We start from the raw sequence: 69,617 nt of genomic DNA, 5'->3' as shown, positions 1-69,617 counted from the left end.
GGAAACTGAACAGCTTTGATTAAATGGAATGTTGTTGTGTTAGCCTTTGATAGCATGATATAGTGCAAAATGTTAGCATTATAATGTAAGAGCAGGTTGAAAAATGCATGGTTTTGTGTTAGGCACAAACCGGCCGAACCAATCCGAACCAAACCAATTACAAGTGATTTGGATTGGTTCGGTTTTCATTATGGTTTTAAGTTAATCTGAACCAAACCGGACTGTTATTTTCTTATTAGTTTAGCTGTGGTTTGAAAGTAAAACCGAACCAATTCAGATTGTGCCCACCCCTACTGGTTTGTTAGCTTAAGGAACCATTTGTCATTTTATATTGTTTGAGCAAATGATAGACTAAGAAATAGTGCAAGCTTGCAAATGCACCACAAAATGGAACAATATATATATATATATATATATCTTCCCCTTTAGTTATTTAATATGTTTTTTTATTATCTCTATCTCTTTTCTTTTCTTTTTTCCAAGAGTACTCGAGAGAGGAGGAGTTTCAGATTTGAGAGAACCGGTAGAAGGCAAAGCGTCTATTTCTTCCTCTTATTAATGTGCTCAGGCTAATAAAGGGTAAAAATGGTACTTCAAAAAGTAGAGTAATACATGGTAGCCCATTTGAACTGTCTTGAAGTTGAAACACTACACCACGTGTATCGAGGGTGACTAGCGACTTTGAGGCCTCTTCTATATATTCAACCTCACTCCTACTTCCCCACTGCCTCCATATCAAAACTCTCTCTCTCTCTCTCTCTCTCAAAATGGTATCCAAAAAGAAAGAAAACATGATTTATTTTACTTTTCACATTCCAAAAGTACCTCTAATTAAAATTTACCGTGTTCTGTGGGGTGTATTAAGTGTTGTTTTCCTCAATTTATTGTGTTGATTTTCTTCCCTCCTCTCTCAAAAAAAGAAGATTTTCTTCCCTCCTAAAATGCGTTTATTTGGTGAAATTTATTGCAAATTTGTCTACTCACATATTAATCATGCTAATTGTTTTAAATTTCTAATTGTTTCACACGCATATTTATAATTCATTGGGAACATAATCGCCAAAATTGAGGAAATAATTATTCAACGCTAAATGAAGTTTTTTTTTTTTTAAACTTTAAATTGAGTTGCAAATTTTGTAGGTAAATTATCTTTGCCAAAAAAAGAACGAATTATAGGAAAGTTTTTAGCCCAAAAAGATACGTTGAGTTGCAAATTTTGTGAAATATAGGTAACTTTCATATTCATATAAATACACATTAAGTCCTTAGCCCAAAAATAAAGAACGATAGGTAAATAGTTTAGGTAAGTCCTTAGCCAAAGTTGAGTAGCAAATTTTGTGAAAATATAGGTATATTAATATACATATAAATACACGTAAATCTTTAGCCAAAAATGAAAGAACGACATGTAAATAGTTTACTTGTATAATATTGTTCGGTTCATTTTTACACATGATTTTTCATGTTATTCACCCACTATTTTGAGTTAGTTCTTGACATTTTATAGCTTTTTACTTCCTTTTTGTGTTTTCTTAGATTTTACCTTGGTTGGAATGAAAATGAGCTAAAAGTGCATTATTGGTTATAAACTTTGTTTTTGTTCATTTTCGTAGGTCAACTTCTTGGCCTGGGATCAGCATTCTCTGGTGCTCGGATGAGGTCATGATCTTCATGAGACTTGTTCCAATGGATGTTAACTACAACATATCCAAATTTGAGCTCCATTGGACAAGTATTGCCTATCTAACCAATCCAGCATGTTACCACAGCTATGGAAATCCGGAATTGGCCAGCTTTTACCTCCATTGTGTTATCTTGATTATTCTTGTTACCATAGCACTTGGTAACAAGAATTTACCTTAGTAGATGAGAAATTTTCTGAAGCATTTGGCATCTTTGTGGGGACAAGGCTTCATCATTTGCAAGGGGACAAGAAGACAATGGGTGAAGACTTTGCATTAGAATACTAAAAGTAAAAGCTGGAAAGGAGGAGAGAGGGAAGCAAAAGGGAATTGCAATCTGAAGTTGGGGAGCCTTTTGAACGTGGGGAAGGAAGTCATTGAGGAGATTACACAGAGGAGAGCAGATTTTGGAGAGCTTGGAGCTTGGAGAAGGCCAAGGTGCAGCCAAGCTAAGTGGAGAAGAAAGCTTCCACCATTGATGACCTTGAAGCTTTCATCATTTTCTCAAAATCTGTAAACTCTTTCTAATTTTATTTTGAGTTTGTATTTGGAATGAGTATGAGCAACTAAACTCCATAGCTAGGGCTTAGGTTGAAGCCCTAAACATGATTACCTTATTGTTTTGATGCTTGAGTGTATGAATTTCTAGATATTGTTGATGAATTCCAATTCACCAAATTAATCTATCCTTGATGTGTGTTTTTCCTTGGTTGGCCATCTTTGAAAGCATGCTTCTTGAGATTGTTGGGATTATGTGTATCTTCATGTTTTCCTAAGCAATAAATGGATGGAGTAAGAACCATCCATGTGAATTGGTTTCTTGAATACCTAATGTAAACACCATGCTATTAGGGTTCTTGTGATGTTCATATTCTCTTTGAACTTAATGGGTTTTTCTTGTAATTGAATCAAAGTACTAAGCACACCTAGATTCGATTATAGGGAAGGCACAAGTATTGTAGCACTCGTACTGCACTTTACGTATATTAGAGAGAATCAATGCGTCTTGAGCCACTCGTACTGGTCTTGATTGCGAACATCTTCAACAACACGTTTAGAGTTCATCACTTGAGTATCCATGAACATTGGTAGAATTGTTTAGGGTGGATTCCGAAACCCTAGTGTTTGTTACATCTTGATTCCACTCTTTGATAATTCATCTCTGCCATTCTCATTAAATTTCAAAGTCCATTTACTTTCATGCAATAGAAATAGGTCACATCAAACAAAACAAACCCCCCCCCCCCCCCCAAATGTGTGTGTGAGTTGCGTGTTCGACACGTTTTGTGTCTTTGTTACTGTTTTTATTTGTTTCCGTAATTGTTTTGGACTTTTGGTCCGCGTTGTGTTCTTCCATTTTCTGTGCTGAATCCAACCGTATAAAGAACGTGAATTTTGGACGTATGGTTGGAAAGTTATAGGCAAAACACTGGACAGAGGTCGAAACGGAAAAAACAGAGAAAACGACTCTGCCCAAGAACGACCGGTCGCTAGTGTCTCACGACCGGTCGCTCAGCACATAATTTTGAAGTTTCGACTCTGTACTAAAACGACCGGTCTCTTTTACCTAACGACCGGTCGCCAGACCAAAAACGACCGGTCGCTCTTACCTCACGACCGGTCGCTGGTCACTGTTCACAGCACATTTCTTTTTTTTTGTTTTGTTTGTTTCTTTTACATTTCTTTACTTTCTTTTTAGTTTCAAATTTGCATTTGTGCATTGTGGTGTGTTAATTAAGTGTTCTCTTTGTACTCGAATTAGAACTTATAGGAAACCGACAAGTTCTTCGTGGGATCGACCCCGTACTTACATAATCTATACTTCAATAGATTCGTGCACTTGCGGGTATTTTTAATTGGTTGTTTGCACATTAATTTGTGTCCTTTTAAGAATGCAACAAATATAGGTAAATTAGGGACCTGAAAAATATACGTAAATCTTTTGCTTTTCTTTAGTCTAACTCTTCCTCTCTCCTTGCCTTTCTTATTTAAAATTTGCTTTGTTCTCTTTTAGTATTACAAAATTGTTTTCGTATTTTTTTATTTAGTTTTCAATGTCGCGTCCATGCTTTGTTGTATGTGTTGAATATGAGACTTTGTTTACCCGAGTTATAGTGTTCAGCTTCTTTTGCTCCACTTTTGCTTGAAGTTTACCGCATGTCGTATTTGATTGCAGATTAAAGACAGACTCATGGCCGGGGAATTTTTTTTGTTTTTTATTTTTTTTAATAGCTAGTATTGAAAACTGGAAAAAATAAAAAGCATTTTCCCCTAAACAATTGATCACGAAAAGCATATTATGGTTTGGATTTGTTTCTGTTGAAGTGAGTCTCCTAATTAATCAAGGAGATTTATTTCCTTGATTAATTAAGGGATTTACTTTCCTATTTTATAGATTTATTTCCTTGGTTAATTAAGGGATTTATTTTCCTATTTTATATAGTTGTCAAATCATTGTATAATTATGAGATATTTTCCTAATCCTTTACTAGATCTAATTCCTTGTAAAACACTCATGTGAACTCTTATATATACCTCCTTATGAAGAAGAATAAAATAAGAACCTAACATATTCAAACCCATATTCATATTTTAGCAGTTTCACCCGTTTTGAAATTAGGCCCAAACAGGATTATGTGGACAAATCGGCAAACATGTCTTGGGCAAATTACAAGTGGCGAAAGTCAATACCATGGTGTTTTAATGGACAAATTTTTCCGTCTTTTCCTATGGTGTTTTAATGGCATTCAATGAATATGGATATTGTTCCTCTCAAAATTTTAGTGCGAGGAAGAAAATGGAAAAAGAAAGCAAGGGGTACTGAGCATGGAGTTACTACAGAAAAAACCAATGTGACACTAGGGATCAAGCGTAAAACAAGCAAGGATGAGATGGATACAATGAGTGGAAGCAAGAAATGAAGAACTAATGTTTCAGAAAACATGACGAAAGTCAATACTCTGCTGGTCCCACCATGAGCAATGATTGTTTTGAGTTGGAATGTTCGAGGGCTTGGGAACCCTAGAACATTCCGTGCTCTCAAACTCCTTTTGAGGGGGAAGTCCCTCGATGTAGTTTTTCTTATGGAAACCTGTATGACATAGACACAAATGGAAAGGGCGAAATATAGGCTTGGGATGAATATTGCTTTTGTAGTGAAACATGTTGGGATATGGGTGGAGGCCTGATGATGTTGTCCACATATAGATGGAGTATGAATTTGTTATCATCTTCAATAGGGCATATTGATGTTATTGTTCATTCGCCAAAGGTGATGCTTTCCATGTCACGGGTTTTTATGGTCATCCCGAAGTCCACTATAGAAAACATTCTAGGGAGCTGCTACGAAGACTGCACCACAGAGTTGACCGATTGTGGTTGGTATTGGGTGATTTCAATGAAGTTCTATCAGCGGAAGAGCAAAAGGGTTGTAGGTAGAGACCAATTAGACAAATGACACAATTCAAAAATGCCATACGCGACTGCTCTTTAATTTCCTTTCCTTTTCATGGCTACCCCTTATGGGCAGGAAGAAGAAATGAAAGTATCACGACAGAGGCTCGTTTGGATAGAGGTTTGGCTAATGCAGATCTACTTAATTGATTTCCTGATTTGTTGATTCAACATCTAGACACTGTGGGATATGATGACAAACCTATCCTTCTTAATGTATCCACTACTTTGACTAAGCAACAAGGGCGGAGGAACATGTGAAGATTCCAATTTGAACAAATGTTGGTCCAAGAAGCTAGTTGTGAAGAGGTGATTAAGGAGGCATGGGAGGATACAAGGGGGTCTGTTGGCTGCGCAAATCTCACGGCCTGGTGCTCCGGGCCGAGGGGATGTGCGTTAACACGTGGCTTCCTGCTTTTGAATGCGGTGCGGTTGTGCGCTGGCGTGCCAGCACGGTCTACCGTGCATCGAGATGTTGATGTGGATAGAATGGTCAAGTGGTGCGCCTGTTTGAACTCGTCTTCTAATCAAACAATTGTAGCCGAGAGAGGAACTAATCTCGGCTGTTAGGTTCACGGCCTGAATTGGTCCAGTCTGGTTTGGTCCAATTTTGTTGACTTTTTAGTCAACTCAATTTTCCCTTCTTCTTTTTTTCGGTCTGTGCGGTTCGGTTTTTCGGTTAATATGCCCACCCTTAGTTCCCTGCGTGCGATTTGAGTCATTCTAGGGTTTTGCACTGAAACTCAACGAGTCAGGTGAGTTTCAAGGCTCGAAACGCACCATCTTGACCTTCGTTGAAGGGAATCGGTCACAATTACAAATCTTGTTTCTGCAGAGAGTGGCTTCAAATTCAAACAAAGTCCCCAGACTTTTTGAAATTCCCAGGAGGTACTCGTTTGGGAGTGCTTCTTTCCGAAGTGCTTATGCTAGTAGCGCTTATGCCAGTAGCGCTTATGACTTAAGCGCTTCTACAAAGAAGCAGTTTGTCGTTTGGATGTCACATTTAAAAGTGCTTTTATACTACATAAAAGCGTTTTTGATATTTTGTTGAGTGTTTGGTTGACACAATAAAAGCACTTTTAAAATTACTTTAAAAAAATTTAAAGAATCCCAAAAATATTATAATAAACATAGGAAATAAAAATTTACTGGATCCCAAAATAAAAACATAACTTAAAAAAGTATGAACTTCACCAAGTATAATTTTTAATCATTCTTTGAAACTAAAAAAGGAATTAACCAGACATAAGAAGATTTGCAATTCTCTCACGTTCGTCAGCCATCTCACGCCCATGTGTTAAATTTTGTTCTTCAACCATCTCTTCCCCTATAGTAACTCCCACCCCACCGGAGGGAAGTAGCTCATCATCATCATCGTACGGTTGGAATTCTTGATCTGTCATTGAATTACATCTTATAAAGTTGTAAAGAGCCATTGAAGCAACAACCATTTGTATTTGTTTTTCCATAGGAAAGAAGTGGATTTGTCGTATCATTCTCCAATGATTTTTCCAAACACCAAAAGTTCTTTCGATTGTGCATCTTAGAGAAGAATGCCTATGGTTAAATATTTCTTTCTTCCCTCTTGGTTGACTTCCACGTCGAAAATCAGGAAGATGATATCGCTCACCCTTATTATTAGACATTACTCTATTAAAAACATTGTACAATGAACACAAATTAAATACTTTCTATGCAACCATTATTTTTTTGTCGAAAGAGAAAAACTGTTAAACTTAAAAGACAACATCTAATTTCCTTGCAGTTAACCACTTCACACACTGAGATGAAATTAATTGCAGAGTACCAATAGCACGTATTTTGCATTTATTTGCATATATTATATCATTAGCAACCCTTCCCAGTATTTTAATCTCTCACAAAGCCATATATGTTTTCCATTAATGCATCTGTCTTTAAAATTTTCATTCAACTTCAATCAAAATATATGGAAAGTATATGTGCTAGGATTTGAAAGTAGTGAGCGAGGGAGTGACTGAGGCAACAAACAGACAAACTGACCATAAATTTAAGCAAAAGGGAAAACACCATAAGGGCATTTTCTAGTGCTAATTCAGAAACATTTTGTACATCTGTCTGTTTTTACTATAATGAAAATTCTGTTCATTGTAGCACTAAGATTGGACTGCATGTTTAAGCAAGAATTCACATAATCAACAATCTGAAAATGCAGTTAAGCATAGGAAAAATAACTCAGTCTGAAAACACTGAATGGGAAATTGGTGAACTATCTTAACTCTTTCTAGTTTTGAACTCAATTTTGAACCACCTTAAAATGATAAACGATATTGAACCACCAAAGCAGTTTGGATACACAAGTATGAAAGGAAACATAATCTTTGTAGTTTCTTCAATCAGATCAACACAATAATACAGAGACAAATAGCAAAAGAAAAACTTCCTTTTGCATGCATCCATCCAAGAGGACAAAACGGTGACCAAATCAAAGACAAATAGCAAAAGAAAATTAAATATGAGATATGCACCTGGTAGAGAAGAAAAACGAAAAATAATTTTTGAAAAATCAAACTATCAATCACAAGCTAATGGTCAACGAAAAATTCAGGAACTTTTCAAATTCAATTGCTGGGATTTATGAGAACACACAGAAAAGCCAATAAATTTGGAAACAACAAGAACCAACAGAATAGAAACATGAGATTTAAGCAAGACAAGTTAACAAGAATCGATGATTACCTCTCTTTCAGAATAAGCAGAAATATGCCAGATGAAAAGTCCACTAGGATTTGGAATTCCCCTGCAATATGAAGTCCAAAAAATCTAAAGAGTTGGTGTGTGCTGTGACTTCGTGGATGTGAAGGTAGAAGAAGAAGAAGGGTGTTGCTGAAGGGTGCTGAGGCTGAAGCTTTGCTGCTGACCAGAGCAAATTGTGTGAGAGATAGAAGATGGGTGATAGGTTTTGGCGTCTGATAGGTTTTGGAGTTTGGGCTTTTCGCGGGTAATTTTGGTTTTAATAGGAGAGAAAAAGAGAAAAAAGAAAGAAAGAAAGAAAGGGTGTTTTGGCATTTTAAAAAATTAAATATGGGTATTTTCGGCATTTTAAAAGTTTCATTAAAGGGAGCCAAGTGCTTCCCGTGTTTTTGTCCTGCAGCGCTTTTATGAAGAAGCACCTCTCAAGTGCTTCTTCCAAAACCACTCCAAGTGCTTCTTCCAAAACCACTCCAAGTGCTTTTGGATCTCACCCAAAGCGCTTTGGCAATTTTTGCCAAACACCATTTTTAAAAGACAGAAGCGCTTTCACCCATTTAGAAGCGCTTTTCGCTGCTCCAAAAGCACTCCCAAACGAGCCCGAAGTCTTCTGTTTCAGCATTACGCATGCAGTTGAGCTTCTTGGGCTTTTTTCTTTTTCCCTCTTTTCCCTCCTACACAACTGGGTCTTACCCACTTGGTTTTGTTTACTCTCTGCTTCTAGAGTCTAGACTATATTTTATGAAGACTGTCCAAAATAAAAGGGAGCTTCTATAGTGAGGGGAAAGTTATAAGGGGTTTTTTTGAGGGGTATGTTAGAGCCATTGGATTTCATCCAACGGTGAGTTTTTAAAAGAGGGTGCATGTAGAACCGGGTTGAATCTGACCCGTTGGAAACCCAACTTCAGTTGAAGATATTTCCCTCTCTGAAAAATTCAAGAACACAATCCTCTGTTTTTTAATGTAACGCAAACCCAGAATTAGAAAGATCCAAAGCTCCCAAACCCTATAGTCGCTCCATTGTCATCAGCTCCTTGGGAGGCCTGCGATCTATGGCATCCTCGGTATGACGATTAATGGCTCTTATCTAGCTATTGCCCTGTTTTGATTCTATGGCTGAAGTGAAAACCCCTTCTCTTTTTCGTTCAGCACACGAGATTCCAAATGAAAGCAAAGTAGCATATCTGGTTCTGTAGCTAGACGCCGCAGCAGCATTTGTTCCTCGATTGTGGTAGAGATGGAGTCTCCACTACCAAAGAGTCTTCTCTAATGTCCACCACATTCTCTTAAGCTGATTGACTTCGGAGCTCCCGCTTGAGTTTGAGAGGTAAGTTTACTGTTGCTGGATTGATTTTATTGGGTTTGGTTTGTTTTTTGTGAGGGTGAGAAATTCGTCATTTGTGGCATCAATAATGCGTCATTTCTGCGGTCAATAATGTGTTATTCTGCCGTCAATAATGCGTCAGTTTTCTGTCAATAATGCGTCATTTCCTTATGAATATTCAATATATTTAGTTGATTGTTTTTGGTGGGGGTGGGAAATTATAAAATGTAGGTAAAAGATCCTAAACTTAGGCTTAATGGCATTAGGAGTAAGCATTTGGAGAGGATATTGGGAGAAGTTCTGTAATTGCTGGTTTGAATTACATTTGTGTTCTTAGTTGAACATGTTGGTTCTAATGTTATTTTTTTCCAGATTATTGCACAAGAGATGACGTAACTATTATTAAATTTTGTGTAATAATGGCTCTTACAAACAAGCTAGGCTATGCGTCTTTTTTGTGTCAATTTGGGCGATGTTTATTGTAAGTGGAATGCATTGATATGTTGTAATGCAGTAATGATTGATTAATGAATTAATATTTGCTATGCAGTGATTTAGAAGTAGTTCAAAAATATATGTGGGTAAAATGTCTGGGGGCTCAGAGAGTGATGACTGTGTAACAGCTAATGGGATGGTTTACATTCCTGAAGTAAGAAATGAGGAAACACCAGCGGTTGGGATGAAGTTCGACTCGCTTGACCTCGCTTATAATTTCTATAACAGATATGCATTCTTGGCTGGCTTTGGTATTCGACTTCATTCCAGCTTTCGGGGGACATATAAGAAAGAGATTCTGAGGAAAGAATTTGTTTGTTGCAAACAAGGTGCATACAGGAAAGATGAAACTCGGGAGAGAAAAAGACAGCGGGGAATAAGTAGATGCAATTGCAAAGCTAAGATTGTGGTTGTGAAGACAAATGGGAGCAAGAAGTATGCCATCTCTCTTTTTGCAGAGGGACACAATCATAAGATGACAGACTCAGAAAGAGTGCATTTATTGAGATCACACCGTCGTATTTCGGATTCTACAAAAGTACTTACAAAACAGTTGGGTTCGGTTAATATCCCCATTCATCAGAAGGTAAGTATTTTCGAGGTGCAATCCGGAGGAATGGATAAAATCGGTTTTATCAAAAAGGATATTTACAATCTTGAATGTAGTGTGAATGGGAAGCTGAGGAACCACGATGTTGAACTAGTGACCGAGTATTTTATGGCTGAACAGAAAAAAAATGAGGCTTTTTATTTCAAGATTGAGGGAGATGGCGAAGACAGGTTTAGTCGATGTTTTTGGGCAGATGCAACTTCTAGACGGGCATACCGGTTGTATGGAGATGTTGTTGTATTCGATACCACATTCAACACGAATCGATACGACTTGACATTTGCACCAATATTGGGAGTTAATAACCATGGTCAGACAATTGTCTTAGCATGCACATTTTTGAGCAAGGAAATGACTGAGTCGTTTATTTGGATGTTTGAGGAGTTTAAGAAAGCCATGCAAGGTGGCGAACCTAAAACGATCATTACAGATCAAGATGCGGCCATCACCAGAGCGATTTCAATAGCCTTCCCGACTACATTTCATCGGCTTTGCATATGGCACATCACATCAAAGTTCCATGTTAAGTTACCACATTCTGCTTATAAGGAGTATTGGCGTGAATTTCAAAAAGCCATATGGGATACTGACAATAAGGATGAGTTTGATGCAAAGTGGAATATTGTGGTTACAAAGGCTGGTTTGACTGACCATCAATGGCTAAGTTCAATGTTTGATTTAAGGGAATCTTGGGTTCCAGCCTACGCACAAGACTTTTTTGCCGCTGGAATGTCAAGCAGCCAAAGAGCGGAAGGTTCTCATGCTTTCTTCAAGCAATACATATCAAGGAGAAATTCGTTGATGGATTTCATAATACGATTTGAGAGGGCACTTTCCCATCAACGTCAAAAAGAGTTAGCTGCTGATCACGTAGATGCATTTGAAGTGGCTCAATGTATTCTACCAATGCCAATGAACAAACAAATGGCTACCTTGTACACAAGGGCAATGTTTCAAAAGTTTGAGAAAGAACTAATACAAAGTACAACATGTTTCCTAGAGCTCAAAACAGAGGATGCTTCAAAAGTTGTCTTTAATGTGAGCGAAAGGAAAAATTGGCAAACAAGAGTGGCAGAAGTTGTATATGTCAAAGATTCTGACCACGCATCGTGTAGCTGCAAAAAATTTGAATTTGTTGGGATTATTTGCAAGCACATCCTAGCATTGTTCAGAAGGGACCAGATTGAATATATGCCCGATAAATATATTTTGAAAAGGTGGAAGAAAACTACGAAAGCTGGATTGGTGTCAGATGCAAATGGCAACGAAATTAAAGACTCTGCAGATCCTGGTCTTTTAATAAAGCGGAGTACAATGTCCCGACTTGCTTCAGATGTGGTTGAGGATGCATTAATGTGTGAAGAAGGATGTGAGCTAGTGTCAGAGACTCTAAAAAGTTTGCGGGTGAAGTTGAAGTTGTTGAAGGATGGACCAAGTAATAACGAAGTTGGAGGGTCTAGCTCTCAAACACAATATATGAAAGACCCTAAGAGAGTAAGGTGCAAAGGAAGGTGGAAACAAGTAACGGGAGCAAAGGAAAAGCCAATGAAGCGAGGGATTCGACACTGTCGGGAGTGTGGAGACATTGGTCATGATAGAAGACAATGCCCAAGAAATTTGAACACACCGTAAGATGTTAAAACTATTTATAATAACACCTAAAATTTGAATAGTTAAATTTTTTATGTGCTTGTGTTTGGTGTTTATGCAGGACATCACCGTCAAACAATGAGGAATCAACTCCAATAGATCTCAGTGACCCATTATTCGACGAATTTTACAGGATGCACGGACCTACCGAATGATTTATGTTTGTATTATACAAAGGCCGGTTGTTATGAAGGCTAATGATCAGGTTAAGTTTTCTATATGCAGTTTTATTTTATTTGTTTGTTCATGTCCACTGCTAATTGAAATGGAAATTTGGTTGGTTTACTTCTTGCATGAAATTTGGACACATGTTAATTTTACATGTCTTCTCCCTATTTGGAAATTTTCATAGACATTTGATAAAGTATCAAATTTTGAGTTTTGTGAAGAAGCAATGACTTTTACCATGTACAATGGGTAGTTTATGCTGAATTATGAACGAGTGACACAGATTCATTGATTATATCACAGGGTAATGTAGCATTTCCAGCAGGGAGCTGTTGTTTCCATCAGCAGTAATGATTTCCAGCACGAATCATTTCTAGCAACACTAATCATTTACAGCAGCAACCAATTTTTCCTAATGTTATGTTCTAGTGCTTGACTGGTTATTAAGATCTGACCTTGACTATGAAGCAATATTGGTGCACGATTTTGTAAACATTCGTACCTGAAGGATACTTGAAATTTGCACTATGTTGGAACACAATGATTAGAAATCAGCGTGTAAAATACAAACTACAATACAACATCTTCTATGCATGATAAGTACATTGCAGCTAATCACATTTCGAATGCTTGGAGAATATTAAAGTGTACACCAACATTTCAACTACTCGTAATTTCGCACACACAAGAAAATTACATTGCAAAGCATTTTATGTGCTCCCTCTTAGCAATATCACGATCACCCCAACCAACTGAACAATGGTAGCCATATTCACTCGGTCGTATGGGTCAGCTTTTTCCGAGCAGCTTGCACGTGCTTATGGTCACTCGTGTCCCCACTCATATAGACGAAATAAATATTCAGCAATATTTGTAATATTTTGTTATATAAATAACCCATAAATCATTCACCAAAGAATGTATAGCACATTGGCATGTAAAGTGAATAAGGAGAGTGTTACTTATGACTGACGTGTCAATTTTTTCAAAAAAGTACGCCATCTGTTTAATGTGAAGGGACATGATAATGCGACTTTACTGATTCCCAACGCGTGGTGATATTGACAACTTATTGAATAATATTTCAGTTTTTGCAAAATACAATTTTAGACACAAGGAATTGCAATACATAGTCCCAATAATTATATATGAAGCAAATGAAAGTAATACTTGTGTTATTATAAATTAGATAATGAACATTAAGGAAATATACTTCTAATTTGTCCCAGTTATATGTTGTTGTTTGTACTGTTTCATGTGACACTTTTTCTATCTTTCTTTATATTATATGTTTAGGGAATCCCTCAAAGCAACATATACTGTGAAAAATAAAATATTGTGTGAAGTTCTAATCACTCATATAGACTAGGACAAATATTCAGTACTATTTCAAAATTGCTTGACTGGTGTCAGGCCATCGAACGATGTGATTTGACATGATAGAGATATTTACTACGAACCCAAGACGGAGCCATATTGACAACTTATTGAATAGCGTTGACGTGTTCAAAGATCTAGATGCACGCACCCATGATGGCTTCAGAGCATTGTCCAATTATTATATATGTGGATTATTATAACAAAACAGATACGTTTACAGCCTTTTATATGAAAGGAAACTAATTATTGTATTATTAAAACTTAGATAATTAATATTAGGGAAATATACTTGTGATGTTGGTTGTTGCAAAATATATAGCTAGGGTTAAGAGGAAAGTGAGTTATCTAAAGGCATTCAAATTTTTTCTTTATGAAATTGATGATTTCTAGCTTCCCCTAGTTGTATAACGTCACAAGGAGGCCGGAGTAATTTTCGGGGCATTTTTCCAATTTTCCTACAATTTATTTAACTTTTTTCAAGATTTTTGCACTAAAAAAAAGCCAAAATAATCGCAAGATGACACCTGGCGCGATCTGAGCGCATCACCTTTCACCACTTGCACAAGTGTACGTCAATACACATGGCCACATCCTTGGTTTTTACCCTAAATTCTTATTTTATTGTTTTTTCTTATGAAATTCATAACTAAATACACAAAAATGATAAAAATGTTCCGAAAATTGATACGAACTCATTGACACTTCATCTTCCTTACTGAATTCCCCGTTTCATGGTTATTCATTTTAAAAGACAATTTCGAGCATTCACGGGAGATGCTTGTTGATGTAGGTTTATCTAGGTTAAAGTTAACAACATATATAGCTAGGGTTAAGAGGAAAGTGAGTTATCTAAAGGCATTCAAATTTTTTCTTTATGAAATTGATGATTTCTAGCTTCCCCCAGTTGTATAACGTCACAAGGAGGCCGGAGTAATTTTCGGGGCATTTTTCCAATTTTCCTACAATTTATTTAACTTTTTTCAAGATTTTTGCACTAAAAAAAGCCAAAATAATCGGAAGTTGACACCTGGCGCGATTTGAGCGCATCACCTTTCACCACTTGCACAAGTGTACGTCAATACACATGGCCACATCCTTGGTTTTTACCCTAAATTCTTATTTTATTGTTTTTTCTTATGAAATTCATAACTAAATACACAAAAATGATAAAAATATTCCGAAAATTGATACGAACTCATTGACACTTCATCTTCCTTACTGAATTCCCCGTTTCATGGTTATTCATTTTAAAAGACAATTTCGAGCATTCACGGGAGATGCTTGTTGATGTAGGTTATCTAGGTTAAAGTTAACAACATATATAGCTAGGGTTAAGAGGAAAGTGAGTTATCTAAAGGCATTCAAATTTTTTCTTTATGAAATTGATGATTTCTAGCTTCCCCCAGTTGTATAACGTCACAAGGAGGCCGGAGTAATTTTCGGGGCATTTTTCCAATTTTTCTACAATTTATTTAACTTTTTTCAAGATTTTTGCACTAAAAAAAGCCAAAATAATCGGAAGTTGACACCTGGCGCGATCTGAGCGCATCACCTTTCACCACTTGCACAAGTGTACGTCAATACACATGGCCACATCCTTGGTTTTTACCCTAAATTCTTATTTTATTGTTTTTTCTTATGAAATTCATAACTAAATACACAAAAATGATAAAAATGTTCCGAAAATTGATACGAACTCATTGACACTTCATCTTCCTTACTGAATTCTCTGTTTCATGGTTACGCTATATTAGTATTTTATTATTATTTACCCTACATTATTATTATATTACTTTTTAGCCTCTACATTTGTTAATTATATTTACTCGAAATTATTATTTTTATTGTTATTTTGAGTGAGAATAGACCATTTCTGGTGTTAATCAGTTTCTCTCTTCTTCAATTTGTTAATTTTTTTTTTCCTTTATTAGGGTGAAGGGATGTTTTGAAAAATAAAAAGAACAAATTACATTCCAAGTATTGTATAACATCAGAAAAAAGTCCATGAATAACCCATTATTTGTATAGCTTAATTTACTGCATCCAAACATTTCATTCATTCATACAAAATTGACGAATTACTGACGACTGACATAATGGTCCCATAAGATAGTTTTACATTGCAAAGCATATTATTTGGTCCCTGTTAGCAATACCACGATGACCCCAACCAATTGAACAGCCGTAGCCGCAATTAGTCAGTCGTATTGGTCGGCTTCTTCCGAGCAGCTTTGACGTGCTTATGCTCACTCATGTCACCACCATCGTCTAGTATCTCTCTCACAGCATCAGGGGATACATAGTCCCAATTATAACTTGTATGAGTAGTTGCCGCAAATGCTCGGAAATTTTCGAATCCTTCGTTGAATGCCATCTCCAGTTCACTATGGTGCTCTTCGCATCGCATATGGTTCATCAAACAACCTTTAATTTCATCATTCATTACTGTATCCAACTCCTCTGCTTTCAACTTCCTTGTATGACTCAACTTCAAGTACTTGTTCTTTTGGGAGAACGCTTTGTTAACTCTAATGTTAAGATCAGCCAGAATGGCCTCGTCTTCAACACATTTCTCGTGCCACGAATTGATCAGTCTGGAATTATAATCTAGCTTGCTACTGACTGCATGTATTGCCTCTAATGGATCATCGGAGTCCCCCTCACTCCCAAATGATGTTGAAAATGGAAGGGGTCGGCGAGTACAACGTGGAAATGGAGCATGCAACTCCAATTTTTCATATTCGACTGTGTTGTTGGCGCCTGAAGAGGATGACATGCTTGAATAATCCTATTTGTTTTTAGAGGATGAGGATTGCATATGCAATTTCGTTTGAGGAAGGGGACATAGCTTTATAGACCAACATACTAAAGCTTGCGTGTAGTCAACATATGTACTTTACTTCAATTTTTAAAAAGAGGTGTCAGGTTTTGCTTTTCAAGCATGTCAACCTCATTACACCACTGTCAGTCGTTGAAAGAAACTCAATGGCAGTGACATCTAGTTAGTGAACCCAACCACAGTGGTTAGGATTAAACTTAGATTGTATCAGACAAAAAATTAATTTATACATTGTCAACCAAATATTTTTTGGCGGGAACCTTTTTATTGGTATTACTATCACATCCTTCATAGAAACTCTCCCTCCACGAAAAACTGACTCCTCCACCGAATCTCTCTCCATCGACTGAAACTCTCTCCCTCCATAGAATGGATTTACTAACCAAGTTTGATGTCAGCATAATAAACACCCCTCCAAACAAAGACCGCCTTCGACACGCAAGTGAGTCACCAGACAAGCAGTGTCACATTCCTAGACAGAATGACCATTTTGTTGGAAGTTTTGAGTCTGAAAGGGTTCTTGGATTCTGGAAGGAGAGGCATCTTCAACTTGGTGATGAAATCCAAAGGGCAAGGGCACGTTTGGAATTTGTTGAAGGCCAAATTGAAGATGACAAAAGGCAGGCCAATCTGGATAGGGCAAAGTTGCAGCGCATGAAGCGTAGACACAAACGACTTCGGAGTGTAGCTGTTCAAAAATACAAGAACTCATCTAATGCAGTGGAGTCAAAGAAGCGTGTGATGCAAGCTGGATTCGACTACTTCCGGTCCTATGCAAAACTCGTCGTACCCGGGTTTGATTGGTCATCTATTACCTTTTCCGACGTTAACAAATATACTCACCAAGGGAAGTAACCATTTTGGTTATCGTGTTTGAGCAGAGGCAAATCAGTGGAATTGGAATTTTCGTTCAACTCTGCTTCAAACCTATTTTGATGCTTACTATTATGGAAGATTTCAACCTTCATATTTTGATGTCTTTAATGATGAGAACACGTGATGCAACGTGGCCATCTACTTCAGTCATATGTTGCTGCCATGTCCATTTTTGTGTGATCACGTATCAGATTTGGACATGGTTGCATCATATGCAATGTTGCCTTTATTTATTATATGTTAGGGCAAGGTTTATGGAAAAGCATTTGTGAGTGCGTTATGTTATTGTTTTTTTGTACTGGTTCATCTCCTACTATTGTTTTCTTCCTTTATATTATATGTTTGTGGAATCCCTCAAAGTTAACATATACTGTGAAATAAATGCAGAGTGAATATATAATCACTTATATAGACTAGGACAAATATTCACTAATATTTTAAAATTGCTTGAGTGGTGTGAGGTTTTTCAAAAAAGTATGGCATTATTTTATGTGATTGGACATGATGGATATTTTGTACTGATTCCCGATGGACTACTTATTGAATACCTGTGACGGTTCATAACTCTAGACGCAGTTGCATATGGACTACTTATTGAATACCTCTGACGTGTTCAAAGCTCTAGGCGCAGTTGCAATGATGGCTTCAAAGCAGTGTGCAATTATTATATATGTACATTATTATAACAAAACAAAAACAGATTATGTTACATCCTTATATTTGAAAGGAAACTATTTCTTGTCTTATTACAAATTATATAACGAATATTAAGGAAATATACTTGTTAAAGTGAACAGACATATATACTTAGGGTTAAGAGGAAAGTCAGTTCTCTGAAACAATTTGGATTTTTTCATTGCGAAATGGATGCTTTATAGGTTCCTCTAGTTTTATAACGTCACAAGGAGGCCGGAGTAATTTTCGGGGCATTTTTACGATTTTCCGACTATTTCTTACAATTTGTTCAAGTTGTTTGCACTAAAAAACCCCAAATAATCGCAAGTTGACACATGGCGCGATCTCAGTGCATACCTTTCACCACTTGCACAAGTGTACGTCAGTTGAAACCAAACATTCTTGCTTTTTACCCTAAATTCTTATTTTATTGTTTTGCCTTACAAAATTCATAACTAAAAACACAAAAATGATTAAAAAAAACTTCCGAAAATTGCTACGAATTCATTGAGGCTTCATCTTTCTTACTGAATTCCCCGTTTCGTGGTGACGCTAAATTATTATGATATTGTTCTTGACCCTAAATTATTATTATATGACTTTTTACCTTCTATATTTATTAATTTTATTGACCCTAATTTTTTTTTTTTTGTAATTTTGTTATGCGAAAAGACCATTTCAGGTGCCAATTAGTTTCTCTCTTCTTCAATTTCTTAACTTCTAATTTTTATTAGGGTTAAGGGATGTTTTGAAAAAGTAAATGAAAAAAATACATGTCAACCATTGTATGGCATCAGAAAAAAATTAGTTTTGGATATGATAAGTGGGAAAATGTCTTTTCCAAGCACTGGTGAACAGACAGCTCACTCCATGCACGCCTTTTCGTTTACCAAATATTAAGATTGTAGTTGGGCAAAATATCTATGTCAGTAAGATGTCATATTACCCATCTCTGATGTCAGTAAGCATTCAAGTATACAAATATATATACGTAGATTTATATATAAAACGGTTTATGACTGCACAAACACCAGACAAAATACATTAAAACCCAACATTTGGCCAACGTAGCCAGCCAACGTAGAACTGAAGAGAAGCAAGTCAAGAAAGCATAAAAACCTTAAAAACATACTACAACTAATTATAAGGGTATGGATTCCCTGGCACAACATACACACGCATTACCTTGAACCAAAAAACACTCTCACGGTGCCATTTGCATCGATTGCAACAAGTCCAGAACGAAGGATTTATCTTTGCTTCAGTAGGCCAGCCTTCAATAACAAAACACCATTCGTTGTTGTTACAAGCGCTGCAATGATTGAACTTAATCTTCCCATAGTAAAACATATCTACAATATGTCTTGCAACATTCCAAACTCGGCTTAATCTTCGTCTCAAAGCATCCCTGGTTCCTTTCATATCAATGTTGTTATGTTGATTCAAAGAACACAAAAATTCTAATGCATCCTCTTTTGACTGACCAATTCCAGACATGCCAAGAAGTCCAACTATATATGCCGCTTCCATATGGCCTGCCGTGGCTGCGATGCGCATCCCATACAACGCTTCCACGTTACCATGCATGAAAAACACTTCGAACGCCTCTCTAAATATCGACTCAGGGTTCTCGCAAGCTCTGCATTGTTGCAAGAAAAGCTGGACCGCAGGATTAGCATGGTACCAGCTAGGATGGTCTGGGTACTTAGCCATTGAAATGGTGTTCCACACTTGTGGAGTGTTTGCCAACGTCCGGAATAATGGGCACACAGATGCCATACGGAAGAGATCTTCCGAAGATTGGGTTGCCACGTATAACATCACTTTAAACCAAGCCAACTCCGGGATGAAGGCTTGGGGCATCTCCAAATGGATATGCTTCCTTCTCTTTCCTCCGACTGTAGTGAAATATTTGGAATTCATGTGTTTCTATTTTTTTGGAATGGAACGATTTGAGGAGTGGAAGAGGGGAGAAATGAGAATAGATGGGGTTTTGGTTCTGTTATAGGGTGTGTTTGTTGTACCGTTTGGAAAATGTGTTTCCACTTGAGGTTTTTCTCACTTGACCCTTTTTAAAGAAACTGAACCAACACCCTAAAACTAGAGAAAAACAAAAGAGAAGGAAAATGTCATCGAAATGCAAAGTCAGACAGTCAAAAAGTAAATTAAGAACCTATATGCATAGGCAATTTTAGGATTTTCCCGCCCTTTTTATGTCAATGAAACAAATGTGACGGATTACTGACTAGTCACAGAACGTCCCATCACATAACTTTTCATTTTCCCACACCGAAATATAGTAGTAATGTTATTAAAATGTGATGGATGTTTATCCAACTAGTTGGTTTAATGAAATATAATGAAAATAATATAGGGTTTAGGGCAGTTTTCCCTCCATTTTCATATTGGGTTTTGGTAGTTAAATATTATATTGGTTTGTGCCCCATATCTGACGGTACATGTGTCGAAAGCATGCCCAACCCACCCACAGACAGAAAAGAGGATATAATCGCATTTGGGCAGAGATGAGAGAGCTCTGAGTCCGAAGAGGTTTGAGTGAGAAGATCTGAGTGAGAAGGTATGATTCCAAAGAGGTTTCAGTGAGAAGATCTAAGTGAGAAAAGGTACAAGTGAGAAGATTCAACATGTCTTCGTCTTCATCTCCCGCTCAAACAAAGAGGTGTCCGTACTGTGGAGCTGCAATGGTGCTTCGGGTTTCAAAATCAGACAAAAATCGAGGGAAGCCATTTTGGAAGTGCCTAACCTCCTATGTAAGTTTTCATTTCCAAAATATGTATGTGGGTGAAAAAAACCTTGGTCTAACTCTGACACAATTATTTTGCATATATGATGCCTGCAATTAGGGAGCCACCAGTTGCAATGGATTTGAATGGGTTGATGTAACTTCCGCTCAAGCAGAACAGCCAGATGACACGTATGATGCTACGGTGCTGAATATGCTGAAGTCCATTAAGGACTTGGTATTAGTTTTATTACTTTTATCAATTTTAATATTATTTGTTCTTTTAATGACCAATTAAGTGCACAGTTTCAAGGATTGTAAAAGTTCTCCCCAAAAAGACATGTTGCACGCACCACCAATGAGTTTTCAAACCCATTTTGTAATATTTGTTCTTGAAATAGGTGGATTGGCATTGAGTTTAAATTATTGTTCTTGAAATAGGTAGATTGTTTATTGGCGTATACTAAAGGTTTATTGATTGTTTACTGCATGTATATCGCATGTTATAGCGCGAATATTGGATGTTTATTGAAGGTTTATTGATTGTTTACTGCATGTGTATCGCATGTTATTTATCGGATATTGGATGTTTATTGAAGGTTTATTGATTGTTTACTGCATCTGTATCGCATGTTATTTATCGGATATTGGATGTTTATTGAAGGTTTATTGATTGTGTACTGCATCTGTATCGCATGTTATTTATCGGATATTGGATGTTTATTGAAGGTTTATTGATTGTTTACTGCATCTGTATCGCATGTTATTTATCGGATATTGGATGTTTATTGAAGGTTTATTGATTGTTTACTGCATGTATTTCGCATGTTATTGTCCGATATTGAATGTTTATTGAAGGTTTATTGATTGTTTATTAGTAGGAAGAACAACTATTCAGTAGAATTTCCTAATCGATACGACTCCCTTATGGATGGTGAAATTAGGGACTGATGTATATTGCATGTCTATTGCGTATAGATTGCATGTGTATTGCGTGTATATTGCTTGTCTGTTGCCTGTGTATTGTTGTTTATTTCCTTCGTAAGCAATAAACAATCAATACACACGCAATAAATGTACGCTATGCACGCAATAGACAAGCAATATAGACGCAATAGACAAGCAATATAGATGCACCAATATACATTACTTTTATGCTACTGAGTTGCCCAAGACCAATAAAATAAAGAAAATCAACGAATTTATTAACCGATTATAAAGGAAAGAGGGATTCAAACCCGATGGGCGGTACGGAACCAATAGGAAGTTTTTATAGCATTGCAGATGGGAAATGTTTATTGAAGTTTTATTGAGGTTTATTGACGGTTTACTGAATGTTTACTGAAGGGTTACTGCATGTATATCACATGTGTTTCTATAAAGAGGGCATGGTTGAATAAAACATTGGAGGCGAGGGCATAGCCGCCTATTTCCCTTACAGAATTACAATCCATACACACGCAACCCATTGCGATTAAGTTAAGGCATGGTGAACGGCTTAAAGATTGGGATGTGATATTTGGAATGGTGGCTTGGATAAATCATGACATATTACTTTGCAATAATGTAATACACTTTAAAAAGCCATCAGTCATTGTTCACATATGCAGTCTTCCAATCCCAATTCAATGCAGTTTGGTTAAGGTTATGTCGTGAAGGAGTTAGGGCAATATTACAGAGATGTTTGTTTCATTAAATCCAAAAAAACTTTACACTCCAGATGCACATTCTATGTATGGGAATGGCATGTGCCTAACTTCAAAAACGCATATGCCTATCCATTTACATTTGCCCACGTGCACTAGATTTACAGATCCATTTACTTTTCTCCTCACTAAGCCTCTGCATCTCCATTTCAGATTCTTCATTTTTCTGTCCATGCTCTGCATCCAGCTACTATATACATTTAGCCTAATATGAGAATAAACGTAGCGTAGTATCACACTAATCAAAATGAAAGCATGCATCCGCTATAATAATATTTTGGTTCTAATTGTTGTCCAATAACTTAAACTTAAAATTATGTACAAAAATACACTAAGATTGAGAAAGACGAAGAAGAATTGAGGAGCAGAGGTAGAATTCAAAAAGGAGCCGTGGATCTGTATTGTGTATTTACATGACTTTCAAATTGGAGATTTCCAAAACCAATTTAATCATCACGTACCTGAACCCATTTCAACCACTATCATGGCATGTAAGCATCTCCCCGTAATATCTCTGCAGCCAACTTCAACCGGAAAAAGGGCATGTTCTGCGCGGTGCAAGTAGCTAACGGAATCTCAGCGCTCAAAAGCTCAATGTACTTCAACACAAACATGCCACAATCGCCTCTGAAGCAAATCAAGAACTCGATCAATTCAAGTAATGACATTGTAACGTAATTGACAATTTCAAGTAATAAAATTAAAGAAAAATTTGTGCTCACTGATTAGATTGTTGTGGAACATCCACACGTTCTATTGGCCATGGACACCACCAATCTCTGCTGCAGTCGTTTGCGTAAACACCTTCTTCATAAAAGTCGATGGAGTTGAGAAGATTTGGAATCGTAATTGAAAGCGGGGCGAGTTCTTCCTTTAACATCTCATCTGGAATAACTGAAACCATTGAATCGTACACTTTGATTTCACACTTAACCAGATCAATCATTAGAGCCACCCAATGCTTATGCTTCGTCAACATACAAGGGGCATACACCTTATACACGTTCTGCCAATCCACCCCACACGCCGGAACCTTGCCATTTACAACGTTCACTAAACTGTTTCTAATTTTCCACCTAGCCTGCTCTTTTTTTCTTTTATTATCCACAAAGCAAGTATGGATGTGATTCTGTGAAATAGAAAACAATCAATGGTTAAACACCTCCACAAAGCAAGTATGGATAATTTGTAATTATTAACTGCACTTGGTCAAGCCCTATGACATACCATGAAAAATACATCGGTCGTTGTCCAGTTCGATATTTCTACAACCTCCAAATCTTGTTGTCGCTTCCGGATGAGATACAACCCCAAATCAATGTGCTGCACATGTTTTTCTAGTCAATCTCATAATCTATGTACATTAAAACAAATGCATAATCAATTAAACTTACATCTCCTGTCAGCCAACCGTCAGCTTTTACGAGGGAAGCGAAGAATTCAATCTCAGCTTCCACGTGGCCAAATTGCATCACTAAACTGTGAATATAACAAAGTTTTAGATCACAACAATTTAAAAATATATACACTAATGCCTTCTATCTCAAAAAACAAGGGACTTACTTTGGGTTAAGGCGCCATTCCCAACAAAGTTTCAGCAATTTCACCATATCATCATGCGGAATCGCCTTCATTGGGTCTAACATCCGAAGTCGGGTTGTCTCTGGCACAGTTTTTTTCACCAATTCACTAGCTTCAATGATCTTCCACATAGGAATAATCCTCTTTCTCTTTCGTAATTGGACCCCTTGTTCCACAGCTTTACCTTTATCATTCAACCAAACGTTCAACTCAGATAGCACAGCTGTAGGTTGATCCAAATCAATATCCCCGAGATTAAACTCAACAGTTGTCCCCGCCGTGCTCTCACCAATGTCATCACAAACCAAAACAACTTCATCATCCGCTTCCTCACATTCCTTTATTTGCACTTCCTTTTCCTCACTTTTTTTACTTTTCACTTCCTTGCCCTCCCTTCTTTTTCTTTGCGGATCCTCTCCATCACTGCTTTTTCTTTGCAGTTCCCCTCCGTCACTGCTTTTTCTTTGCAGTTCCCCTCCGTCACTGCTTTTTCTTTGCAGTTCCTCTCCCTCACTATTTTTTCTTTTCACTTCCTCTCCCTCACTGCTCTTTCTTTGCAGTTCCTCTCCCTCATTGCTTTTTCTTTTCACTTCCTCTCCCTCACTGCTCTTTCTTTGCGCTTCCTCTCCCTTGCTGCTTTTTATTTTCACTTGCTCTCCCTCTTTTCTTTTCCTTTGCGCTTCCTCTACCTCACTTGGTTTTCTTTGCACTTCACCCCCTTCAATCCCCTCCTCGTCCTTTTCCTCTCCCTCATATCTGTTACTTGGCCCTTCATCCCATTCACTATCATCCATTTCGTCAGATCCCGTAAATAGATGTGAGATGGCACAACGATTCGTCCTCTCTTTCAGTAAAGCTAGGTCCCTCCTTACTTCCTGCTCAAACTGAGGACCTAAACAGTGGTCCAAAAGTTTTTCCATCCATATGACCTTTAACTCAAGGACGTCATTTTCCCGCTTTACTTGAAACAACTCGGACCTCAACAAGCTTACCAGCTTGTTCAACTCATCAAGATCAGCACATGAAGAAGGAATTGACTCTGCCGAGACAACAGCAGGGCGATCCTGTGGCCAACTCCAATATGATTGTCTCATTTCCTCTTCACTCGGACGTAGCGCCCGCAACTGAACTGACTGTTTCAGAATACAGACAATATTCATATTCAATCATTCTACTTAATAATTTCATTGAATCTTATAAATAGTTTCAAGGGCTGCAAACCAAACCTCTTTGCTCTGGAAAAAATAATTGTTCAACTTCCTCATCTCGGGCATAGACGTAGTCGTTCTCCATCGCAAAATACGCGGGACAGCTGTTGGATCAACAACCTTGCAGTAATTCAGGTCCACCATTCTAGGAATTAATTCATATACCCAAATCTACACAATTCACAGGACAAAAGTCATTATTTAAGTTTTAAAGTTCACAAAGCATAACTGACATGAACATTATTACCATGTACCTGGAAAGCATACGTGAAACCTTTAAAACTCCACCCACCCCTTTGCACTTCACCATGCTTATGCTTCTTGCCCTTCTCATTTTTCCGGCTTGTTCCCGTTACCTTACTTTTCCCCTTCTCTCTTCCCTCTTCATTTTCAAAGCTTTTCATATACTTTGTTGGTGCAGAAAATAGACTGTCTTGGGTTTTGTCAAACGACACCGAACCCCACGGATACCTGTTGAACGCATCCAAGTCCTCTACAAGGGTCAGGTAATTTACATTGATGTTCAAATGCTTGTCCCTTCCCAAAACCACTAACTCAGCAAAGTAAACAAGAGCTAGCTTGTAGACGTCATCTCTCTCTTTGCACCTCATAAATGCTTCTTCTAAAGCATTACATGTAATTCCTTCGTCTATAAAATATCTTTTCTGAAGTCTAATTTCAGCACTTTCTCCACTAGAAACTTCAGGCACTTCCCCAAAACGAAGCCCCGAGATCAAACAGAAATCCTGACGAGTAAACTGAGCAACGTCGCACCCTATTAAGAAACTCAGTTCATCCAAGTCTTTCACACCCTGCCCCGCGACTCGACGCAACACAACTCCATGCACAATCTGCCCGCTAAACTGAATCTTGTCTATATTCAGAAGATGGCCAAAGCATGATGTCTTGAATTGTTCTAATTGTTCCGCACTCAACTTCGCTCGAATTGCAGCTAGGGTTGAATTTGCATGTGAGCAGTTGTTCACCCGTGACGCATATGCCTCTGACTCTGGCCATACCAGCTGCACGTTGGATCCCATTTCCTAAAATACAAGATGAAATAACGTTAACACATATACTACCACCACGTATTTGCACAATCATATTGGTATTTAGTATTTACATAACTAGTCAACCAGGCACATTACAAATTTTATGAAGTACATGCGCATAGGGATTACTGATCACAGCCTTTAACATCATCAAAGCAATATGACAAATTTTGTGCAAATACCTGTTAATGCAATGATTCTGTGAATTACAACCAATAGCATGTATTTTATTTTTGGATACAAACTCCAATCAATGGTTGATGCATGAGTGAGTGTGAGTGCGAGTGCAATCTAGGCAAGTTCTGCACTTCACACACATGACAATTATTGTCATCTCATACACAACACAAAATAAATAAATAAATAAGAAAGATAGTGGAAGGAAGCAAAGCAAAGAATTTGCTCTGCTATCTGCTTGCTAAGCCATTGCCACATCCTTCTTTCTTTCTAGCTTTTTCTTCAGTGAGCTACTATGATCATGGATCAACCTTCATTTCAAATGCTTTGCACTTTTATTCATGACTTTATTATTATATCTTCTCATTTTTCACAGGCAAATTTAGCAACAAGGGAAATAATATTTATTTCAAAAAATATATATATTATAGCGCCAGAGATATGTTATTGACATGTTATTGACTTCAGGGTCTCCTCCAATTCAACACCATTATCTTATTCATATCATTATTGATATGTTATTGACATGTTATTAACATGTTGTTGACTTGATTTTCATTCATTTTTTAACATATACACAAGCAAAAATTAACATGCAAGTGAAGCACAAGGAAGAGATGCCAAATCCAACAACATTGATGGTACAAATTGGGGAAAACCTTTACTCTAACCCTAAACTCAAATTCCATAAATTACTCACCAAATGTTGGTTATTGAACAATCGCAAGGTGTCTGTGCGGGGTCTTTGTGCGGCTTTGCTCCACAAATGGAACCTTTCACTTCCAACAAATACGGCTTCTCTCCTTCCCCTTCCACTGCTTCGCCACTTCCCCTTCCACTGAAAATAAATACTTTTTCAGGGTTTAGAGAATGGAGTTGCGCTGCGTTCAACCGTTTCCTTCAACCGTCGTTAATCGTTGCCTTCAACCTTTTCTCAGAGCTTAGCAGTTTCTCAGAGCTATGGGTTTTAGAGTGATGGGTTTTTTCTGTTCAAACTTCGAATTGATTCAGAGCTATGGGTTTTAGAGTGATGGGTTTTTTCTGTTCAAACTTCGAATTGATTTTTTCTGTTCAAACTTCGAACTTGCCTCTGTTTTTTTTTTTTTTTGGGACCAACTTCAATGCTGGATATTAAATTCGGGTTTGGGTTCGTCACCTACCCGATTGCAAAACTTTATCTCAATTCTCCCTAGCCTTTGGATTGATCTGATGGCTATAAAGTGAACCCCTTATAACTTACCACTCATAACTTTCCACTCATTATAGTCTGACCTATAATAAAATAGCCTATTCTAAAACAAAGCCCATTTTTGAAGCCCATTTCTCCCGTCTCTCTCAAGCGCGACATCAGAAGCCTCCTCTCTGAAGCTCTTGCTCTCCAGTGGTTCTAAACTTCTCTCACGTCTTTCATCTTCTTCTTCACTCTCTCTAAATCGCACATTGCAAATCTCCAATCTCGATTCGCAATTCGCAACTCAAAGATCCTATATGATTTTTCAAAATCGGAATAGAAATTTCAGTGGTAATCTTCATCTCTCTCCCCCTCTCTCTCTTTCTGGCTCTCTTCTTCTCCTATTTCATATGTGCTCTGTGTGTTTGGTTCTCGAGAAACCATGGAAAATGTGAAAGAATTTCAGCAACTCATATACTTTTGCAACCGTGATTTGCTCGACTATCGCCGACCCTTACCGAGGCTGCTGGAGCCATCATCGATGTAAGTGCTCGTCTGATTCTATAAATTTGCTCATTTTGTTGAAAACCAAATGATTATGAGCTCTGGAAATATGTGGAGGAAGTAAATAATTGAGTATTTAACCTAGAAACTAGCTACCTGAGTAATTAATTGGGCTCTAGATTGCTAATTTAGCTGAGTGTTTATCTATTTGATTACTAGAAAATTGCGGAGTGTTTTTTTTCTGTTTTTTCTAAGGTCATATTCGTACAAGAACTTAGGGACATAGGGGATTTATCACAGAGAGAGATCAAATTTGATGACTGATGATCTTAATTTCAATTTAAGTTCAGGAACTATACAGAACTTATTGGACATCTACTTGTCATTATTTCATGTTTATCATGTATACTAATTGGATTACCACTTGTTAGTGGTAATTACATTTTATGAAGATGCAATGAATTTAAATGAAGAGATGTCCTCATTTTCTGAGATCAAACTATCAACTACTTAATTTCTCTTTTGAATTTAGGAGTATGTTGTTGAGCTGAGGTGTGCATGGGAAGGGAAAGCAGTGCACTCAAGTTAATATCCATATTGGATAGCTATTAGAAGCAGCAGTCATTTTAAATTTTTATTTGAAAACAGAGTGTGAGAAAACATATAAAGGTAAAGCTTTGTGTCCTTTTTCTGTGCCTCTAACTTGTGAAGGAATCTGAAATGTTACTTGCTGAAAATGGGCTATAGTTCATTAGCATTTTCTTTTATTGTTAGATTCGAAGATGCACCAGTAATTTATGGAGTTCATATTTTTCTGGTTTGAGTGAGAATACGAAGGATCTGCTGATTGTGGCTTCATTTATACATTTGGAGCATAAAGAACATGTGAAGTATACCTCAGAGCTGACTACTGTGAACCCTCACATTTTGCTCTCTGGTCCTGCACCTATGGATATAGCTGTGTTCATTCTAAAATAATTCGTTTATGATATTTGGTTGTTGTTCTGAATGCTTTTGCAGGGTCTGAGATATATCAGGAGATGCTGGCAAAGGCCCTTGCACAATATTTTGGGGCTAAGTTGCTCATATTTGATAGCCACTCTTTTTTTTTTTTTTTTTTTTTTTGTGTGTGGTTACATTGGAGGAAAGAAACCCCACTGGGGTTCGATCCTGGGTGCCATGGGGGGAGGGGGAATCCACCACCACTGTGGTGGGAACCCATTGACATAGCCACTCATTTTTGGGTGTAAGCTAAATAACACCTTCTTAACATTTGCTTAAGTACTTCCTTCTAGTATACTTCCTTATTCTTGGGATATAGAGACTAATCTAATCGTTCTCATTTTGTTTCACCAAAAATTATAATATTTTTTCTTTAGTATCATTATCAATATTCCTTTTGTACTTCTGTCTTTAAGTATAGCTTACCAGAGCTAATTAGAGGGAATTACCAATAACAAGTGTTCTATAGGGTTTACTGGGTATTTCATTTTTGGACTTTTGTTGCTGTTTTTTAATTATTATTGTTTTTTAAAATTTTCCAGGTGGTTCCCAAGACGGGAGATGACAAACGTTGTTTCCAACATGATCCTGCTAAGCCATATTTAGGACCCGATTTCAGGTATGAGTTTGCAGTGTTCTTGAAATTTCTTCGGGAATAGTGTTTGAAAAGGGGGTTTTAATGCATCCTGACTTATGATTTAGTTTCTGCTCTAAATTGGAAATTTATTGCCTTGTGTATTTTGGTTTAATTCTTATGGGGATCCTGTTTAGTGGGATTGAATTTTATTTCTTGGAATATCGTTTGTCACCTTTCTTGATTTTTTTTTTTTATGTGTATGCCCTCAAAATTAATGATGCATCTTTCCTTGTAGTTTAGTTTCTTATTTTCATTGGTTGGTACACGTAAATGCTCTAAATTGGTATTTTTGGATTGTGTATCTTGGTCTAATTCTTATAGGTTGTAGAGGACTATGAACTTTTGGTCTCTATTCTTGGTACTTTTTGTTTTCATGTCCTAAATGTGGATTTTCAGACTTTTTTTCTTTCTGTTTTTAATCATTACAAAACCCACTCCAAATTTGAATTTTTTGCTCGTTTTGCATTTTGATTTAATATTGTTTATACAGGATTATTCCTCTGCTGTTTGGAGGGATTGAATGTGGGTATTAAAGAACGCTTGCCTTCTCCCTTTTTACATTTTGTGTTCATATCTAAAAATGAGAGATGGTTTTGTGTGTTTTCAGGCTCCGTTACGAGGTTTATTCTTTACAGAGGAGAGGAGTACTGCTCTTGAGAGGGGGTTTGATGCATCTTTACTTATGAGTTAGTTTCTTTTTTTCGTTCGTTGTATGAGTTTGCTGTTTTGGGCTTAGATTTGAGGTCATCATTGTTCAGGTCAGCAACTCTGTGTCTTTTGGCGAGGCAGATTTAAGCAGTGTTTTGGTTTTATATGATCGATTTGCAAGGCATTTTTGTTGGGTAGTTGTACATGGAAAGACAACATTGGAGATATAAAATAAAAATTATTTTGTTGTTCCAATTACCATTGCTTCATGGTATGTGACTAGATTTATGGTTTGTAACTTGTGAGGTTTATTCTATATCATTGATGTCAACCCTTATTGTGGTCCGGCACGTAAATTGGCGGACAACAAGTATAGGACCAGCGATTCTCCGTTTGAGCCAGCGAATGGAGAAGTGAACACAGGACCATTTGAGTTTTTGACAGAGAGGGTGTTGGATTTGGATGGTTTTTTCACATACATAGATGGCCAAAAGGCTGTGAAGTTTCTTGTCAATTTGAGAATTGGAACTGTAGGGAATCAATTAAGGGAGATTCACTATTATACCCAATATAGTACAAATTATAAAAAAACCCTATATGAAATGGATTTTAAAAACACACCCAAAGCCCATTTACAACATAACAAAAAGACTTCTAACTTTTTTTAAATTACAAATCTGATATTGATTTCTTAAAACGAACCCAATCCAAAAACTCATAAAAAAGCCCAAAACACTTCATAGGGTATCAAAGTAATTTAATAATGAAAATTAAATTAAATAGGACCAGCTGTTTGTTTTTGGGATTTTTTTGGGTTTGTCTATAGAAATTAAATGGTGTAGGGTTTATTTATAATTTTAGTGCTAAGAATGGATATATGACTAAATATCTCATTAATTAATGCTAGCATTATTTTTGAAAAGCCTCGAAGATTGAAAAGTATTGTAACTTAGAAAATATTTTGCGGGCATCCATGGTCATGGTTGGAGAATAATGCGATGTGCTCTTCATAAACAAGACAATTACTTGATTTCGGTCTTGAAATTTGATCAACTCTAGTCTGAGATTACATTTTATTTTGCCTCAATGGCATCTCAATTAATTAAGACATGGCTTCTCTTCATGACAGTCCAGCTTCCATACCCCATTTCTTCAGGATCATTCTAGATAAGACTTCTAAAAACATCAGAATTGTAAGCACCTCTCTCTCTCTCTCTCTCTATTACTATGCTAAGAATGTTTTCTCTTAACATGTTCTGTTAAGAGAAACTATTGTTCCATCTCTAGGGATTACTCCTTTGTAAAGAGAACCAAAACTTCCTGAACCAATCAGGTTGTCCACAGAGAACCCACCATTAGTCGATTCAAGGAGTTCAGAGTAAGAGACACCTGATTTCCAATCCTTATAAGAACGTGAAAGTTACTGGTCCACCTCGTGACATTTTCACCTTTGAATATATAGCAATGGAACATGACATAGCAATTATGAATGCAAATGCACAAGCTATAAGGATGACTAAAATGGTCTTTGAGATGAATCGGGCTTTACCTTGGGGCATGCAAGAATTATGAGATGCCACCACAAAGCCTAACATTTCCAAAAATTGAGACACCACTTGCATTTGTAAAAATCCCATCTCTAGGCAATTCACCCTCGAAATCATTATGAGAAAGATTGAGAAACTTACGAACTCGAAATTTGCCAAGAAATTCAGGAAGCTGCCCGGATAATTTGTTGCGGGAAAGATCTATTTCTTTCTTCCAAGCCTCTTAAGTCTTTAAGAGATTGAGGAATTTTTCCATCAAATGGATTACTTTCCAAATGTAAGTGTACCAAACTAGTACATTTGCCACGGGTCATGGGTGTATCACCTGATAACTTGTTTCCTGATACATCTAGCTCCGCGAGATTTACCAAATCACCCACTTCATATGGTAGTGAACCAATCAAAGAATTGTTAAACATTGTCAAAGAAATTGAAAGAGATGAGATCCCAACAAGTTCTTTATGGTTCCAGTTAGATTGTTAATAGAAAAGTTAAGTACCTGTAGATTTTGGCAGTTTCCAAGAATTTTTCCATCAAATGGATTACTTTCCAAATGTAAGCGTACCAAACTAGTACATTTGCCACGGGTCATGGCTGTATCACCTGATAACTTGTTTCCTGATACATCTAGCTCCGCGAGATTTACCAAATCACCCACTTCATATGGTAATGAGCCAATCAAAGAATTGTTAAACATTGTCAAAGAAATTGAAAGAGATGAGATCCCAACAAGTTCTTTAGGTATGGTTCCAGTTAGATTTTAATGTATTAGGGACCTGAAAAATATTCGTAAATCTTTTGCTTTTCTTTAGTCTAACTCTGCCTCTCTCCTTGCCTTTCTTATTTAAAATTTTCTTTGTTCTCTTTTAGTATTACAAAATTGTTTTCGTATTTTTTTATTTAGTTTTCAGTGTCGCGTCTATGCTTTGTTGTATGTGTTGAATATGAGACTTTGTTTACCCGAGTTATAAACTTATAGTGTTTAGCTTCTTTTGCTCCAAGTTTACCGATGAAAGACAGACTCATGGCAGTTTCCAAGAGTTGAAGGTATACTTCCCTCTAACCGGTTATTCTCCATGGAGAGCAGTGTTAACAAAGTCAAGTTACCCAGGAAGGATGGGATTGGCCCAGAAAATTTGTTATCATTCAAATACAGTATCCCTAACTTTTGAAGCTTCCCAATTCCATGAGGGATACTATACCACCAAATTGGTTACCTTCCACCTCTAAAACGGTCAAGTTTACCACGTTATAGTTTGTGTACACTAACTTTTCTCTTTTCAAATGATAAGTTCACATATCTGGACATAGATAGGCTTACATTGCAGTAGATCATGTGCTAAGCAGAGATAAAATATTACATAAAAATATTTTCTTTTACATTGCAATCATCATCATCATCATCATCATCTTCTTCTTCTTCTTCTTCTTCTTGTTAAATAATTGAGATATGAGCCCCTGACTGCATTCATTTTGTTGACGACAACATCCATAAGCATCCGCTCTGTCGGTGATACGGCAGAGCATGAGATCCCTATTTGCATCACTGAAGCCACGCATTCCTCCAATCTTTTTACTTTGTCGCCGTGCTCATCATCATCCTCCTCGTCATCTGTTTCAAGCAGCAATGAAGGCTCAACTATGTCCATGGCATGGTCAGGCAAAGCCATGGCTGTGAATTGGTGAATGCTTAAACCATCTTTGAACATGTCATCGGTTGGTCTTTTTCCTGTGAACATTTCTAGCAATAGTATCCCATAGCTGTAAATATCTCCCATTATGGAAACTTGGCTTCCCATGCCATACTCTGCATGTCAATGCATACATTAGGATGTTGTAGTTGATGGACCTTTAGAATTTATCTTACATATTTCAAAATTTTCTGATACTTCTTGTCCAGTACAAAAAGAGTCAGCAATCTTTTTTATCAAAAAGTTATTACGAAGTGAGGATTTTAAAATTTATACCTGGAGGAATGTAGCCTATGGAACCCTTTAGCCCAACTGACATGGTTTGAATTTTGGTGGGATCATTTGATGCTTGTAAGAGGAACCTTGCTAAACCAAAGTCACCAACATGGGCTACCATATCTTCGTCAAGTAGAACATTGCTTGGCTTTAGATCACAATGAACAATGGCCGTTTCACAGTGGTGGTGCAGATAATCTAGTGCAGAAGCAACATCAATTGCGATATTGAGTCTTTGGATAAGGCTTAATCTCTTAGGCTGAGATTGCTCATCATCTCTTGGATGAAGCCACTGGTCTAGACTTCCATTTTCCATGAACTCCAAAACTAGACTTTTGAAGTCATTGCCCTGATTATCAATACTGGAGCAGACAGTCACGATCTTGAGAAGATTACGATGCCTTATACTTCTTAACGCTTTGCATTCACCAATGAAACTCTTGGAAGCTCCTTCTTGTTGAAGGTTTAATACCTTAACAGCAACTACCATTCCATCAGTAGGGAGTACTCCTTTGTAAACAGAACCGAAACTTCCCGAGCCAATCAGATTGTCCAGAGAGAACCCATCAGTTGCTTGAACGAGTTGAGAGTAAGAAAAACGTGATTTCCAATCCGTATAAGAATGCGAAGTGACTAGTCTATCTCTTGACCTTTTCACATATGAACAAGCAGCAAAGGAGCATGACAGAGCAATTAAAAATGCTAGTGCACAAGTTATAGGGATGAATACTTTTGGGGCAAGTAATCCTCGAGGTGAATGGTGCTTTTTGCTAGAGCATGCAGGAAGAAGGAATTCTGGAACTCCACCACATAGCCTATTATTTCCAAGGATTGAGACACCACTTGCATTTGAAAAGATCCCTTCTCTAGGCAATTCACCCTCAAAATTGTTATGAGCAATATTGAGATGCTTAAGAGATCCAAGATTTCCTAGAAACTCAGGAATTTTCCCTGATAAGTTATTACGCGAAATGTCTATTTCTTCCAAGCCTCTTAAATTTTCTAATGTTAGGGGAATTGATCCTTCAAGTTTATTACCTTGCAAATGAAGATGCTCCAAACTAATACAACTGCCGAGGGTTCCTGGGATTTCACCTGATAACTTGTTTTCTGAAATATCTAACTCCCCAATATTTTTCAGATCACCCACTTCAGATGGTAGTGAACCGGTCAAAAAATTGTTAGATATGGATAAAGAAATTGAAAGGGATGGAAGCCCAATAACCTCTTTAGGAATGGTGCCATTTAGACTGTTACTTGAAAGGTCAAGCATCTGTAGATTTTTGCAGTTCCCGAAACTTGGTGGTATACTACCCCCAAACTTATTCTCTTCCATGGAGAGCCTTGTCAATGAAGTCAAGTTACCTAGGGAGGATGGAACTGGCCCAGAAAATTGGTTAACATTCAAATATAAACCCTGTAACTTCTGGAGTTTCCCGATTACATCAGGGACACTACCACCCAAATAGTTTTGTGTCACTACCAGAAGGGTCAAGTTTATAAGATTTCCAATGCCATTAGGGATGCTTCCATGTATCAAATTGCCCCCCAAAGTAAGGATTTTTAGTTGGGTAGAAAGGTTGGCGATTGATGCTGGCAATTCTCCTCCAAAATGATTAAGATTAAGACCCAACATCTCAAGACTAGTACAATTAGCTAGGAAGCTGAGAAAATTCAGGTCACCAGCTTTCCCACTTCCTAGTCTATTTTGTTCAAAGTTGAGTCTAACTAAGCTCTGCAAAGTTGCAAGATTTTCAGCGGGGAGTGGCCCAGTGAGTCCATTTTCAGCAAAATCAAGCACTTGAAGTCTCGAAGCATTGGACAATGACAGAGGAACAGTTCCAGTGAACTTATTGATCCCACCGGCAAATAATTCAAGATTAGGAAGAGTAATTCCCACATTAGGTGGTAGTTCTCCATGCAGCTGGTTTTTAGCAACAGCGAAGTAGTATATGGATGAAATATTATACAGTGAAGTAGGGATCATACCAGACAGATTATTATCCGAGAGTACAAATCTTCCCAAGTTTGTTAGACGCCCAAGTTCATTGGGTATGCTTCCTTGAAAATTGTTGGCAATAAGCACAAAAATTTCCAAAGATGAAAAGTTTCCTATCCAATATGGGATAGTTCCGGTGAGATTGTTTACACCAAGACCTAGACCAACTAAATTCAACAATGAACTGAGTTGGTTAGGAATTGACCCAAAAAGCTTATTGGAAGTAAGATCGAGTACGGTTAGTTGCATACAGTGAGATATATTAGATGGAATTTTCCCACCAAAGGAATTGGAAGACAGGTTGAGATGTTGCAGGCTCAGTAGGCGACCGATTTCTTGAGGAATTTCACCATGAAAGCTGTTGTTTCTCAGGTTGATTCCAGTAAGAAAAGTAAGATTTCCCAAAGAAGGAGATAAGGAGCCTACCAAATTTTGAGCTTCCAGGTTCAAAACCATGACCCTTTTCGTGGCAGGGTTGCACGTAACGCCTACCCAACTGCAGAGATCAATGGAATCGTTCCATGAGCTCATGATATAGAGAGGATCTTGAGTTATTCTTTTCTTGAAGTCTAGCAATGCCAGGCGATCAGATTCATTTCCAGAAGTGGGTAGTGTTGCAGATTGCAGACATGTGGTCCACCATAAAAAAAGGAAAAATGTAAACAAAATCTGGCAAGAATGAGTTTGTGAGGGTTCCATCTTGTTCTGAATGCAAATTTTATGCATGGAGAAAATCAGAAACCAACTCTCATATAGATGAAAGTATAAAAAGAAGAAATCTTTCTATCAATCTATAGAGCCAAAGGGTTTGTTGCAGTGTTGAAAAATAATTATGGATGGTCCCAGTGTTGAAAAATAATGCACGTTTGTGCCCCTATCAAAACTAAAAGATAATGTGTGCAAAACATTATCCCCGTCGTCTTTTTCTCACTGTGAGAACCAAAGATGTTGGGGCCTCAATTGGTGGCTATGGGTGTGGCCGTGAAGAACCAAAGCCGGCCTTGGGGGTGGGTCAGAGGGGCCTTAGCCATGGGCCTCTGATAAAGGGGCCCCAAAATTTATATATATATATATAGGGGGATCTGTGGCACCACAAATTTGTCACAATTTTATAGCCTTTAGATGCAAGCACTTTCAAGGGCTAACATTAATTGTAATTTTATTATTTATTTATTTTATTTCAATAACGTAACAAATAAAATAAAATATTGAACTCATCATTTTTCAAGGTAACATAAATGTAGGCTAAAATCTCTTCATCTTCTCCAATCTCATTTATTCTCACGTTTTGAGTTTGAACTTTTTTCTGATTTAATTTTTTGTTCCTTTATCTGGAAACAATGTTCTGAGTTGATCTCCAAACACACAAGGATCTATTCCAGATTTTTACACTCCAACACTTCATGCAATTTTCGCTAAATATTCTGGAGATTGTTTGAAAATCTTAATTGTTAATTGTGCTAAGAAGCTATGGATACTTTTTGCTGCTGTTAGATGCTAAACTGTTTGAGAATGAACTTGAACTTCTCATGGTAAAAGACATTAAGAAATCCACAAATGTAAGAGGAAAAAGAAATTCAAATAGAAAGCAATCCAAGGATTTAGAGACTCAAAGCTCAAGAAATTAACAAAAGAACCAACATACAAGACTGCAAGATAAACCTCTCCAAATTTTGCTGCAAGATAGAGAAAGACAGTAGTTGAACCAAACGCCAAACGAATAAAAAGAATAGTAAATTGAGCTTAGACCCATAAAATTCATGTGTAATCACTTACAACCCTTTCTTTTATTTTTCTATTTAAAATACCCAATTTTTTCAAATAAAACCCGATGACTGTGATCCAAGTAAGCAAGTTACCTAATCTAGCTTAAAATCTGATTTATTCTATTTTTTGGATTCCAAAACTACCCCTATTTACAAGTTAACGTGTTATGTGGGGTGTAACTAATGACACACGTTGAATTTAAAGGGGATGGCGAAAGCAGTAGGCAGAATTGTCATGCGCCGGTTTGGAAAGGCATTTGGCGTCTCCGCGTCCCACCTAAAATTCTTATGTTTATTTGGAAGGCTTGCAGGAATGCTTTGGCGGTCCGACATCATTTGGCAAAAAGACGGGTGCCGGTGGACAATAAATGTGCCTTCTGTGAGTGTGAGGATGAAACCCAGGAACATCTATTTTTCCAGTGTGAATTTGCGCGTGCAATTTGGTTTGCGGGTTCCCTACAACTTGACATACGACAACTCAAAGGTGGAGATTTTATGGCCTGCTGGATGGGTTTGTTGGCTTTGTATGAAACTCAAGCTAGAAGAGATGATGTTTGCAAATCATGGCTTTTGTCCTCTGGCGGATTTGGAAATGTAGAAATGAGGTAGTATTCAATGGAGTGGCTGTGCAAGCCCGCGATGCAGTGTCTATTTTACTGAAGCAGGTAGCGGAATTCAATGATGCGCATGTGATTGAATCCATGCAAGGGATGCCGCAGAATGCTCTGGATGCACCTGGAGTCACCATCACTCCGACCTGGACTTGTCCTCCCCCAGGTTCTGTCAAGCTCAATTGTGATGGTGCTTGGGCGACAAAAGCAGGCCAAGGGGGGGTGGGGTGGGTACTTCGGGATGGCATTGGCTGCTTCCTTTGTGCTGGTGGTACAGGGGATTTACGGTGTGTGTCGGCCTTAATGGTGGAGGCGGAGGCGGTGCGGGAAGCTCTAATCCGTTGCTTGGAACTTGGGTATGATAAGGTGGTGGTGGAATCAGATTCACTTAGCTTGATTAATATGTTAAATCAGGAAACTAGCCAGGACGTGGAGATTGAAGGGATTCTTTTTGACATTATTTGTATGACTCAACAGCTTCATAAGGTGGAGTTTTTGCATACTCCGCGAACTTGTAATCAAGCTGCACATTTGGTGGCAGCTCATGTTTTTCGTTTTGGTGGCAGGCACAGCTGGGATATTGTTTGTCCTGATTGGCTGTTTAATTGCCTAGCCAAGGATGTTAACTGTTCTATTCGCTTTTAATAAATTTTCCCTATCTTTGACAAAAAAAATTTAGAAAGATCTTCAAATAGTTGTAATGGATGTAGGAATTAATTTAGAAACTTATTTGAAATTAAATATTAAATTCAACATTAAAGTATTAGTAACGTTTTGGTTTGTTTTATGACCCAAAAAAAAAACATTTTGGTTTATTTAATAATTTTTTGTTGTTGTTTTCCTTCTATGAATTATACTACTAGTAATCTATTTTATTATAGTTTTATGAATAATAGGGCTCGTTTGGTACGGCGGGCTGTCATGGACTGGACTAAATACTGGGACTGTCTTGGATTGGCTTGGCCTGGCATAAGCTGGATAAGACTTGTCCTGCGTTTGGTGTAATGTCGGAATAAGAAGCTGGATAACGAAAATAATACTATCCTATGTTTGGTGTATACTTGGACTGGGACTAAATTTTTTTAAATTTTTTTTTTAGGTGATATAATATTTTAATTAGAAATTATTTTTACGATAATTCCATAGCAAAAAATTAGTATTAAATTTTCCAAAACTTTGGGAACATGCCTATATTTTGAGAATATTTCCCAGATGTGAAAGCTCAACTTCCCTAACACAAATTACCAAACCATCACTAGGTAATTGCAAACACAACATGCAATTGCCATCACAGTTTGCGAAAACCAACTATCTATTTGTCAATTGCCGAACCACTAGCCACGTGACCTCTACACTTGGTTTTATGCTTCCTTTCTTCCTCCAAACATGGTGAGACAAGCTCCAAACCATCCCGACATCATAGCAAGCCAATTTTCATAACATAAAGTTCTACTTAATTCATTGTAAATATCCAACACCAAGTTCACAAAATAAGATGATCAATGGTGCATATTGATCGGTGCATAAATTACATATCATTTTGTACCCTTCTAGCTTATGATTTGGTTATGTTTTTGAGTTAAACTTGTGCTTTTAATCCTTTTTGTGTTTATCTTTCAGTTCATTGAGCTTTAGGTAATAATGAGGGCTTTGGATAGTAAATGATGCAATCCATGCATGTTAGGGCCTAATTTGGATGAATGGATGAAGAGCTTAAAGACAAACTCAATTTTGGCTACAGTCCCCTGCCAGCCCAGTTTCGTAGGTCATATTGCAAGCTTTGTTTCAGCAACCTACATAGCTCGGATGAGGCCACATTCTTCATGAAAGTTGTTCCAATGGGTGTATACTATAACATATCCGAAATTCAGCCCCATTGGATAATTGTGGAGTCTGTTACCTAGCAAACACAGAGCCATGCTCAGGATGGATTTTATCAGCGTGCAAAATGAGTTAGCAATTTGTTTTGGCCTTAACTTCCTCCTCCGACCTTGGATTGGCCCAAATGATATATGGCTGGAAAGAAGACATTCTGAACTTCAAGTTTGAGTGCTTAAAGTCTTAATTTGCTTAAGGGAAGCCCAATTCGTAAGCCCTTGAAGTTGCTGGTCATGCTGACCTCAGGATGAGCTATTATTTCTGGTTGGAAGCTTGGTCATGGTGACATGAAGATGAGCTAGGGCTGCTGGTGGGATTTATTAGTGAAGTGCATCAACCATTTCAGATTTTATAATGGAAGTGTTGTATGCATTAGTGAAGTGCATCAACCATTTCAGATTTTATAAAACAAGTGTTGTATGCATTAGCCATACTTAATTCAGATTTTCAGCTTCCTTAGGCCTATATATAGTGAGGTTTCCCAAGCTTGTAAACACACCCCAAGGGGGGGAGCTCTCAAACACTTCTCTAGAGCTCCCTTCCCTTCTCTCCCTCAAATTCTCTTAGTTTCTCTTTCTAGTTTTCAATTGTTATAATGAGATCTTTGTGCTGAAATTCTCCTTAAGTTTTTCCAAGTTCTACTTAATTTTCATTGTTATGTAAATTCTTTTCTTTAGTTTCAAGTTTGATTAGTTTCCAAGTTTCAATTATGGTTTTTGTTCTTATTCATTATGCTTATAAGTTAATATGCTAGTTTGAATGATTGATCACCATTTAGGCTTGCATGTTAGCTATCTTGGTTTGAATTAAGAGTAGACACCATGCTTTAATTCGAATTGAACTATGAATAGGAAGAGTATGTATGGACATTCGACAACAGGGATTAGATACATACTTGGTTGTTTAAAATGTTCTTCTATGCTTAATGGGTTCCTAATGCTTAATTTTAGGTTAGACAACAAATGATCAAATTAGGGAATTAGGAACACAAGGTTATGACCACACACCATGGCTTAATCATACTTTAGCTAGAATCAATCCATTAATCTAATTGAACTTGGGAACTTATCTACTTGAGTTAGTTATTTTCTTTCTTTCTTGTTTTATTTATTTCCCTTCTTTTTCATTTCTGTTTTGTGTAGGGAAAATGAATTGAATCATTCAATCACCAATCCTCGTGGGATCGACCTCGCACTTACATACGCTATACTACCGAACGGCTCGTGCACTTGCGAGTATCACAAGTTGAGGATGCAGTTGAACCCATTTTGGTGCAGCTGTATCTACACAACACATATACAACACCAAGTTCACAAAACAAGAAAATCAATGGTGCATATCCAACAACATTCACAAAATAAGATTATCCATAGTGGATTTCCAGCACAAAAATTACAAAAGAAAGTACACATGTTAGTGTTCACAAACAAAGACAAGTTACCATGACCATATGTAGTTTGTGACACAATTGTCATCCATAACCAAGACACCATAGAAGCACCGTCATCCTCTAGCATGGTCATTAAGCAATTTTTGAACAAACACTTCTTTGACATCATCATCTAATGACTGAAACACTGCCACAGTTTGTGGTTTCTCCAAAATGAGAGTTAATGCATCAATTTGATCCATAGGAGAAAGACCCATGTCCTTGAGCATTTTGGCAATGTCACTACGATCTTCATTACCTTTCACTATTGCCTCAGTTACCATTTGCATTCTTTTTCCAAATTCTGCAAATAATTTTTCGAATGCATGTACTATCTTGTCGGTTCCATCACTTGAATTTTTAGTTCCTCTTTTCCTCTTTCTTGCACTATTTTCAGAATGACTGCCACCTTGGGACATGGGAGATTCATTCTCAGCTGCAATGTCACTTGGATTAACCTCATTGTGGCTTTGCTCCTCCGTCATCTCCACTGGGACCTCGGATCCTTTTCCAGTAGCACGGTCCTTTCCAAATATGTTAGCAAGTTTATCATAAATTGGAAAAGATTTGCTTCTCCATCCCTCTGCTTCCTTGTTGTGCTATGATTAAACGAGACATGTATTAGTGTACTTTCAACATGTTTCAATAATAAACAAATAAAGCATATGCATCCATGAACTCAAAGAAAGTAGAAAATTGAAATTTGGTTGAACACATACATGCACATAAGTTTTCCAAGCATCATCACTATCGACTTCGATACACTTTTTGACATCATTCCATGCAAACCCACTAGTATTCGACATGTCATAAATTATGCTATATATTTTTTTCCATTTCTTCAACTTTGACTCAATATGCGGATTTGCCTTTATATTTGAATTGGGACATAAGACATCCAAAACTTTCTCCATTTGTACCAATGTACCAGATTTGAAGCTACCCGTATCACATCGATGACCTCGAGTAACAAAATCCTCAAGGATAGTTAACAATGCATCTTCTTCAAATGGAAGCCATTTACGCTTCGTTCCTTTCTTCATTGATGATTCAGAATTATGAACAATACCACTTTCCATTCCTATACAACCAATATTCCATGCTATGTTTATAAATAAGGCAAAACAAAAATATATATTTTTTAATATAAAAAGGGATCAATACATAACTAATAAATATCATCATGAACACAAGATTCAGCTTTCATATTGCATATTACATAACACATTAGTATTCAGTTTTTCTAAAGAAAGACAAATAGAAAATCAATTCGACTTAAACAAATACAATGATAAAATGTTCAATTTATAATTAACATAAAATACATATAGCAATAGCTCATAAACCAACAAAAGTAGTCTGCAAGACTCTAACACAAGTATTCTGCAAGACTCTAACACAAATGACAATGGTTTTTTTAACTAGTGGTGCCTATTTATTCTCCACTCATTATACATTTGCAAGGCTATATCATTCCTCTTTGCAGTCCATTGGTCAGACGGTCCGATGGTGCCAAGCATATCATCTTCTACCATGTTTTCTCCATCTTCAAGTTCATTTATTTCATGCTCTATTGGATCTATGGACATCTCCCTCCTAATGAGATCATGTTTTCTCCATCCTCATGGTTGGAAGGTGTATGTCCATCTCTCCATTCGGATAGGTGATACCTTGTTCCTCTATAGGGTGCAAGGAATCCTTCACCGTTTGTGTAACCACCATCTACAAGGTAATAATATCCTAATAACCAAAAGGAAAATTCCTATTAGTATCTGCATGTATACATACAAAATCAAATATGCCTTGTAAATTTAAAACTAACTAATGCCTTACCATTAGGAACCTTTAACCCATTGGGTCTAGTTATGGCATCACACAACACCCTAGAGTCCGATGCGGAGCCCTCCCAACCCGGTAACACAAATATGAATTGCATATCTCTTGAACACACACCCAACACATTTGTTGCAATTTCACCTTTTCTTGTTCGGTATCTTGGCTTGTCAATTTCGGCTACACGCACTTTAATATAAGTCCCATCTAATGCTCCCAAGCAATTCTAAACAATAGAACTTGTTACTTTCATTAAGTTGCACAAAAGCAAGAGAATCACTAGTTAGACATTAGGATCATACCTTAAACCTTCTCCACCTAGAATCCTCACAATTATCAAGCACGGGATCCGGGACTTTTAGTAGGATGTCTTGTAATCGTAAAACTCCTTGCAAGACATAATTAAAATACCTACTAATGGTCTCTCCTGACCGAAAAAATCTACTACCAATAGTACGGTTCTTAACATGATGTGCAAGTACATGTAAGAACACACATACTTGCTCCTCCAAAGACACCAAACCATCATTTTTTACCCTTCCATCTTGGCGAAGTAAATCGCATAATAGACCAAAAGTCCTTCTATCCATTCTCAGTTCATTGACACATTTTATATCACTACTTCCTATTATACTATCAAGATAACGCAAACGAGTCTCACGTCTAACCAATGAACGATTATTCAAAGAGCGCCTTTCAATATGTCTCCTTCTCGATTTAAGCATCATCAACACAAGAATAGTGCAAGCACACGTTGTCTCTAAATGCCACAACTCCAACAATAAGATCAACAAAATCTTTCTTCGATCCATATCTAATAATTGTTATACAAACAAAACAATCTTGGTTTAGCTAGTTGTGATATAAAAATAAAATGTACGTATAAAACATAAAAATAAAATCCAAGACAGAACCTATAACATTTATACAATCCAATTAATATGCTCATATAAATTTCATTTTAAAAAAAACCTACACTAAACAAGAACCCATAGCAAAGAACATATAGAAAAATTGAAAGAATTGCAGAAAAATGAGTAGAAAAACTTTAAAAAGACAAACCACCCAATGCTAACAATAAAGGCTGTAAAGCCTAGAGGCATGAGGGAAAAAAAGAAATATGTCAAAGCTCTATTTTGGTTCTGAGTTATCAGCTATTTGGGTCAAAAAAGACACACCAAAGCTTTGACATATTTATTTTCTTCATGCATTCCTAATACCTCTTCCCAAATGCTTCCCTTTTCACAACAAAAGCAAAACAATGACCCATTTCTACTCCATATTAAAACCCCCAAATAAAATTTCTAAAAACCTTGAATCTGTTTGTTATTCCAAGTTTTCTTCTTCTTCTTTAAAAAAAAAAAATCTTCTATGTAAGAAGCATTCTTACTCTGTTCTTTAACCTATTTATTATAAAAATTTCACCTAATGGAAAATTTTCAATTCTTCACATAACCCAATCCTTGAACTAGCAGATCTAGCCATTATAATACAAATTACACAACCACTTTTAATTATCTCACTCAAAAGAACAAAGAAAAGATCTCAAGAAGGACCCAAAGAACAAAATATTCCCAAAAAAAAAAATTGGCAGAAAACCTAAAAATAAAACAGAGAAAACCACTTTTAATTATCTCACTCAAGAAAAAACTCAACACATCTGCAGATTCATACCATAAACTAGAGAGAAGAGAAAGATTGAGTACAATATTCAATCAAGTTGAGAGAATAGGAAGATTCAGAGATAGAGAGAGTGGTGACCTGTTGAGAAGCAGTGAAAATTGACTTCAGTTCGCTTGGGAAGCACAAGACGATAACAAGCAATGAAAACACGCGAACGCTCTAATTAGTGAGCGTACTAATTGTCCCCCCCTTCCACACGGGCTTAGCTAAGAACCCCTAAGGAGGTGTTTTTGGTGGGCCTAGCATTAGTAGTCCCCATTTAAAACTAGAACTAGGTCAACCAAACATGGGCCTAATTTTAATCTAGTCTAGTCCATGCCTGGGAGGTGTACCAAATGAGGCCTAGTGTACATTCTAATTGTGTTGAAAAATATTTTGATAATCAATTTATTGTTTGTTTTATGAAAAACTTTTTTTTTTTAAATGAACCTATTTTTTCTCTAAATAATTTACCTATTTTTTTTTTTTTCTGAATAAAGCACCTATTATTTGTTTTATGAAAAACAATTTTTTTAAATGAACCTATTTTCTCTCTCCAAATAATGTACCTATTTTTTGTCCTCTAATAATGTACCTAGTAAAACAATGTACGTATTTTTTTAAATGAACCTATTTTTCCTCTCCAAATAATGTACCTATACACATTTATAGGTATATTGTAAAATAATTTACCTATGGGTAAATAATGTACCTATATTTTCTATAAATTATTGTGTACCTATTTTTAATTTATGAAAAATTTACGGAAATTTCAATTACAAAGTAACTGACTTAGTTTTTTTTTTTTTTTGTTGGTAAATAATATACCTATATTTTATTTAAATAATATATTTATATTTATATTTTTCATAGGTACATTATTGGATATGTAATTTACAGATATTTTTTTTGGTTTGCAATTTCAGGGGGCGGTATGTGAGAGGGAATGACAACCAAAAGAAATGAGGTGATTGATATGCTATTAATAGGAAGTGTTAATTGCAATTATGACAGTTAATGAAATGCTTGAAGTAAATTATAAATAAAATATGAAGTTTTGTGGCAACGATGTAAAAACCTAGGAATATTACGACCTCTTATATCCTATTGGTCATTTAAATTTGAAATTGGGTTTTACACATAGATTTATAGAGTGATGGGTATATGTCTAGAAAATAGAAAATGTAGGGATCTATATTGGACAAGCCCATAAGAAAGGATCAGAAAAAAAAAATTTCATACTCAGAGAATTAGATCATACCATTTATTTATTATATTGATTGAAATCTTAGGGGGGAAAAATTAATGGCTACATGTGAAATATGGGAGGGACAAGAGCTACTTGTTTAGTGCTGGTAATGATAGAAACTGTCAAAGGCAGAAAGAAAAATTGGAAGAAGAAGAAAAAACAGAAGTAAAGGCATGAAGAAGAAGATGACGTGAGAGAAAATGTTAATGCTTTTAGGAAGTTGGGAAAACATAAATGAAGAGAGATAAAATATTATAGTAAGTTAATTAAAATTAATTTCAACTAATAATTATTTAAAGAAAAAGAATCAGTTTGTGTAATCTTAACCATTCATTGTAGCCTAATCTAATGGTTAAAAAATTGTGTCAAAACTTGTGTCAAATTTGCTTTGCCATGGATCCGCCCCCTATATATATATACTATTGTCCAATTTATTAATAATAATAAAAAAAACAAAATTAACACATGATTAAATTAGGTTTCTTCATTTCCTCTTCCGAGAAGGTTTCTTCTTTTCCCACGCAAAAACAGAAACAACATGTTAGGCGATTCCTCTCCTATTTAGTTTCTCCATAGAAAAACTCTATTTAATTCACCCATCTCTTAATAATCCACCACCATATTTTTCTTCGTTTTCCCATCTCTCTTCAATCCATCCATTATTTTCAATTTCTCTCATCCTTTTTTTCTCATATCATATTGTGACCCTAAGAATCAAACTCACACTAAAAAGCTCACAAATTGTCTTTGAGAGTTTGATGGTGACCAAGAGGGGAGGAACATGAGAAATTGAAAAGATAATCATATTTATAATTTTATATATATATATATATATATATATATATATATATATTTGTTCCTATCCATCAAATTATTTTTTCAATTTCCAGATTATACACAGACAATGACTTTGCTGTTAAGAGACTTAGACTATGCTTTATAATTGACCAGGTAGGATTATGCTCTGTAATTGTTTATCGTAAAATCATTATTCATGCGCTCTATGCCCTACGTAAAATCATTTTATTTGTTGTTTTTTCACAATTGTATACTAAGTTGATGTAATCTTGTCTTATAGATTTTGGCAAAAATTAAAGAAAATAATAATTATCATATATAAGATTTTGGCAAAAATAAAAGAAAAGAAGAATTATCATATGTATAACTTGGTCAGACTATTTCACTACTACAAAAAGTGAAAAAGATGACGATAGAACAAAAAACAGTTGTTGTGTTTAAAACGACGACGGTAACAAAAAACCGTCGTGGATAAGTGACTTAAACAACTAAAAAATGGAGGTCTTGTTGAATATTTTTTTAAACGACGCACACAAATAAAAAAGCGTCGTCTTATTAAAAACGTTTTCTTCATAGTTAAAATCTGACCAAAAAATCACGACAGCAGGTATGAATCCACCAACGTAGAAAATAAAGATCGTTCACCAAAAAACTTGCCGTGTTAACTCCTAACTAAACACGACCAATTGTTCTTAGTCCGCGTCGTATAATATAATGGAATCCACGTCGGTATATTACAAAACAACGACGTGTTAAATCAATGTACCATGACGCGAGAGATTAATTTATCGACTTATTATTTTGGAGTGTACTACGACGGTACCTACAACACTACTGTCGTATTTATTTACCACGTCCTAAGTTCAAATTACCGTCGTATTTTTTCTATTTATACGTCTGCCTTCTCTGTAAACCGCGGTCTTATTTTTATTGCTTTTTAAAATTAATTTTTTTATTTTATTTTGGTAATATCTTTCTTAATATCTATTAGAAAGAACTACTGCCAAAATACTTAAAACCATCACAAGGAACAACCAAGTATCTTAACACAAAACAAAATTTAATTCTCAAGTCAATCCTCAACAACATTTTCGTCTTAAAAGGCAAATCTCTACTGATCAATATTTAATAGGAGTATTATTTAAAAGGCAAATACATCGTGGTTGTGTTTCTCCTCGGCAACCTTTTCTGCCTTCACCCTCAGCTTGTTCAACTGTTTCTTCCTCTCATATGGAAGCTGGGCCCTCTCCTTCCTCTTGTTCTCAAGCTCCTTATACAAAGAAATCCCCTATTGAGTGAAATAAAGCAGAAAACGCAACTAAAAACATAGATCACCTATTGAATCAATAAAATAAAGTGTCCACATTTGCTTTCAGAAAGACAATTTTTTAGAAGTTGATGAGACTGAGTCAAGGGCAAGAAGAAGTTGGAACCCTAATTGAAAATTGAGAGTTAAAAAACGGGTGAAAAAATCATACTTATACAAATTATCTTGAATATCCACGTCGGTTCTATTACAAGTAGCGACGTCAAATTGAAATAATAATCGCCGTTTTGTAATAATTGTAGATGTATAAATAAAAATAACCACGTCATTTCTGTAAACTAAGGCCAACGCCTTGTAAAATCAACAACGTCAGTTATGTATAACATTACGACGTGGTAACATGTAATACCACTTCTACCAAAGTAAACTTTTGAAATACAACGGCGGTTTAGATAAACAAGCGTCGTGATAACATATACTATCAGGTTATCAAAAGTAAACTTCTGTCGTGTAAAACTTAAATAACCACGTCGGTTTCGGAATTCCAAAAGTCGTTTCGTTTTTTTAATAACCACGTCGGTTTCTACTTATTGTATGTCGTTATAACTACATACTAGGGCGGTTTTTAATAAAACCGTCGTTGTATTGAACTCTTGGAAAATATATAAACTTTTTCGTCACCTGACCTAAAGTTCTACGTTCTCTCTCACTGATAAAATATCTCAGTTTCCCTCTCATTTCCCAAAAGCTGCTTCGTAAGCATCATCATCTGAATCTCGTCATCGTGATCGTCTTCGTCTCCAAATCACCAAAGTTACGTCAGAAGGAAACTTTCTTTGCACGCCAAAGGTTTTTTCTCAATCTCTTTTCTTTTTTTTCACTTTCATTTGAAGAGGGTTTTGAAAGAACGAGTCTAGAAACAAGACTCCGTCAAAATGAGGAAATCTTTCACTGGTTTGATTTAATTCATTAGTCCATTACTCTCACGAAGCCTGAAGACAACAGTTCTCTCTTGTTTGCGACGTTAGAATCGACACACCACAACGGTCGTTAAATCTGACCTAATGCAAACTGCATGACGGTGGTTAATAACCGTCATGGTGTGATAATTAATACGTCGGAAACAAGATAGTACCATCGTCTCATAGGAGAAAGAACTGGCATTTTTCTTGTATCACATCTCAGAAAGACGACGGTTGTCTTTTGTGTTTGACGTTGTAATACTAAACCACATCGGTTCTTAGGCTTAATAATCGACGTGGTGTATCAACATTTACGTCCTGAACGAGATAAAACCGTCGTTCTATTTCCATACATGGTCTAAGAGAACTGTTTAATAAGACGTCACTATTTTCATGATACTGTCGTGGTTCTTCTTTAAGACGACGGTGGTATTATACAACCGTCGTCCTAAATTAAATATCACTGCCGTATTTTTTCCGACGTCGTTGTTTTCTTGCAAATTAATTAAAAATGGTTTCGAAATCTCAAAACAAGGAAGCTCAAATGTCAGAGGCTCAAAGGGATGAAGCCAAATCAGTTTCAAAGGCTCAAGTGGAAGAAGGAAAATCAGTTCAAAGCAAACCCTTGAAGAGGATGAGATTTTCTTCAACCTCCTAGAAAGACTCGAGCACAGCCACATTTGTTGAGGAGCCAAAATCCACCCGCGGTATCAACACAATGAGCCGTGTTGTGAAGAGGAAAATTCAGAAGATTAAGCCTGTGGTTGAGTTCAATAAAAGGGGCAGACCACATGGCAAGGCTGCTGTTGAGATGCAGTCTTACATTGGTGTTTTGGCACGCACCAGAGTCCCTCTTGTGGACAAGAAATGGACTCAATTGCCCAAGGACCTGAAGGAGTAGATTTGGGAAGCTGTTCAAATGGCTTATGTTATTGGGGAATGGTGTAAGAAGATGGTCATGTCGTCTGCCACCAAAAAATGGAAGGATTTCAAGTATAACGTAACTAGGCAGTATATCCTTCCTTTCGCGCATGACAAGGAGAAGTTAAAAGAACCCCCTGAGCTTTATAAGTTCATAGAGAAATCGCATTGGGATGCCTTTGTAGCTTCAAGGTTATCCCTAGATTTTGAGGCTGTGCATTCTGGGCAGAAACAGAGAAGGGAAAAATTGGAGTACAACCATAGGTTGTCTAGAAAATGGTATGTTGGTTTGGAGGACCAATTGGAAGAAACCATGCCCGATGAAGAAATCGATCGATCTTTGCTATGGAAGAAGGCAAGAGAAGATAAAACGGGAAACATCTCTAATCCAAAGGTTGCAGAAAAGGCAAAATTAATCGTAAGTCTCATTAACTCTGTTTTGTGTTTGAAAAACAGAGTGTTTTATTTTGGTATAGACGTTGCATGTTTTAATAACCGACGTTATAATCTAAACACCACGACGGTTTATATTTAACGACGTTTAAAAGACAACAGAACGTCAGTTTTTGCATGAGTTAGACGTCTAGATAGAATCTATATGACGGCTTAAATTCCGGAGGCCGTCTTGTTTTAATTTTACTCACGCACACACTCTCCCTCTCTCTGTCTATTTCACTGAAATTTGTGGTGCACAATTTCTGGAAAAAATGCATATTTCAATTGAGTTTTTTCACTCTTACATTTAAATTTACGACGGTTTTATCTCATATAGACGTTATAATGCGTATACAACGACGGTAATTTTATGCCGCCGTTTGAAATTATGTACTATGTCTGTTTGTTCAACAGATCATCGTCTTATGGTTGAAGATATTAATTACATATGGGGCTCAAAAAATGGGGGAAGTGTTGGTGAGAATGATGGTGACAGAGTTTGTTGGAAGAAGAAATCAAAATTTTTTGATCTCGAGTATTGGAAATACCTCCCTGTGAGGCATGCCCTAGATGTTATGCACATTGAGAAGAATGTTTGTGATAGTATCATTGGTACATTGCTAGAGATCCTCGGAAAAAATAAAGATGGGATTGTTGCTCGGTTAGATTTATTGAACATGGGGGTCAAAACTAATTTGCAACCCGAGTATGGAGAAAGACGTACTCGCTTGCCTCCAGGGCCTTGGAATTTGTCAAGAGCATAGAAGAGAGCAGTTTGCAATTCTTTCTATGGTATGAAGGTCCCTGAAGGTTATCCTTCAAATATAAATTTTTTTGTATCTTTAAAAGATTCAAGACTTCTTGGCCTTAAATCTCATGATTGTCATACATTGATGCAACAATTGCTCCCTGTGGCAATTCATTCTGTTTTGGAGAAGCCTGCAAGGTATGCAATAACTCGATTGTGCTTCTTCTTCAATGCTATATGTGCAAAGACGGTATATGTTTCCAAGCTAGATAAGTTGGAAGAAGATGTAGTAGTTACTTTGTATTTGCTTGAGAAGTACTTTCCCCCTTCATTCTTTGATATCATGGTTCATCTAGTAGTACATCTTGTCAAAGAAGTTCGTCTATGTGGGCCAGTATATTTTAGATATATGTATCCGTTTGAAAGATATATGAAAGTGCTAAAGGGGTATGTTCAAAATCGAACTCGTCCCGAAGGTTGCATTGCTGAGCGGTATATAGCTGAAGAAGCTGTAAAGTTTTGTACCGAACATTTATCTGATGTTAGTACAGTTGGAGTGCCTTCAAGCCAGAAGATGGGAGTTTCAAAGCCATTATTAGGTTGCACAGTGAGTTTAGTTGATATGGACTTGTTGAACCAGACACATCTATATGTCTTGGAGAATACGGAGGAAGTCCTACCTTATATCGAGTATGTATGAGTTTAATTTTTCATATGTAGCCATTTTAAATATTATTACTCCTTATGTTTATCTTATATACAAGGTACCGTAATGCTTGATTTTTTCATGTCAATTGTAGGGAACATATGATCCACATCAAGACTGCTTATCCAAAATTTAGAAAGAGAACAAAGTGGCTACAAGATAAACACAATAGCACTTTCATTCAATGACTACGCTTTAAGGTATATATGTTATTGAATGACATATTGAACTTTTAATTTTCTTTCTTTCTATATGTTAGATTAAATTAAGATATATGTTTAATTTGCAGGTTCAAAGTGAACTTGATGGGGAAGACAATAATGGCGTATCAGAAAATTTGAGGTGGCTAGCAGCTAGTCCAAGCATAGCAGTGCCATCATATAGGAGCTATCTTATTAATGGTGTTAAATTTAACACCAAGGCACAAGATGATGTGCGAACTGTCCAAAAAAGTGGAGTTTATTTACTTTGCACATATTATGCAAGTTGCTAGTGCCAAGGATAAAAACCATATTGTCTCCAATATGGGTTTTTATGGGGTTATTCAAGAAATTTGGGACCTTGACTACCAAAAGTTTAGAATCCCAGTCTTGAGGTGTGATTGGATAGATAACACTTCGGGCCTTGTAGTCGACGAACTTGGATTTACCCTTGTAGATCTGAGTAAAATTGGACATAGGAATGACCAATTTGTTATGGCTTCTCAAGTCAAACAAGTATTTTATGTTGACAACCCAATGCATCGTGGTTGGTCGGTAGTGTTATCAATGCCTAATAGAGATATAATGATGTTATTGGTGATGATGTGCTAGGTGATATTAGAATTGAGTGTGAGCCATTTACTAGAGGGATGCCAAATGTTGACACATTTGATTAGGGGTGGTTGCGGTTCGGTAACCGCGAATTTTTGCCCAAACCGCAAACCGACCGACTATTTGCGGTATGGTGATTTTTGAAACCGCAAAAAGAGGTCGGTTACCATGAATTAGCGGTTTAAAACCGCAAGTTCTTTTTGTGTCATAAAAATCCAATCTTCCACATTTTAGGCCTAATTTTGATACTTCTTTTGAAGCCTTTTGAGTTCAAGCATACTTTAACCCAAAAATATAAATTACAACCTAAATGAATAAATTCACAACCTCAACTTCTCAAGCATATATAAATTCACAACCTCCTCCACTTCTCAAGCATTCACAACCTAAAGAAAATTAAAGTTACAATTTCAAGCATTCCAATTAAAGTTAAACTTCTCAAGCATTCACAACCTCAACTTCTCAAGCATTCCAATTCCAAATCCTTTAAAGTTACAAACCAAAAGGAAAATGCAATGCAAAATAAATTAAAGTTACAACCCAAAGGAAAAATCAAATTCAAAGTTAATTAAAGTTACAAACTAAAAGGAAAATGCAATGCACCAATGTTACAAACTAAAGTTACAAACTAAAGTGTTGGTGGTGGTGAGTGGATTTGAAAGACCCCGTTGTGTTGTTTGAGCACCAATGCTATCTACAAATAAAACAACATAAGTTTAGTACATTTTATTATAAGAAGAAGCATAAATAACATGAGCATAAATAAACTAATTACTTACAAGTTGTCATATGTTCAATTTCCTTATATAATTCTTTTTTATAAAAATATAGTCGCGGTTTGCGGTAACCGCGAGTTTTGAAAATCAAATATCGCAACCGCAACCGCAAATGCGGTTCGGTTCTTCATACCGCAAATGCGGTTCGGTTTCCCACGATTGCAGTTCCATTGCGGTAAATTGTCGGTTGGTTTTTGCGGTTTTTCGGTTTTTCGGTCTAAAATGCCACCCCTACATTTGATGACCTAGTGGGTGAGTTTGGGAGTGAGAATATTAGAGATGGGTGTGAAGATATATGGATTGATTGATTGTTGTAATTTATGACATTAGTTATGCAGTTAATTGTATGACATTAATTAATAGCTCTGTATATCATTTTAATTCCGATCACATTTTCATTCTGCAGGCTTTGGGCACGACAAATCAAAAATTAAAAATACTGGGTTAAAGTTGAAAATACGACGGTCAAGTTACAAAAATCACAAAAAGAGACGTCTAAAATATAACCAACGTCGGGTTTCTACAAACAACGTGGAACGCCAATGCAAAAATTAAGTAAAAACCGTCATTTGAAAAAGAAAACACGTCAGTTAATTAAAATTAATTTAAACAAGGCTAATAAATATTACCAACAACGACGGTAACGAAAGGGATTCACGACGTACACTAATGAATAACACGACGGAATAGAGCTTAAACCGACGAATTTAAGGATAATACTACTTCCACCGATTGCAAATTACCGACGTAAAAACAATGTTGCACGTCCGTTATAATAAAACAATTGACGTCTCAGATAGAATACACACGTCAAACGGGGTTATAAAAGGGACTTATCAAAGACCAACGACGTCAGGGAATAAACAATCCACCGACGTAGTAAGTTATATCACAACGTTAAATAATTGGATACTTGGGACATAGTAAAGTTCTTAACCACGACCCGTATTTAACAATAACCAACGTCAAATCCATAATTCAAGTCGTTTCCTTTCTTCTTAACGACGGTTAGACTATAACAAACCAACGTAGTAAATTGGTAACCACGTCGCAAAATAGGACTCTTAGGCCATAGTAAATGGTCTAACCATGACAGATATTTTACATTAACCGACGTTCAAAATTAAATTCACATCGTTTATTTTTCTATTCACGCCGGCAAAATTACTTTCGACGTCCGTGGTGACCAAAAGGGTCATGGTTAGAAGTTTGTGACGTCGGTTCTAAGTAAAGATATGCCATGTTAAATTTTTAAAACGTCCGTTTTTAAATAAAAGCGACGTCTAACCTTGTCCAAAAGTGTATTTTTATATGTTAAATTTGCCATGTTATATGTTTTAGACGTCATTTTTATTATTTAGTGAACGTAGTATATGTGAACCATGACAGTTTCTACGTTTTACATGTTGGTATTCTTTAAATTACAAACGTGAATAATCGTTTTTATGTCGTCTAATATAGTTGTTCTTGACATTTAACATTTTTTAAACGTCCGTGTTTTACTAAAATCGTTGTCTAATATAGTCGAGGTTTTCTTTTTAAGCATTTATGTATGAATTAGATGTTGGTTTTAATTGTTTTACGATGTGGAATGTATTAACGACGTCGGTTATTTTCCGTCGTTATTTTATGTATTAAAAGATGGCGGTCGATTTCACATCGGTTTGAAAACATGCTACACGACGGTAGATTCCCGTCGTCTATTTCAATTTTTGTAGTAGTGTTTATCCGGAAAAACACCAAACACCTTATAATATTATGGATAAATAGTCAGTACTATTCAGAATAAATTAATACTATTCGACATAAATTAATCAATACAATTCGACGTATCAAACAAGCCCTATATATATAAAAGGATTTAAACTTGCATGCAAGATGACGGGCAACTACCCTAACCCACATTTGCTTATCAATGTCTTTGTATATCAATTTAATCATAAAATCTTTCGATGAATCAATGGGTGAATAAATCATGAGTCGCGTAATATGACCTTTTTTTTAAGTCTGAACTATTTATTTATTTTTAAAACAAGTTCAGATGTGAAAGATAAAGATAAAATGCCATTTTGGTAATTACGCGTTTTAAAAAAGGAGCGTAGTGTAAAGTCATATAAAGTAACCGTTGAAACCCCATTCATCATCTATCATTTATTTTGAACTGAGCCGGACAAAGAACCAACTTTGCAGCATCTGACCAGTTTTAGAGAATTCGCGTTGTATTCCAAAGTCGCAAGAATCGCTTACTTGAAACACTTCTGGTGAGTTTTCCACATTCTTAGAAATCTGTATGATTTAATCTAATTCATTTATTAGGGTTTAGGTTTGAATTGTAATTTGGGAAATTACAATTCTTGGGGAATTTTTTTGAATTGTAATTTGAATTGGGGTTCTTAACCTTCTAATTGCTTCGGTTTCAAGTAAAAAAGGAGATATAATTTTCAATAGTTACAGAACTTTCTGGGATTTGGATTTGGATTTGGTGTTCTTGTTTTTCAAATATTTGTACAGTAAAAACAAGAATTTGAATTTAAGATTCAGATGGTACCCATTAGAAATGATTGCAAATGATGGTGAATGGTGATGAGGGATACATATTAGTGATGCTAATAAATAAGAATTTGGTGTTTTTTTTTCCCATTGCCATTTGAGGTTCGTAGTTTTATAAGATCTTGGATTCTGGATAGTATTTCTTTCACTTCAGTTGAAGTGTTCAATTAGTTTTAGAATTCTGGATATATATTTCTTTATCTAAGGCCATATCTTGTATGGAAGTTGGTGATTTGAAGGATTGTTCTAAATGTTTTTATTTTCATTTGTTTCTGCAGTAAGCAGAAAATTAAATCGAAAAGTGGGTACAGAAAACAACAATGGCATCACAAGTTGGTCGTGTGATTCACGATCAGCATCTTAATGTTCAATCTAATGGTACTTCTCAAGCCTACCAATTATTTTCTTTTGCCTAAAATTCTTGTTGGGCTATTTTGGTGTAACCCTTATAACATGTATCACAGGTGCTTCTGTTGTGGGAAAGGCTGATACAGTTAAAACACAATGGAAAGGGGGCCTTGGTGGAAGGAAACCGCTCGGTGATTTATCCAATTCCGGGAAGCCTGCACTCAATCAGGTATCGAAAAAGCAGCATTCCAAGAATTTTGCCACGGGAGCTTCTATTGCGGGAAATGGAGATGTTTTAAAAACACAAATGAGAGGGCTTGGTGGAAGGAAACCACTTGGTGACATATCCAATTCGGGGAAGCCTGTTCTCTCCCAGGCATCAAAAAAGCAGCCTTCCAAGAATTTTCCTGTCGTTGAGGAAGTGACCAGCCTTCCTAAAATCGTTCATGATGCAAGCACTAGGAAAGGTGTTTTTAAAGCCTCAGAGAAAGTGCAGACCCGTAGCAGGAATACGCTATCTCACATTTCAAACTCAGTGAAACCAAATCTGCAGAAGAACCACAGCATGAAGCTAAAGGTTATGGCAGAAGAACCCCTTTGTCCTAGTGCTATTGCAGAGGAAGGGTTCTTACACAATCATCAAGAATGCATCAAAGCACAGAACAAGGCCGTGGACTTGGATCAACTTCTGATGAATTTCAGTGAACTTAAGGCAAGTCTGCATTTCCTTTTTCTTCCTTTTCTGAAGTTATTTTGTCGGTTTGGATTTCCTAACAATGCGGTTTTTTCGTCTTTGTTTTCAGCTGGAGAGTCCCATGAGGTGCAAGAATTTGGAAGAGATGTCTGAAAAACTTAACTCTCCACCTCCTGTATTTGAATCACCAAAATACTACACTCCATATGAGGATTTTGATGAGCTCTCTGACAAGCTTGACTATCCACCAATTGACTATACTGATTTCCCTTGGATTTCAGAGGACTGTGATTTCAAGTTGATGTCTCCAAATCACTGATTCCTTTGAATTTCCAGACTCTGCTTTATCAGCATATGAAGTTCAAGGAGAATCAATGAATGTTTTGTAAATTCTGGTTGTTCCATTCATCCATCAACTTGAAATTGATATAGTCAGTCCTTTTAGAGGGTTTGGTTTATGTTAATTGTGTAGAACTTTGTTTGTAGTGTCACTTTGTTTCTTTTGGCTTTTTTGTTTGTTGAGAATTTGAATGTACAGAACTGTAGAGTATTAATGTCATATTGATTAATGAACTGATTTGTTTGATATTTTTTATATTTTTACATGAATTTTGAAATTGCTATGTATTGTCATTATATATAAAATGTCAATTAGATCCTTATACCTAAACCTAATTAAAACATATATATTAAAATTGCTGATATATTTCGTAACAGCAAATGGTACAATTTATCCTTTTTGTATTAAAAAAAAAAAGGAACCGTTGATCTGATCTAACGGTGCAAAAACTTGATGTATCCATACTATAAAGTCTCTTAGAATTTCCCTTACAATACAGTACAATATCTGTTTAATTATAAAATAAAATATATATAAAAAAGCCGACATTCAAAAGTCCCATTTTGGGTTTAAATAAAAAAGACTTGAAAGTTTCCTCACAAACCTATAAATACCAAATCCAATCCCAAGGGAATTCCCCCTGAGAATTGAGACTCAATCATTTCATCATCCGCAATCACAAAATGGAACAGATGTTTGACAAATTTTTTGACTCCATCGCTAACCTTTTCGGCGGTGGAGATTCGATCCCCTGGTGCGACCGCGACGTTATCCACGTAAGTGCACACTACAAACCTCCTAATGCTCATTTTCTGTTTGTTTCCCGAGAAAATGAAGAACCCTGAAGGAAAAACGAAACAGAGATCTGGGTTCCTCTTTGTTCAGCCAATCCAATTTGGTTTGGTTTTTGTTTGCTTGAATTAAAGACACTTGAGTGTTTGTGAATTGTGGGTCAGGGGTGCGAGAAAGAAGTTGCGGAGGCCAACAAGGGTGACTCAGATGAGCAGAAGAGCGAAAGCATAATGAGGTCATCGTGGGCACTTGTCCACTCAAAGCAACCAGAAGATGTGCAGCGTGGAATTGCCATGCTTGAAGGTATTATCATTATTCTTATTAATATTTCTAAACGTTCAATGCTGCAAGTTTTTACTTTTTAGGTAACATAAGCGTATTGAACCATTGGTGTTGTCAATTCATTTCACTTCTTTTTACATTTCCCTATCGTCTCGATTTTGATTCTGTACATGTCTTTTTCAACCATAGAATTCCCGATTATTTTCATGGGTTATTCATGATTTCTTTCATTATGAGTTTTAATTAATCTTCTCTAATTGGTCGTCATGGTTATAGTTATACAAACAAAATTCTGTGTAAAATGTAGGCCAATTTGGGAGCACTTTTGTTTTTATTTTTTTTATTAAAGAAAGAGAGGGGAGAGGGAGCTGAAAAGGAGAAGAGAGATATGAAGGAGAAAGGAGGCTGAATTTATAAAATCTCACATCTCTAGTTTTTCTTCTATTTCTCCTTTTCTCCGTCTTCTAATATTAAAACAAACAAGAAAATAAAAATAGCATAATGTTGTTATTTTTATTTTCTTGTTTATTTTAATATAACATTATCAAATCTGCCGGCAATTCTTTATATTTTGCAATGGTTTGACAGCCTTTTTAGAATTTGTATGCCTAAAGACATTCAATCAATTCTAAGCTAATGGAACAATCATTTCTGTTGCTCCTTTGTGTGGGGTATTAGACACTGCAGGAATAGGAAAGACTATTATGAGGGCTCACACTGCCATGAATCTTCCCACTTTTCACCCTATTGCTCTTCTGTACAACAGTATTGATGGTGATTGTACACTTTCATAATGCATGCCATCTTTTTTCCTGATTCTCACCAACAAAATTGTTCTCCCGAGAAATTCATTAGAGTATCTTTTTCTACTTCATTCTTTCATAAGAATTTGGAACTAGACCCTCCATGCCACAAGAAAATTTATAAATTACAAGACGCTGAGCCCTTCTGGATTTCTAGTAATGATTACTTTCGCAAAAAAAAAAAATGTCATCAATCTTATATTTAATTGGTTAGTCTTTTCCATATTAAAAAAGTTAAATTACTAAATATATTTTCTCTTGTATTGTGATTGTTTCTTGTTTTGCTTTTAACTGAAGAACTTTCGTTCTAGCTTGTCGCTGATGCTTGAGTTTCCAATATTAGATACTGGCAGTGTAGGTTTGCATTCTCTAGTGGTTTCTACATCCTAAAATTGTTCATTTAAAAATACTGAAGAATATGATTTTGTACAGCTTCATTGGCCAACACTAGCTCCCCTTTGCATCAGAGAGAGAAGCTTTACCTTCTGGCTGTTGGATACTACAGAACAGCTGAATATTCAAATAGTCGGCATCTTGTGGAGCAATGCTTAGAGGTTTGTTCTTATTTTTCGTTTCATTTGCACCTCATTTTCCAGCACCCTTTGGTGGCATTCATCTCTCTTTTCTGTGACATGTTCATGTGTCTCTTACATTTAGCATATGGTTGGCTGACCATCATTCAGTGAAAATCTGCCCTGAATAATACTATTTGTTTCATAGGATTGTCATTTAAATGTTCAACAACACTTGACTCTGCTATATAGGTGGTAAGTTTAAAATGTGTCGTCCTTTTCTAAAATTTTGATTGCGTGCTGTGTGCTTGTGCATGTATTGTATTAGCTCTTTTCAGCATGGTGTAATTTACTTATAGTTAATTATCTAATTCTGTACTGTAACTATAATATCTGTGTGGACTTAACCTTTAGCTGCTCATCTATTGTAGTCTTACAGACTAGACTACTATGCTCCTTTTCACTATACAAATAAGTTGCCTTCAGCCTGTTGCAATTTTAATTTCTACAATTCCTACCAACGATTCGTCCTAATATTGTTTTAAAATTATTTTTTTAACCTTTTTTCTTTGTTTTGCAGATTGCTCCTGATTGGAGACAGGCTCTGACCCTTAAGAAGACTGTTGAGGATCAAATTGCTAAAATTGAATCGAAAAGTGGGTACAGAAAGCAACAATGGCATCACAAGTTGGTCGTGTGATTCACGATCAGAATCTTAATGCTCAATCTAATGGTACTTCTCAAGCCTACCAATTATTTTATTTTTTGCCTAAAATTCTTGTTAGGCTATTTTGGTGTAACCTTTATAACATGTACCACAGGTGCTTCTGTTGTGGGAAAGGCTGATGCAGTTGAAACACAAAGGAAACCCTAAACCCTAAGGAAACCGCTTGGTGATTTATCCAATTCTGGGAAGCCTGCACTCAATCAGGTATCGAAAAAGCAGCATTCCAAGAATTTTGCCACAGGAGCTTCTATTGTGGGAAGGGGTGATGTTTTAAAAACACAAACGAGAGGGCTTGGTGGCAGGAAACCGCTTGGTGACATATCGAATTCGGGGAAGCCCGTTCTCTCCCAGGCATAAAAAAAGCAGCCTTCCAAGAATTTTCCTGTCGTTGAGGAAGTGACCAGCCTTCCTAAAAACCAAACAATAAAAGCTTCCTTTTAGTCTCTCTAGTTTCCTTTTAGTCTCTCTAATTTTTTGCTGACCTTGTGCTTTCTCTTACTAACTGACAATTGGATGTTCACTTGATGTTGTACTGCAGAAAGAGTGCTGTAATTTTCTATGAATTGCTTGATTTTCATTCCTCATCTGTACATCTACATAGGAAGCCCTGCTTATTACCTCCTCTCTCATGCTTACTATCCTAGGATTGTCTACCCTTCATGTATGTGAGTTTTAAATTTTCATCATTATATATGTTATTAAACATTAGAGATTATTTAAGGCATCATCTATTATCTGAATTCTGCTTAGTCTTAGTTCCATGTGCATTAATTAACTCTTTAATTCATACGTTTACATTTTAGCAAATTGATGTGATTATTGTGGCTCATACCAAAAAGGCAATCTTAGGCTCATCAAGGAAAGTCGAGCTTCCAAGTGACAAGTTCTATAAAGTTTGAGACCTACACTTACTGGATATTAGATCATTTGGTTTATTTCCCTATGTTTATATGTTTTTAATATCATTTGCCTAGATAGTTGACATGTTATAACATTTTTGTAGTGTTGAATATTTATTTATATTGGATGTGAGATTTCAGTTTGTTGCTTTATATAATTATTTAGCAATTTAATTATTTCTTTGCACCTTTTGTTTACAAAGCTTAAATTTTATTTTTCAATCATACTATTGTTCATCGGAATTGTTGTATTATATTGAAGTTTGATATAATATTTAGGCGTGCAATTACCAAATTGTAAGGGGTTTTTGGCAGTTGGTGTACGTAACTTAGCATACAATTGGCAACCTTTTTGCATTTTCAGAATGCAATTACCAACTGACTAGTCTGTTATTGCAATCACCAATTCCTTGTAATGTGGATCCATATCCTTGTAAAATAAGGATTTAGAACAGTAAGGATTATGAGAACCCTAATGTTGTAATTGTTGTGCAAAAATCTGTAAATCACTATCCAAATCGTGTAATTTACATGTTTTTGGATCATCCTTACAACGTTATGGTACTCTCGTATCTCAAAATTGTAAAATCGGCCCTTAATCTTGTAAACTCTCATTTTATTATAATAAGGACCCAATTTACATCCTCAAGGTCCGGAGTTACAAATTCCTTATAATGTGGATCCATATCTTCGTAAATGGGGATTTATAACATTATGGATTATGTGAACCCTAATGTTGTAATCCTGGTTCAAAAACTTGTAAATCGCTACTCAAATCATGTAACTTATGAGTTTTGGGATTCTCTTACAATGTTATGGTACTCTCATATCCAAACTCTTGTAATACCGATCCTTAGTCTTGTAAACCATCGTGTTTACTAGAATAAGGACCTCATTTTATATCCTAAAGGTCTACACTTATCAATTCCTTGTTATGTTGATCAATGTCCTTATAAAATGGGGATTTACATGGGAAGCTAGGGGATTGGTAACTTTCTTTTCCTTCATTATCTCATTTAGTATTTTATTATGTTACTGTAGGGGCTTTTTCGTTCCGGCAGCTATTGCGGGCCTGGGCTGCCGTAAGGAGAAAACTGAAGAAAATATCCCCCTTGTGTCTGAGTTCAAAGATCAAACCCCAAAATGTTTCGAAAGGGTTGTAAAGCCTTAGGAAACATCTTGGTTACCTTCACCAACGAAAATAATGGCTGCTTACAGATAAATTCTTGGCTTGGCATGAGAAGCTTGTGGCATGGGAGCAAAATCGACATGAGTTTAGCACCGAAGAGAAAATTATGTGTACTTGGGGGAAAAGGGGAGTGTTAAGGTAAGAAAGAGAAGGTTTGCAATAAGATTTGGCTGAGAAAGGAGGGAGAGAAAGGGATGGGTGGCTTGATTGTTTCTTCCGGCAACTTGACAGAGACTTTGTCAAGTGTTGGAACAATCTGCCAGAAGAAGAAAAATGGGGGAGATGGGCAAGTAAAGCACGAAAATTACTGAGTTTGCAGGTGAGAGAGGAAGCTTGCTCTCCAGATGTGTGTTGTCATGATGGGTAGGAAATGCCTCTTTTTATAGGCGCTGGAAGCTACCATTTTCCAAGAAACCCTAATGGCTTCTATCCAATTTGGCCAAGTCTTTCCCTTCCTTTCTCCCCTCATCCCTTCAATCATCCTATTTTGGTGAAATCCACTCTGCCCAATCCCACAAAATCAGGGATTTTTGGGAGCTCAAGGCCCTTTCCCGCAGCTACCTCAGAACTCCCATTTTCAGCCATCTCCTTCCTTTCCTTTCTTCCTTTTTTTATGGCCAAGTCTGATGAGGGAAAGAGAATGGGTATGCATGCTGGTTCAAATGGTGATCTGCGCTTCAATATCCCTTGGTCCTTTGGAAGTTTTTACTTGAAACGTGTTCCTCTCATGTGCTGGAACTTCCTAGCAACTTTGCATAGTGGACCTCCAGACTTCCTTTCGTGGCTTTGTTCTTCAGCCAGGTGCTAGAGCTTTGCAGCTCTTCTATTGTAATTGTATGGGCCAAGTTGGTTTATTGAGTAAGTGGACTATCTCTATCAAGCATTGGGCTTTTTTGGTTGAGTCAATAGGCTATTTTGGTTGGGCTATTTTGGTTAGGATATTTTGGTTGGGATATTTTGGTTAGGATATTTTCTCTTTTGTGCTCACCCACATGTTTGGGCCTAAGAAATGGGCCTGAGTTCCGAGGCTCCCAAGCAACCCCGGGACTTCCATTTCTTGGCCCATCAATGGGCCTTATGTCAACTTATTACCATTCATACCACAACCCACTCAAGCAAGCCCAAGGCATCTTGCGTGGTTTGGGCCCACTTAAGCTTGTAGCGTGGCGTGTTGCTTATTTGCTTGGCAAACTTTCGCGTGCCCAAATCGGGTTTCTTCTCGATAAGGTATTACATTGGGCCGAGAATTTATTTGGGCCGAACTGTGGATTTTTTGGGCCTCAACAGTTACAATACATAAATAAAAAAATTTAGTATTTTAGTTGAAATTATACATATTATATGTAAATACTATCTTTACGAGTGGATATTCTTATTAAACAATTGTTTTATGGATGGGAAAGGGGAAACCTATGTAACAAGGATATGAACCAAAAATCAGAGGAGGATCATAAGGGAAATTTTTGTGGGAACATGAATATGAGGATAAAAATGTATTAAATTATTTATTTAGGCATATAAATAAGTTTGTAAAAGCATATTTTGAATATGCTATGAGTCATATACAAGAAATAATATATAATTTTAGTTTTAAGACATTTCTCTCAAATTATTTTAGAATTAGCTTGAGTTCTAAAATTTCGTACATGAGAAGCGAATAAGATGGTAACTCAATCACTTTCTTCCCCTTCATTACCTCATTAAGTATTTTTTTATGTTACATACTTATATAAAATTTCAAGTATTTTAATTGAAATTGTATATATTATATGTAAATATCATATTTATGTATTATAAATTGACTATAACGTGCAATATATATTATTGAAGTATATATTCTTATATATTCTTATTTAACATTTTTTTTATTGATAGGAACATGAACCAATTATATTACGTGATATGAACCAAAAAACAGAGAAGGATCATATGGGAAATTTTTGTTGGAAGATGCTATGAGTCATATTTTATTATTAGACATTTGTTTAAAGTTATTTTTAGAATAAGCACGAATATATATATATAGTGTGGCTTCAGAGTATGGTCATATAATATTTATTATAATATAAGTCGATATTTATTGATATTATGTCTTAAAAGTTGAATATATTATCATTGATTGATATTAAACACGTAAACGAGTTATACTATGTAGTCGTATTTTGGTTCCTTATAGTAATTTATTCACATTTAAGAAATAACAAAACAAAAAGAATAGTTTAGATGTTCAAAAATTGTTTTTGGTTACAAGTAAAAAAAAAAAAAACAATTTCAATTTGGCCAATTGGATTTATATAAATTTATCCAAGTTTTATTGATTTTGGTTACAAGTTATATAAAGCGACCCCTAATAACTCATGAATTATGAAAGAATCTGCAAATGTTGTGAAATAATTAAAATAATTGTAACAACATTATGGTCCACCCTAATCTATAACACTGTAGTGCCCTAATTTACAAAGAAAATGACACATAGTACCAAGTAAGAATGGACTTTGAGGAGTATTGGCACTAAAAACTGAATAGATGGAGATGAGTGCAACTTACAAGAGATGGACGATCGAGAGATCGATTGAATGTTGAATGCCGATTCTTCCTGTCCTTGGATGCTGATCCTGAATAGAAAGAAGTCGAGACTCGTAAGGTCTATGGACCCGGTGTGGAACCAGCCTAAGACCCTCCGATGCCGAAGTAAGTTTGTTGTTTTAAGAGCTCTTGCTGTTGACCATATTAAAGTATAAAAGTCAAGCTGAAAAGTCTTACCCCTGTATTGTAGTGGAGGGGCCTATTTATAGAGGGCATTTAGTATGCTTAGTGATCATTTTCGATGTGGGACTCGTGGGAGGGCCTTCTGAGGTCAACATGAGTCTTTAGATATTTTGGGCGAGTACTTCGAGGTTGATTCTCTACAATCGGTAAGGGATGTCGATTGTAGACGAGTTGGGCTCGTAATGGCTGTTCGCAGCTTTGAGACAATGCCATCGGTGGCCGATGCCGATTGTCCGAGGCCTTGGGTACTTGGGCGAGTTTATAAGATCCACGTGTCGTTGTACGAGTGGAGTGTCAGATATGGTACAAACAAGGAGTAAAATTATGTCATTATCCTTGTAAACACAATTGAAAATCTTGTAATCTACAAGAAAATTTGTAAACTTTCTACTTTTATACTTGTTTTTCTTGACTTGTAATCCTAACAATGTACTATAAAATCCATGGCCATGTTAGGAAAAGAATATAAATTTATAATATTTTGTGGATTTCTACAAAAGTACAACCATGTAACATAGAGTTCAAGTAACATAGTTCTTATTTTAGAAATTGATTTCAACCAATTACATAGACAAAACTCGAGGTGAAAAAATTTGATGGATAAAGACTTTCGAGCTCTCAAATAAATGTTGATGCGCATTCACCAATTCTATGAAACAAAAAATTAAAACTATCAACCTCAATTGATTTTTAAAAACTAGGCATAAAATACAAAGGAATTAACCACAACTAGCCATCATAATTCATATAAATAAAACCAGAAACTCATAAGAAACTCATAATGAACTTGAGTAAAGTTACAATGAGGTGATATATCGAAATCAAAAGAGAAAAAAAAAGTCAAACAAGTCTCATAAAAAAAAGTCTAAAACGATAACTTTAGAGTTATATAAGTAAACAATTTGACAACTTGCATAACAGGTAACCAATTTTTTAAAAAATCTGGAAATATCATAAAGGAATGTATAGTGCATACCACAAGCCCTCCTACTTTCAACATTTATCGCTTTCACATTTTTTATACCACATTCATACCACCTCTCTAATAGAGGTGGGCCCCATTGTATTGGTGGGCTCCACCTCTATTAGAGAGGTGGTATGAATGTGGTATGAAAAATGTGGTAAGCCTAGCATTAACCATTCACTTATAGGTAAAAGCGAGACGACGAGGGAAGTCAGCATGATTGACTTGTTGCACAGGTGGGTGGGTCGGTCATTCTAGCATATTCCTCCAGCACAAATGGATGATTTAAGAGCTGGGTAGCAGTGGGACGATCACGTGGATCAATTTGCAAGCATCTCTGAATGAAATCTAGTGGATGCTTCGGGAGAGAATCAGGAATGTTAGGGAGGATGCAATATAACGCACGTTCCTGTCAAAGAGAGGATGTATCAGTCAGAGCTATTAGATCTATCATCATCATCATCTTTCCGAATCATAAATAATTCAAATTTACGTAAATAAATCATGGTACGTACCCCGTCAAACTCCCACGGATGGTATGGAACCTTCCCGGTTAACATCTCCAACACAGTGCAACCAACGCTCCATATATCAGCTGCAATCCCATAACCTTGGCCTCCTTTATTCGTCTTAAAAACCTGCACAAGCATAAATTCTGAAAAATTCAGACACGACAACAAACTCCATGATTTTAAAATTTTAAAGTCTAGGCATGATCTTAAATAAAGAACATCATTAGATCCTTTACCTAATACATAAAAAATGATATTCAATCTAAGAGCCCACATATCTTCTTACACAATTGTGGAATAGTCCGCAAATACTGTAGAAAATTTCTAGAAGACTTGATAAGAGCTCATATCATCGTAGACGGTAACAGAATACATATTATATCACTACTAGAAAAAAGGGTAAAAGCCACAGTTTTCGTAGCCACAGCATGCAAACAGTGGCTATTACTATAAGAATTCAACTCTCCAAAAAGACCCAACAAATATTTGTAGTGTGAGAACCCAACAATAACCCTTCCAAGTGAAAATAACAACAGAAGAACTTTAACCTAGAGAGAGAGAGAGAGAGAGAGAGTTATAACCTTAATTTTCATTATTTGTGGGTGATTGGTTCATTATTTGTAGGATAACATTATTTTTCAAGGTGGGTAAACTAATATTTGCTAGGATGTGTTTTTCTTTTCATAATCTTGCACTCAAAGTTATTTAATATTTGTGTTTCATTAGTGTTTGAAGCAACCATAAAATCTATCAGTGTCGGAAGGATGAACTTTTGAGAACTGACACTACACAAATATATAAAAAGTTAACCTAAGGAGCCATCCACAATACAGATCCACTGAAAGAATGACTGCTTCTCCCATCGATTATCTGAGGACAAAAATTCACCATCATGCATTCTGGAAATTACTGAAGGCAACAAACAGAAAAGGTTTGGAGCATTGAAAGACAAACCCTTGCCAATCCAAAATCAGCAAGCTTCACAGATCCACATGTATCCACCAAAATATTTGCGCATTTAATGTCCCTAATTACAAAAAACGAAGAGATTTGAGAATGTAGCTCGACAAATAAGGACATTGTTAACCCACAGCCACTCTTCTTTTATTTCTCATTTTTTAGGATGACTCTACATGATATGGTGATATTCCAAGTAACAAATGCTCATAGGGAAATACAGAATCTTCTAATGATCAAACATCATTAACCATAGCTATACATCATGTCACATGAAGTACCTGTGAATCACTTTCTTGTAATGAAGATACTCCAAACCTTGCAGGATCTCTCTTGTGTATTTAGAGGCCTCAGAATCTGGGAGACCTAATCCTGAGTCACTTAATTTCGAATAGAGTTTAGATAAGCTTCCCAGCTCTACAAGCTCCAGGAACATATAAAGTTTTGATTCGTCCTGCAAAGATTATTTAGACAATGTATATAAACAACAAAATGGTGCTCACAAACAAGTAGATTTGAGACAAGTACAGGGGCTATGGAGATCCAATGCCTTATAACCTAAAGCACGGTATGAGAAAATTTATGTTCAACAGGAAACCGTAGTGAAGCATCAGAAAAGTAACAAGAGAATGAATCCTAAGTTAATAGTCTAGGTGTTTCACAAGCCAATATACTCACTAGTATTTCATACTAAATACTTTTGGATACAAGAGAAATAGATCAAATATGCTACGGTTAGCTGCTTCAACATCTTTCAGGTAAATTGTGACAAGAAGTCAGTGATTGATATTGCTTATAATCCAGTTTAACAAAACTTGTTGAGGTGGATAGACATTTCATCAAAGAAAAATTTGAGAACAAGATCATCTGCCGATCCTTTGTAAAGTCAAAATATCAGTTAGCGGATGTCTTGACAAAGGATGTCTCTGAACGAGTGTTTCATGACTCACTTACCAAGTTGGGCATTAGTGACGTGTATGCACCAACTTGAGGAGTGTTGACGTGAGTTAACCTAACAAATAAAGGAGATTTATTTCCTAAGTTAATTAAGTGATTTATTTACTTCTTTCAATACAGTTGACAATCCTTGTATAATTAGGGTATATTCTCCTACTTAATTAATCTATCTAATTCCTTATAAAGCACACTTGTAAATTCCTATATAGTCCTCCTTACTAAGAAGAATAACATCATCCAAAAGTATTCAAACCAGTCATATTTTAGCACACCTAGTTGTTGCTAATGCGGGGAGTGTTAGGTTGTGTAGGTTGTCACGAGTGAGAATTAATATGAATGATATTTGATCTAATTCAGTGTATCTTTCTTGATTGTTTTTTGTGCTTGTGGTATAAGTGCCATCCATATCATAACTCACTCAGTTTGTGAGTGTTGATTTTTTGAGTGTTTTTGAGTCATTCCTGTTTCAACGGAGAAACAAGCCGAACTTCCAAAAGCACAACCAAATGTTGTTGAGGATGTTTTGGATGTCAAAGAGGTGAAATTGAGATGGGGTGATTCTAAGTAGTGCCACCGCACAGGTTCCTCAACTTTAAAGGACCACCAATTTTTTTTTTTATGTATATATTATTTATATTGTATATA

The 69,617-nt window shown here is 36.3% G+C and overlaps 8 protein-coding genes and 1 long non-coding RNA gene across 14 annotated transcripts in view; 5 read left to right on the top strand and 4 right to left on the bottom strand.

Annotated features, from left to right (window-relative positions):
• The first annotated feature begins 8,791 nt into the window (after positions 1 to 8,791).
• LOC148293172 (protein FAR1-RELATED SEQUENCE 5-like) lies at positions 8,792 to 12,727 on the top strand. Of its 2 annotated transcripts, XR_015837138.1 has the most exons (5): positions 8,792 to 8,929; positions 9,015 to 9,192; positions 9,740 to 11,922; positions 12,006 to 12,149; positions 12,416 to 12,727. XR_015837138.1 is itself a non-coding variant. In XM_088256038.1 (4 exons), exons 3-4 carry the CDS (start codon positions 9,776 to 9,778, stop codon positions 12,097 to 12,099), a joined length of 2,241 nt encoding a protein of 746 aa, XP_088112164.1. In that variant the 5' UTR covers positions 8,792 to 8,929; positions 9,015 to 9,192; positions 9,740 to 9,775; the 3' UTR covers positions 12,100 to 12,727. The 2 variants fall into 2 exon arrangements, 1 of the variants encoding a protein (XP_088112164.1); XM_088256038.1 differs by having other exon boundaries at positions 12,006 to 12,727.
• Positions 12,728 to 22,286: 9,559 nt separating this feature from the next.
• On the bottom strand, positions 22,287 to 27,616 carry LOC148293171 (uncharacterized). 2 transcript variants are annotated; one of them, XM_088244857.1, is made up of 9 exons: positions 27,050 to 27,616; positions 25,375 to 26,163; positions 25,139 to 25,291; positions 23,895 to 25,045; positions 23,726 to 23,810; positions 23,559 to 23,654; positions 23,054 to 23,460; positions 22,793 to 22,958; positions 22,287 to 22,536 (listed from the first exon to the last, which is right to left on the bottom strand). In XM_088244857.1, the coding sequence occupies exons 2-8, from the start codon at positions 26,158 to 26,160 to the stop codon at positions 22,814 to 22,816; spliced, it is 2,823 nt and encodes a 940-aa protein (XP_088100983.1). In that variant the 5' UTR covers positions 26,161 to 26,163; positions 27,050 to 27,616; the 3' UTR covers positions 22,287 to 22,536; positions 22,793 to 22,813. The 2 variants fall into 2 exon arrangements, with proteins under 2 accessions (XP_088100983.1, XP_088100984.1); XM_088244858.1 differs by having other exon boundaries at positions 22,287 to 22,521.
• Positions 27,617 to 27,663: 47 nt separating this feature from the next.
• Positions 27,664 to 30,566, top strand: LOC110768470 (uncharacterized). Of its 3 annotated transcripts, XR_015837105.1 has the most exons (5): positions 27,664 to 28,063; positions 28,557 to 28,693; positions 28,849 to 29,645; positions 30,154 to 30,185; positions 30,271 to 30,566. It is a non-coding gene; the product is annotated as an uncharacterized LOC110768470 (long non-coding RNA). The 3 variants fall into 3 exon arrangements; XR_015837103.1 differs by lacking the exon at positions 30,154 to 30,185; XR_015837104.1 differs by having other exon boundaries at positions 30,154 to 30,566.
• A 2,491-nt stretch (positions 30,567 to 33,057) lies between these two features.
• On the bottom strand, positions 33,058 to 36,692 carry LOC148293170 (putative receptor-like protein kinase At3g47110). Its single transcript, XM_088255825.1, has 2 exons — positions 33,826 to 36,692; positions 33,058 to 33,665 (listed from the first exon to the last, which is right to left on the bottom strand). The coding sequence occupies exons 1-2, from the start codon at positions 36,548 to 36,550 to the stop codon at positions 33,265 to 33,267; spliced, it is 3,126 nt and encodes a 1,041-aa protein (XP_088111951.1). The 5' UTR covers positions 36,551 to 36,692; the 3' UTR covers positions 33,058 to 33,264.
• A 1,461-nt stretch (positions 36,693 to 38,153) lies between these two features.
• Positions 38,154 to 38,846, top strand: LOC148293169 (uncharacterized). The gene has a single exon (XM_088244614.1). The coding sequence runs from the start codon at positions 38,154 to 38,156 to the stop codon at positions 38,844 to 38,846; it is 693 nt and encodes a 230-aa protein (XP_088100740.1).
• A 2,640-nt stretch (positions 38,847 to 41,486) lies between these two features.
• LOC148293168 (uncharacterized) lies at positions 41,487 to 45,205 on the bottom strand. Its single transcript, XM_088255938.1, has 5 exons — positions 45,103 to 45,205; positions 43,644 to 44,155; positions 43,342 to 43,567; positions 42,228 to 42,589; positions 41,487 to 42,107 (listed from the first exon to the last, which is right to left on the bottom strand). The coding sequence occupies exons 2-5, from the start codon at positions 44,151 to 44,153 to the stop codon at positions 41,583 to 41,585; spliced, it is 1,623 nt and encodes a 540-aa protein (XP_088112064.1). The 5' UTR covers positions 44,154 to 44,155; positions 45,103 to 45,205; the 3' UTR covers positions 41,487 to 41,582.
• Positions 45,206 to 55,807: 10,602 nt separating this feature from the next.
• LOC148293167 (uncharacterized) lies at positions 55,808 to 57,855 on the top strand. Its single transcript, XM_088244406.1, has 4 exons — positions 55,808 to 55,938; positions 56,506 to 56,605; positions 56,692 to 57,287; positions 57,379 to 57,855. Exons 2-4 carry the CDS (start codon positions 56,548 to 56,550, stop codon positions 57,586 to 57,588), a joined length of 864 nt encoding a protein of 287 aa, XP_088100532.1. The 5' UTR covers positions 55,808 to 55,938; positions 56,506 to 56,547; the 3' UTR covers positions 57,589 to 57,855.
• Positions 57,856 to 58,137: 282 nt separating this feature from the next.
• Positions 58,138 to 61,723, top strand: LOC148293166 (mitochondrial fission 1 protein A-like). Of its 2 annotated transcripts, XR_015837082.1 has the most exons (6): positions 58,138 to 58,385; positions 58,566 to 58,704; positions 59,919 to 60,040; positions 60,207 to 60,253; positions 60,579 to 60,731; positions 60,820 to 61,697. XR_015837082.1 is itself a non-coding variant. In XM_088255967.1 (5 exons), the coding sequence occupies exons 1-4, from the start codon at positions 58,293 to 58,295 to the stop codon at positions 60,696 to 60,698; spliced, it is 474 nt and encodes a 157-aa protein (XP_088112093.1). In that variant the 5' UTR covers positions 58,255 to 58,292; the 3' UTR covers positions 60,699 to 60,731; positions 60,820 to 61,723. The 2 variants fall into 2 exon arrangements, 1 of the variants encoding a protein (XP_088112093.1); XM_088255967.1 differs by lacking the exon at positions 60,207 to 60,253 and having other exon boundaries at positions 58,255 to 58,385; positions 60,820 to 61,723.
• Positions 61,724 to 66,467: 4,744 nt separating this feature from the next.
• Positions 66,468 to 69,617, bottom strand: part of LOC148293165 (mitogen-activated protein kinase kinase kinase 1-like) — a 7,560-nt gene continuing 4,410 nt past the window's right edge. The window contains exons 4-7 of the mRNA XM_088244738.1: positions 68,297 to 68,469; positions 68,013 to 68,085; positions 67,062 to 67,184; positions 66,468 to 66,955 (exon numbers count right to left, since the gene is read on the bottom strand). Coding sequence (XP_088100864.1) covers positions 66,758 to 66,955; positions 67,062 to 67,184; positions 68,013 to 68,085; positions 68,297 to 68,469 — 567 coding nt within the window. The 3' untranslated portion in view covers positions 66,468 to 66,757. The remainder of the gene's footprint in view (positions 66,956 to 67,061; positions 67,185 to 68,012; positions 68,086 to 68,296; positions 68,470 to 69,617) is intronic.

The sequence above is a fragment of the Prunus avium genome, chromosome 7 (genome assembly GCF_965620075.1).
Source record: "Prunus avium chromosome 7, drPruAviu1.hap1.1, whole genome shotgun sequence".
Taxonomy (NCBI): domain Eukaryota; kingdom Viridiplantae; phylum Streptophyta; class Magnoliopsida; order Rosales; family Rosaceae; genus Prunus; species Prunus avium.
This window is presented reverse-complemented; position numbering and strand designations above follow the sequence as displayed.

What these genes read in the sequence shown, in the direction of transcription:
- LOC148293172 (XM_088256038.1), top strand. Translation starts at nt 9,776, where the DNA reads ATGTCTGGGGGCTCAGAGAGTGATGACTGTGTAACAGCTAATGGGATG. An exon ending in CCAAGAAATTTGAACACACC is followed by an intron (nt 11,923 to 12,005) that starts GTAAGATGTTAA and finishes GTGTTTATGCAG; the next exon opens with GACATCACCGTCAAACAATG.
- LOC148293171 (XM_088244857.1), bottom strand. Translation starts at nt 26,160, where the DNA reads ATGGGATCCAACGTGCAGCTGGTATGGCCAGAGTCAGAGGCATATGCG. An exon ending in GAATGGCGCCTTAACCCAAA is followed by an intron (nt 23,811 to 23,894) that starts GTAAGTCCCTTG and finishes TTATATTCACAG; the next exon opens with TTTAGTGATGCAATTTGGCC. An exon ending in CGACCGATGTATTTTTCATG is followed by an intron (nt 23,461 to 23,558) that starts GTATGTCATAGG and finishes TCTATTTCACAG; the next exon opens with AATCACATCCATACTTGCTT.
- LOC148293170 (XM_088255825.1), bottom strand. Translation starts at nt 36,550, where the DNA reads ATGCATAAAATTTGCATTCAGAACAAGATGGAACCCTCACAAACTCAT. An exon ending in CATAGGCTACATTCCTCCAG is followed by an intron (nt 33,666 to 33,825) that starts GTATAAATTTTA and finishes ATTGACATGCAG; the next exon opens with AGTATGGCATGGGAAGCCAA.
- LOC148293169 (XM_088244614.1), top strand. Translation starts at nt 38,154, where the DNA reads ATGGCTTTTGTCCTCTGGCGGATTTGGAAATGTAGAAATGAGGTAGTA.
- LOC148293168 (XM_088255938.1), bottom strand. Translation starts at nt 44,153, where the DNA reads ATGGATCGAAGAAAGATTTTGTTGATCTTATTGTTGGAGTTGTGGCAT. An exon ending in TGGGTTAAAGGTTCCTAATG is followed by an intron (nt 42,590 to 43,341) that starts GTAAGGCATTAG and finishes TTGGTTGTATAG; the next exon opens with GAATGGAAAGTGGTATTGTT. An exon ending in CTTGGAAAACTTATGTGCAT is followed by an intron (nt 42,108 to 42,227) that starts GTATGTGTTCAA and finishes GTTTAATCATAG; the next exon opens with CACAACAAGGAAGCAGAGGG.
- LOC148293167 (XM_088244406.1), top strand. Translation starts at nt 56,548, where the DNA reads ATGGCATCACAAGTTGGTCGTGTGATTCACGATCAGCATCTTAATGTT. An exon ending in TCTTAATGTTCAATCTAATG is followed by an intron (nt 56,606 to 56,691) that starts GTACTTCTCAAG and finishes CATGTATCACAG; the next exon opens with GTGCTTCTGTTGTGGGAAAG. An exon ending in TGAATTTCAGTGAACTTAAG is followed by an intron (nt 57,288 to 57,378) that starts GCAAGTCTGCAT and finishes CTTTGTTTTCAG; the next exon opens with CTGGAGAGTCCCATGAGGTG.
- LOC148293166 (XM_088255967.1), top strand. Translation starts at nt 58,293, where the DNA reads ATGGAACAGATGTTTGACAAATTTTTTGACTCCATCGCTAACCTTTTC. An exon ending in GCGACCGCGACGTTATCCAC is followed by an intron (nt 58,386 to 58,565) that starts GTAAGTGCACAC and finishes ATTGTGGGTCAG; the next exon opens with GGGTGCGAGAAAGAAGTTGC. An exon ending in TTGTGGAGCAATGCTTAGAG is followed by an intron (nt 60,041 to 60,578) that starts GTTTGTTCTTAT and finishes TTTGTTTTGCAG; the next exon opens with ATTGCTCCTGATTGGAGACA.